Source organism: Tachyglossus aculeatus, chromosome 8 (genome assembly GCF_015852505.1).
Source record: "Tachyglossus aculeatus isolate mTacAcu1 chromosome 8, mTacAcu1.pri, whole genome shotgun sequence".
Classification (NCBI taxonomy): domain Eukaryota; kingdom Metazoa; phylum Chordata; class Mammalia; order Monotremata; family Tachyglossidae; genus Tachyglossus; species Tachyglossus aculeatus.
The window spans coordinates 33417821-33489909 of NC_052073.1; the positions used below are offsets into that span (position 1 = coordinate 33417821).

Consider the following 72089-nt stretch of genomic DNA (forward strand, 5'->3'; position numbering starts at 1 on the left):
AAGGGTCAGTTCTTGGTCTCCTTCTGTTCTCTATCTACACTCACTCCCTTAGTGAACTCATTTGCTCCCATGGCTTCAACTATCATCTCTATGCTGATGACACCCAAATCTACCTCTCTGCCCCTGCTCTCTCTCCTTTTCTTCAGGCTCAGGTCTCCTCCTGCCTTCAGGATATCTCCATCTAGATGTCTGTCCGCCATCTAAAACTCAATATGTCCAAGACTGAATTCCTTATCTTCCCTCCCAAACCCTGCCCACTCCCTGACTTTCCCATCACTGTAGATGGCACTACCATCCTTCCCGTCTCACAAGCCCACAACCTTGGTGTCATCCTCGATTCCTCTCTCTCGTTCACCCCTCACATCCAATACATCACTAAAACCTGCCAGTCTCACCTCCACAACATTGCCAAGATCCGCCATTTTCTCTCCATCCAAACCACTACGTTGCTGGTTCAATCTCTCATCCTATCCCTACTGGATTACTGCATCAACCACCTCTCTGATCTCCCATCCTCTTGTGTCTCCCCGCTTCAGTCTATACTTCACTCTGCTGCCTGGATTATCTTTGTACAGAAACACTCTGGGCATGTCACTCCCCTCCTCAAAAATTTCCAGTGGTTGCCTGTCAACCTACGAATCAAGACTCCTCACTCCCAGCTTCAAGGCTCGCCATCACCTCAGTACCTCCTACCTCACCTCCCTTCTCTCCTTCTACTGTCCAACCCATACCCTCCACTCCTCTGCCACTAACCTCCTCACTGTGCCTCATTCTCACCTGTCCTGCTGTCGACCTGGCCCATGTCCTTCCCCTGGCCTGGAATGCTCTCCCTCCACACATCTGCCAAACTACCTCTCTTCCTCCCTTCAAAGCCATACTGAGAGCTCACCTCCTCCAGGAAGCCTTCCCAGACTGAGCCCCCTTTTTCCTCTCCTCCTCCCCATCCCCCCTCTGCCCTACCTCCTTCCCCTCCCCACAGCACTTGTATATATTTGTACAGATTTATTACTCTATTCATTTTACCCATACATATTTACTATTCGATTTATTTTGTTAATGATGTGCATATAACTATGATTCTATTTATTTTGACGATTTTGACATCTGTCTTCATGCTTTGTTTTGTTTTATGTCTTCCCCTTCTAGACCGTGAGCCCGTTGTTGGGTAGGGACCATCTCTATATGTTGCCGACTTGTACTTCCCAAGTGCTTAGTACAGTGCTCTGCACAAAGTAAGCACTTAATAAATATGATTGAATGAATGAATGAATCTCTGTACCTACTCTCCTTCTTCCCTCCCTGACCTCCATGTTAAACCACTAGCTCTCCAATAACTTCTTCCCTTTGGCTTTAAAACACGCCCATGTGCCTCCTTCTATCCTAAAAAAAAATCCCTACCTCGACCCCAACAACATCAGCCAGCCATCACCCCCTTTCCCTCCTACCATTTCTTTGCAAACTCCTTGGGCGAGTGGTTTACACTCACTACCTCCACTTCCTCTCCAACTTCCTCAACGAAGCTCTGCAATCTGGTTTCAGCCCTCTCCACTCCACTGAAACACTTCTCTCCAAGATTGCCTTGTCCTTGTCAAATCCAGTGGACTCTATTCAATCCTAATCCCCCAATCCTCTCAGCAGTTTTCGACACAGTGGATGACCCTCTCTCTTCTCCTCAAAACACTATTAAACCTTGGTTTCTCTGCCACTGTTCTCTTTTGGTTCTCCTATCTCCCTGGCCACTCCACGGTCTCTTTCTCAGGCTCCCCCTCCCTCCCTCCCCTTAACTCTGGGGATTCCCCAAAATTCTGTTGTGGGCTCCCTTCTATTCTCCATCTACATCCCTCAGGGAGATCATATGCCCCATAAAGCTTCAACTAACATCTCAATGCAGATGACTCCCAAATCTACCTCTCCAGCCTTGAGATCTAACTCATTTGCAATCTCACATTTCCTCCTGATTCCAAGATATCCCTAAATAGCAGTCCCTCCAGCACCTTAAACTCAACATGTGCAAACCTGAACTCCCCATCTTGCTCCCAAACCCTCTCCTCCTCCTGAATTTCTTATCACTATTGACAACCTCTCCATCCTCCCTGTCTCTCAAGGCCACAACTTTGGCATTATTCTTGAAGAAGCGGTGTGACCTAGTGGAAAGAGCATCAGCTTGGGAGTCAGAGAACTGGGGTTCTCATCCCAGCTTAACTAAACTTAACTTCTTTATGCTTCAGTTCTCTCATCTGCAAAATGGAAATTCAATGCCTGTTCTCCCTCCTACTTATACTGTGAGTCCTATGTGGGACTTGATTATCCTTTATCTACTCCAGTGCTTAGTACAGTGCTTGGCAAAAATCTCCAGTGGTTGCCTATCAACGTTCACATGAAGCAAAAACTCCTCACTATTGGCTTCAAAGCTCTCCATTACCTTACCCCCTCCTACCTCACCTCCCTTCTCTACTTCTACAGCCCAGCCAGCACATTCTGCTCCTCCACTGCTAATCTCCTCACTGTGCCTTGTTCTTGCCTGTCCCACTGTCGACCCCTGGCCCACACCCTGCCTCTGGCCTGGAATGCCCTCTCTCCTCACATCTGCCAAACTAGCTTTCTTCCCCTCCTTCAAAGCCCAACTGAGAGCTCAGGAGGTCTTCCCAGGCTGAGCCCCCCTTTTCCTCCCCTCCCCATTGCCCCTACCCCCTCCCTCTGCTGTACCCCCTTCCCTGTCCCATAGCACTTGTGTATATTTGTACATATTTATTATTTTATTCATTTTATTAATTATATGTATATATATATAATTTTATTTATCTATTTTGATGCTAATGATGCCTGTCTACTTGTTTTGCTTTGTTGTCTGTCTCCCCTTTCTAGACTCTGAGCCCATTGTTGGGTAGGGATTGTCTCTGTTGCCAAATTGTACCTTCCAAGCACTTGGTACAGTGCTCTGCACACAGTAAGCACTCAATAAATATGATTGAATGAATGAATGAATGTCAAACAGTAAGCACTTAACAAATACCACAATTATTATTATCATTATGCTTGACTCCTCTCTCTGTTTCAATCCCCACATTTAAAGCAGCATGGCATAGTCGATAGAGCATGGGCCTGGGAGTCAGAAGGTCAGGAGTTCTAATCCTGGTTTTTCCACTTGTCTGCTGTGTGACCTTGGGCAAGTCACTTCACTTCTATGTGCCTCAGTAGCCTCATCTGTAAAATTGGGATTGAGTCTGTGAGCCCCATGTGGGACAGGGACTGTGTCCAACCTGATTTGCTTGTATCCACTCCAGTGCTTAGTATTGTGCCTGGAACACAGTAAATGGTTAACAAATACCACAATTACCATTAATAATAATCATTAGTAGTAATAGAATTATAAATAACGGATATGCACATACGTGCTGTGGGACTGTTTAATGGTAAAGATCCAAGTACTTAGGCAATGAAGTATGGGGCGGAAGTCGGGAAAATGAAGGTTTAGGCAGGGAAGTCCTGTGATGACCAGTTCCACTGGCCTCCACATTTAGGTGAAGGAGGAGGAAGTCAGGAGAGTCATTCCTATGGGACCCTCTCTGAAGCCTGCTCCTCAGGAATTTGGTATCCGGTAGTAACTCCAGTGGAGGTCTAGGCCAGAAATCTACTGGCCTCCAGCAAATAATCCTCTGCATCCTGATCTCAGGCATCACTGATTTGTTTGCTTTAGTCTGCTTCTTCAAGGATCAGCAAACTATGATCATCCTAATCTTCCCTGACTACTTCCATACTGACATCTTGGGTGAGGCCCACAGGATCACCCATTAATCAATAATTCCACTGCTGTTGATCAATTCCTTTAAATCATTCCTGAATCCTCTACCTCCAAGAGAGACAATCTCTGGGCCAGATCCCCAAAGAGACACAGGTTAAAAAGGCTGTGCATCAAGTACAGTGCTTGGCACATAGTAAGCTCTTAACAAATACCATCATCATCATTATTATTATTCCACATCCCATTCTAATAACAATTTCCCAAGTCATGCTGAGTTTTCTTCTCAGTCTGCCTTCCATTCCCTGGGGACTGGGGAATCTGAAAGTACACATCCTGAGTCTATTCACAAGCAGGGGTACTTTGTAAGACTGATGGTCTCATACTTCCAGCTTTTGGTGGTTCTTCTCCACCTCATCATCATTATTTTCCTCATTCTTATCATTATTGTCATCCTTATCATCACCTTCATGATAATTGTCATTCTCATTATTCTCCTCCTCATCCTCATCATTTACTGAACACCAAGTATGTGCAGATCACTGCACAAAGCACATGACCTTCATGATAATTACCATTTTCATTATTCTCCTCCTCCTCCTCATCAGTTACTGAACACCAAGTACCAAGTATGTGCAGATCACTGCACAAAGCACTTGGGAGAGTAGAACTGTTGCACAAACACAGGCATAGTTTCAGAGCCCCAGGACTCAGCAGGTGCTAAGGTAGGTTGGGGATTTCAAATAAAAAACCCAGAAATCAAGGCAGCCAGTGCAGTCCCCTGGTCCTCTGCATGCTTGTTGTGGACAGGAATGTGACCACCAACTCTGTTGTACTCTAGTCTCCCAAGTGCTTAGTGCTCTGCATATAGTAAGCGCTCAACAAATACTAACAACAATAATTCCCAGACTGAGCCCCCTCCTTCCTCTCCCCCGCCCCATCCCCTCCACCTTACCTCCTTCCCCTCCCCACAGCACCTGTTTATATGTTTGTCCGTATTTATTACTCTTTTTATTTATTTGTTTTATTTGTACATATTTATTCTATTTATTTTATTTTGTTAATATGTTTTGTTTTGTTCTCTGTCTCCCCCTTCTAGACTGTGAGCACACTGTTGGATAGGGACCGTCTCTATATGTTACCAACTTGTACTTCCCAAGCGCTTAGTACAGTGCTCTGCACACAGTAAGCACTCAATAAATACGATTGAATGAATGAATGAATAATAATAATAATTTTGGTATTTGATAATAATAATAATAATAATAATAATAATAATGGCATTTATTAAGCACTTACTACATGCAAAGCACTGTTCTAAGCGCTGGGGAGGTTACAAGGTGATCAGGTTGTCCCACGAGGGGCTCACAGTCTTAATCCCCATTTTACAGATGGTGTAACTGAGGCCCAGAGAAGTTAAGTGATTTGCCCAAAGTCACACAGCTGACAATTGGTGGAGCCGGGATTTGAACCCATGACCTCTGACTCCAAAGCCCGGGCTTTTTCAACTGAGCCACGCTGCTTGTCTAGGGTTTATCTGATTCAGTGGGGACCAAATCCAGCCTGCTCCAAATGCATGCTGTGTGTTGATAGTGGCAAACTGAAGAACAGTGCCAAGTACCTTACAAGAAACTGGGGTAGATACATTGCCATCAGATCAGACAAGAGTCCTTGTTCCACAGTAGATCTCACAGTCTAAATCAAAGGGAGAAGAGAAATTTAATCCTCATTTTACAGATGTGGAAACTGGGGCACAGAGAAGTTAAGTGTTTGCCCTAGGTCACATAGCAGACAAGTGGCAGAGCTGGGATTAGAACCAGGTCCCCTGACTCCCAGGCTCAGTAGGCCATGCTGGCAGAAGACAGGACCTCTGTCTGCCCCCCAGGGGCTTACACTCCAATGGGGATCACCAGCCAAATGAAATAATTTGCCAACAATTTGCTCCAGAGAAAAAGCAAGGATGTAGCAGCTAACAGGATGAATATTTTAAGACAGATAGCAGACATTAGTAACTGACCATTGTCTGAACTCAGAGGCCCGTCAGAGTAAGACACGCTCTCACCCAGGAACAATTTTTCCTATTCTGAATTTGCCATTCTCAGCACACAGCATGCACTTAAAACAGGCTGGCATTGGTCCCCACTAAACCAGACACTGCCAGAGCTCCTCTAAGGTCGGAATTAGAGCCAGCTTCAAACATTCAGCTTCCCTGAGAAGGGGCACATCACACATCTATCCCCACCCCCATCTCCGCAGAACATCAGAGCAGAACGTTGCTTGTTCTCCATGCTTTCTAGGATACCATTAGGATGCAACACACTCTGCCACTTCTTCTCACTCTTCTCCCCCCACCATGCTCTGCCCAGCAGACTTCCTTCTGTACACAACTCCCTCATCCCCAGAGCTGCCACTGAAAGGTTCCTGCACCAAAATTGGTGATGCCACTGAAGCTTGAGACACTCTGGGAAAGCTTCAGGAAATGCATTTCAGCCAAAGTGGTGGCCCCAGTGGAGGTGAATCAAGGTCATTCTGAGCAACCAGCAACCTTCTACCCCCCTGACAATGCTTGCATTCCTTCTGCCCCTCAGTGGGTGGTCTGTAGCATGACTAACATTATCCTTGACTCTCAGAATCGTATTATTCTTGACTCCTCTGTCTTGTTCCACCCACATCTTCAAGCCATCACTAAATCACTGTCAGCTGTACCTTCACAACTTCGCCAAAATCCACCCTTTCCTCTCTACCCAAACTGCTACGACATTAATGCAAGCACTTATCAATCAATCAATCAATCTTTCGTATTTATTGAGCACTTACTGTGTGCAGAGCACTGTACTAAGCGCTTGGGAAGTACAAGTTGGCAATATATAGAGACAGTCCCTACCCAACAGTGGGCTCACAGTCTAGAAGGGGGAGACAGAGAACAAAACAAACATATTAACAAAATAAAATAAATAGAATAGATATGAACAAGTAGAATAAATAAATAGAGTAATAAATATGTACAAACATATATACATATATACTTATCCTATCCCACCTTGATTATTGTATCAGGCTCCTTGCTGACTTCCTTGCCTCCCCTCTCTTCCCACTCCAGTCCATACTCCATTCTGCTGCCTGAATCATTTTCCTTCAAAAAAGTTCAGACATTTCCCCACTCCTCAAGAAACTCCAGTTGTTGCCCATTCACCTCCTTATCAAACAAAAACTCCTCACCATTGGCTTTAAAACCCTAAATCACCTTGCTCCCTCCTACCTCACCTCACTACTCTCCTTTTACCACCCAGCCTGCGCACTTCGTTTCTGTAATGCTAACCTTCTCATCGTACCTCGATCTCATCTATCTCACCCTAACCTCTTGCCCATATGCTTCCTCTGGCCTGGAATGCCCTCCTTTCTCATATCAGATGGATAATTGTTCTCCCCCACTTCAAAACCTTATTGAAGGCACATCGCCTCCAAGAAGTCTTTCCTGGCTAAGCCCTCCTCTCCTCTTCTTCCACACCCTTCTGTGCCACTCTTACTTGTTCCCTCATTCATCCTCCCTCCAATCTCCACGGCAAATGTGTTTTTGCCTGTAATTTATTTATCTATTTACTTATATTAATGTCTGTCTCCCCCTCTAGACTGTGAGCTCACTGTGGGCAGGGAATGTGTTTGTTGTTGTATCGTACTCTCCCAAGCTCTTAGTACAGTGCTTTGCACACAGTAAGTGCTCAATAAATATGATTGAATGAATGAATGAAAGAATAACAGCTTAAGCCAGGCAAAGTGCCAGCCAGGAGTGCAAAGGATTTGGCCCGGCCTTTTGAGGATGACCCTGCTGTTCTCTGTCTGGGGCAGGGGCTACTGCTGCCTTGCTAGAGAATTGGAGTTTAGAGTGAGGGAAAACCAGAGAGGGTGAGGGGGGCAGCCAGTGTCACCCTGCCAATGCCGCTGCCCAGGGGGCCTGCCCCTGGGGCTTGCAGTCCAGGGCTACAGATTGGAGTGAAATGGGATAGGCAGGGGTATAGCTACTGAAGGAAAAGACAGAAGGGCTGAGGATAGGGCTGAATATTTTGCTTCTCAGGATAGGGCTGAATGGTTTGCTTCTCCCAACCTACCACTGGTCCCCCAGTGAGCCCTGCCACTGCTGCCTTCTTTGCCATGCCCTCCTCCCCTCTCCACCAGACATACTCCACCGTGGTCCATTCCCTGACCCCAGCCCCCAGGTTTGCCACTCCAGAATGGGGAAGCAATCAGGACAGCTGAGGCGGTGTCAGTGGAAGCATTTTAAGAAAATAAGAGTTTCAAGAATTGATGTAAAACAGAGGGGTGAGATAGAGGGCTGTGGAGACTGGGGGTGAGTTTGAGGTGTGAGGGAAGACCAGTAAAGCCAAGGGAAGGGAAAGGCCTGGTCTAGGGAGAAGAGACTGGGGCTACTTCTCTGTTGAATTCGTAAGAGTGGAGATAATCTGCCATTACCCAAGTGGCTGTGGAGAGAGCCCCATTTACCTTGTTTCCTTGCCAGTTTTTGTTACCAGGGCCTGCTCTGTTCCCAACCGACCAGCAGGGGTCAGGCAGCATCTGGCATAGCTTGTAATCACACTGGTTCCCAGATGAAGGCAGAGTGGAGACATGTGGGTCCTGACTTACACAGTGGTTTATCTAGCCCGAAGACAGCTGACGGGAGATGAGCACCTGCAGCTCGGAGAGGATTACTGAAACACCGAAGAACCCTGATGAGAAACAGCATAGCCTAGTGTCCAAGCAACAACCTGGAAGTCCAAATGGCTTCTAATCCTGGCCTGGCCCCTTGCCTGTTGTGGTGTGACCTTGAGCCAGCCACATAATTTCACCAAAACTCAGTTTCCTCATCTGTAAAATGGGGATTCTACCCTCTTAGACGTCTTTAGTGATAACAATAGCTTGGTGCACAACATCCTTATCCATCGATTCTGAAGGCCTTGGCAGTTGAAACAAGTGTACAGTGCTCATGGTGTGTTCTAAGATGGAGTTGCTCCTTGTTCACTTAAACAAGCACACAAGTTAGAGAAGTTTGCATGCTCAGCAGTAATAATAATAATAATCTTGGTGTTTGTTAAGCATTTACTATGTGCCAAGCACTGTTCTAAGTGCTAGGGTAATAATAATAACAATAATAATAATAATAATAATGGTATTTGTTAAGCACTTACTATGTGCCAAGCACTGTTCTAGGTAATCAGGTTGTCCCATATGGGGTTCACAGTCTTAATCCCTGTTTTACAAATGAGGGAACTGAGGCACAGAGAAGTGAAGTGACTTGCCCAAGGTCACACAGCAGACACGTGACAGAATTAGAACCCACGTACTCTGACTCCCAAGCCCATGCTCTTGCCATTAGGCCATGCTGCTTCTCTATAGGCCATGCTGTGGTTTCCCTGTTATGAGTCAATTAAGTGGGCCTACATCAAAACAGCCTGAGAGGGGATGGTATAAGAGAAGAGGGAAAATGGCAAGGACCCAACCACTGTATTTCCACACCAGCCCACCCCTGGATGGAAGGTGGGGAAGCATATGGCATCTTATGGGCTTGCTGCTCCTGCCTCCCAATGAAATGGCCCCACTAGCCTCACTCAGGGAACTAGACACCAAGCCAACTGAGGAGGACTGGACCAGAGAGGATGTTAAACATAGCACCCTGCTTTGGGTGCCCACAAATTCCAGCTGTCATTTGGCAGGAAAGGTCATGGATACTGTACTCTATCTACTCAGGGCAGACATTCTCCTGGAAGGGACCACTTCCTGCTGCCACCCACAGGACACCAGTTCTGAACAAGACTGACTTCCCTTCCCTCCCCTGACACTATAAATTTGCTCCCTCCCCCTCGAACCCAGGAACACCATGAAGCCTAGCACCAGCTGCCTCTCCCTCCTGGGCCTTGTCACCTTCTGCCTAGCCAGGATAACTCTCGGGGAGTCAAGGAGAAGTAAGTGGGGACCCTTTCCCTGGGTTCCCAAGGTGATAAACACAAAGTGAGGATCAGGGTTCTGCCTGATCTGTCTTCCATGTGCTAGGGTTCTGGGATGGGCAGAATGGCTGCAGGGACTGCCCATTCCATTATGGGTGGGGGTGTGTAGGTAGAGCTGGCAAAACTAGGATTACCTGTTTCTTCCCAAGATGGGGAAGAAAGGCTCCCAAACGTCTCCCTATCTTGCTGCCAGCCCCTTCCCAGTGTACTATATCCTACAGTTGCCTTCCTGACCCTAGAAGGAATGCCCTGCTTGCTGCTCTCTGCCTCCTGACTCAGGTAGCTGCCCTCTCACAATGGTCAATTTCTTCCTCCTCTTATACCTTGAAGTTCTCCCAGCTCTGTGTCAGCTGATGCCAAACAAGGGCCATTGCTCCTCTGAGGAGGATGGAGTGCCGGTGCGCCGCTATTACTACGACTCTGCTGCTGCACGGTGTATGCCCTTCAACTACAGTGGGTGCGGCGGCAATGAGAACAGGTTCAATAACCGGAAGAAATGCTTTGCAGTCTGCGGGATCCCCGGTGAGCCACCCCAAGTATGAAAAAAGGTCACCCACTCCCATCCAGCACCCGGCTTGAGACAGGATAGTGATAGTGTGGCCATCTTCAGGCTCTCCTCTCCATCAGCTCATGGTTCTCCCTGCACACCCAGATTAAATGATCCCCATAAACTGTTGCTACTGCTGCTGCTGCTGCTATGCCCTAGATTCCTGAGTCATCAGAAAGCCCCTACACCAATATGAAGACCCCCTTAAATGATGATGATGATGGTATTTGTTAAGTGCTTACTATGTGGAACGCACTGTTCTAAGTGCTGGATGATGCCTTCCCCTGCTGAGGGCCATTCTGGACTCCTGTAACCTCCCCATCATGCTTTGCTCCCCACCATCAAAGCAGATGCCCAGAGAGAGAAGCCCTCATTTCCCCCTGGAGTCCCAAAGACAGAGGCTTTGCCTCTTCCTAGGCAGTCCCCATCCCTAGCTGCCAGCCCAAGGCAAAGTAGGGCTCCTGCCCAGGGCTGAGTATAAATTTTCCCCCTTGTACCCAGGTATCCCCCCAATCTGCCAGCTCCCACGGAAAAGGGGCCCCTGCAACCAGGACCTCCCTCATTTCTACTTCAACATGGCAACCCGCACCTGTGAGCTCTTCTCCTACAGTGGCTGCGAAGGTTTCCTCAACAGGTTCCAGACTAAGGAGGAGTGTCTGAAGACCTGCTTGTCTGATGGTGAGTCATGGGTCCCACCGAGGAAGTGCAGGCCCAGTGCTGGGATTGAAGTACCAGTCAAGACCCTACCCCAGGACAGGACCCTGCCACCTTGGTTTGGGTGATGATGTAAATGATAATGATGAAGATGTTGATGATGTGGTGAGGATGACGATGATGATGATAATGATGAAGATGATGATGACAATGATGTTGTTATTGATGATGTTGATGTCAAGGAAGGTGATTATGACAATAACAATGATGATGATGATGACAGCAGTGGGAATGATTGATGACAACGGTGACAACAGCAGTGATGATGATGACGATGATGGTATTTGTTAAGTGCTTACTATGTGCTAAGCACTGTTCTAAGTGCTGAGGTGGATACAAGGTAATCAGGTTGTCCCACGTGGGGCTCACAGTCTTAATCCCCATTTTCCAGATGAGGTAACTGAGGAACAGAGAAGTTAAGTGGCTTGCCCAAGGTCACACAGCAGAACAGTGTCAGAGCTGGGATTTGAACCCAGGTCCTTGGACTCCCAAGTCCATGCCCTTTCCACTAAGCCATGTTGCAATGGTGATAATAATGGTAATGATCAATTAAAGAATCAATCAATAGCATTTATTAAGAATGTACTATGTTCAGAACACTGTACTAAACTCTTGGGCAAGTACAATACAATGGGATTGGTAGATGCAATCCCTGCTCTCAAGGATTTTATAATCTAGTGATGACATTATAATCTCATAATGAGTGAGGAATGTGTCTGCAAATTCTGTTGTACTGTACTCTACCAAGCGCTTAGTACAGTGTTCTGCATATAGTAAGTGCTCAATAAATACCACTGATTGATTGAATTGGTTGAATAACAATGATGATGATAGTGACAACAATGGTAATAATGAGAACAGATGGGGATGATAACTAATAATAATAATGGCATTTATGAAGCACTTACTATGTGCAAAGCATTGTTCTAAGCGCTGAGGAGGTTACAAGGTGATCAGGTAGTCCCACGGGGGGCTCATAGACTTAATCCACATTTTCCATATGAGGTAACTGAGGCCCAGAGAAGTTAAGTGACTTGCCCAAAGTCACACAGCTGACAATTGGTGGAGCTGGTGTTTGAACCCGTGACCTCTGACTCCAAAGCCTGTGCTCTTTCCACTGAGCCATGCTGCTTCCCTGATGCTAATGATGCCAATAACAAAGGTGATGATGACAATGACAATGATGATGATGATGATAACAATGATTAAGATGGCTCTGTAGGAGTAGGAAAGCTGGGCCAAAGCTATTATCCACCCCTCCTGCCCAGGGTAGTTTCAGGGATGACTCGAGGAGCCAAGATATTTGACCATCTGCTCCACACCCATAAGGGTCCCAAACAAAGTAATTTGCAGCTCACACCAGAAGCCCAATCCCTTGGATTTCTCAATCAATGAGCTGGCAGGGCTTATGTCCTGAAGGGAAAGTGCTCCAGATGGCCCCAGTGTGTGGACAATCATGAGTTGAGGACATGGAAGTACTCAGAGTTTCTGATTCTGGTGAAGGGTATAAGAACCCATACGGACCTGAGGGTCCTTTGTAGCTGCTGCACAGAGGACACCAGCTGGTCTGGGCCTGGCACACCTACCTGGTGTGACAGGGAATGCCTGCACCATGACCAGACCGAGTTAGGATGGGGAACTCAAGAGGTCACAGTAAGCGCTCAATAAATATGATTGAATGAATAAAAACCATGAGTACTGAACTGCTGCAATCCGCTTGCCCTGAAGCACAGGAAGAAATGTATATAAATGCATATATAAATGTATATATGTTGCCGACTTGTACTTGCCAAGTTCTTAGCACAGTGCTCTGCACACAGTAAGTGCTCAATAAATATGATTGAATGAATGAAATGAATATAGGTGCTTCAGGCTATATCTGACTAAATGCTAGTTTCAAGGAACTCAATTAAGATGCTTATTTGATCATTTGCCTATATATATTGGTATTTGTAATTATTATTAATAATAACGATAATAATAATAATTGTGTCATTTGTTAACTGCTAGCTATGTGCCAGGCACTGTACTAAACTCAGAATCCAAAATGAACCCGTCCCTAACTATCCCCTTTAATAACAATAATAATAATAATAGCATTTGTTAAGTGCTTGCTATGTCCCAAGCACTGTTCTAAGCACTGGGAGAGATACAAGGTTATCAGGTTGTCCCACGTGGGGCTCACAGTCTTCATCCCCAATTTCCATGAGGTAACTGAGGCCCAGAGAAGTGAAGTGAGTTGCCCAAAGTCACACAGCTGACAAGTGGCAGAGGCAGGACCTCTGACTCCCAACCCTGTGCTCTTTCCACTGAGCCACACTGCTTCTCCCTTTGAGGTTAGTCAGTGAAATTTATCATTCAGAAGTGGAATTATGAGGTGATTGAGCAGATTATGGCTACAAAAGATAATCTGCGGGCAAACTGAGCCCAACATTTTGAGGAAGAAGGATGGCCCAACCCACAGTGGGATCTGAAATGGGTTGAGAACTTTACAACTGATCCTGAACACTTAGGGGTCCAATTTACTGGCTAGAAAAAGGCAAACTGGATGAAAAAGGGAAAGCCAAGGCAGCGATTTGCAGGTTTCAAGATAGCTCTTTGTACTCTGTTGCTGAGAGAATAGAGGACTTGAATGAAAAAGTCAAAAACCAGACAAAGGGGTGGAGGGAGTCAAGTTAGAGGAGTGAAGTGTGTTGGCTGGGCTGCAGTAGGAAGTCAACGAGGATGTAGTAGTCAAGGGATGAATATAATTAAGTGCTGGAATCAGCATTGGGAACTACTTTAAAGGAGTTCGGAGGGAGTTGGAGGATTTATTGCTTTGGTGGCCTTGATAGGAAAGTTTAAAGGATTTTCTGGGCAGATAATAAAAGAAAAAAAGAAGAAAGATTTCTTTATTAAAGTCACTACTCCTGCACTTCCCCAAACCTCGCAGAGCAGAGGAATTGCTTATAATGCGTTCTACATTGAAAGCTAATACAAAAAATAACAACCTTCTACTGTATGTTGTTTGCTAAAACAGCTAAGGAGTGAAGCTTGTGTATTGTGAACCTTGGCACATAGTAAGCGCTTAATAAATATCATAATTATTAATAATTGGATCCTGAAACCTTACCCTTGTGGATACCAATGAGGCAAACCACCTAGATACTAACACAGGTATCAGTTTTCCCAGAAACAAATTTGAAACTCTTGATTGAATGAAAACTGAACCAAGTATCTCTGCCAAGTGATTGTTAGTGTCATTCCATCCCAAAAGAATCACTGGAGAGCAGTAGAGATGATAATAATCATGACAATAATAACTGTGGTATTTAAATGCTTACTATGTGCCAGGCACTGTACTAAGCGCTGGGGTGGATGCAAGCAAATCGGGTGGAACACAATTCCTGTCCCAGGGTTCAGAGTCTCAAGCCCCATATTACAATGAGTTAAGTGAGGCACATAGAAGTGAAGTGATTTGCCCAAGGTCACACACCAGACAAGGATTAGAACCCAGGTTCTTCTGACTCCCAGGCCTGTGCTCTATCCACTTCGCCATGCTGCTTCTCTATGTCACTAAAGTGCCAAAATGTAATCTGAGGCAGGGGAAGGGATGCTGGGACCCCTGGCAGGGAGATTAGATCGAACCCCTCATGCAGTAGCCAGAGGAGTGGTGGTATGTGCTCTAACCCCAGTGGAGGTCGTCAGTGGCCTTGGGTGGGTGCAGGTCACCAGCGTGGTGAATAGGGAGGCCACCCTTAGAGATCTGTTCCAGCTCTTCATCTGCACTCCCCCACCTCGAGAGATTCAGAGCAATAACGGCTCTCACTTTAGTCAGTCATATTCACTGAGCGCTTACTGTGTGCAGAGCATTGTACTAAGGGTTTAAGAACCAAGATGTGCAGGGGTGGTTACAGGAACATGTGTCCAAATGGACATTCCACACCCCATAATATCTACAGGCCAATGGCACAGTGGGAAGGTGGAATGACCTGCTCAAAACCCAGCTGATCTGATGGAGCAGCAATGGACCCTGGAGCCCCCACTTCTACCTGACCCTCTGAGCCCTTAACAATCGCCAGACCCCTATGGTGCGCCACTCTAACCATTCCTTCTGACCATTCCTTTCTGACCATGAAAAACCTACCCTGCATGTAAGAACTGAGAGTGAAAAGGGAGATCCAGGTTCCTACCTGTCTGGTATGTGGTTTCAAATGCAGCACCCTGTGTGGGGAACTTTGGGTTCATTGTGGGCAGGGAATGTATCTGTTATATTATTATATTGTACTCTCCAAAGAGTTTAGTACAATGTGTTTCACACAATAAGTCCTTAATAAATATGGTCAACTACCAAACCTACAGTCTCCTAAACAGGGTGATGATGGGAGCGATACTGTAATCCCTGAAGCTTGGATCACCTCCAAGACCTGGATTTTCTCCCAGGAAGGGCTTAACAAATGCTATTATTATCATCATTATTATTATTATTACTACAGGAACATGGCCTGTCCTCTTCAGCAGAACCTCATCTCCTGGTCTGTGGGCATCTCCACGTCCCTGGTGCTTGTTCTAGTAGCAGTGTGTCTGCTGGAAAGGTGCTAGGGATGAAGGAACTGGCTACTAGGGAGATTGGTGTTTGCCTTTGCTATGTTTTTGGAACTTTTCTAATCCAACTACTGTTAGGGGCCCTTGCAATGATGCTTCATCAGTTTACCTTGAGGAGCAGCATGGCCTAATGGAAAGAGCATGGGCCTAGATTCTAATTCCAGCTCTGCCACTTATCTGCTGTGTGACCTTGGGCACATTATTTAACTTCTCTTTGCCTTGGTTTCCTCATCTGTAAACTGGGGATTAAATCCTACTCTGTCCTATCTGACTGCGAGTCCCATGTGGGAAAGGCCTGTGTCCAACCTGATAACCTTGGCACATAGCAAACACTTAAAAAAATACTGTAGTTATTTCTTGTACAAACAACAAGTATGAGGAGCAAGCAAGTTAGCAGGGGGGTGTTATACTGAGATTTATGACTGTTATCACTTGCTTTGTATTAATCGTCTTAATCCTTTGCTTATATACATATATAACTGGCAGGTGGTGAAAAGAAACCGGGGCCACCAGTCTCATGCTGCTTTAAAATCTGTAATCCCTCATGGGAACCTATGGATATTGACCTTTCGAAACCAGACAAGGCTCAGCCACCAGAGGCAAGAGGCAAGACGGTAACCCCACTCCGGTAGGAGGAATGTAGGTGGCTGATCTCTGCCAGAGGACAGAGTGTGACCATCTGCCCTGTAAGGATCTCAGTTACAATAATTCAAGCACTTGTGCCAGAAGCGTGGGCCCTTGAATTGCTTAACTGGTGAGGTGGCATGGCTTAAGTGCCAAAGGGCAAGTGCTCCAGGAGGTCCTAGTGTGTAGACAATCACGAGTTAAGAAAGTGACAATGCTCAGTGTTTCTGTGTCTGGTAAAGGGGCATAAGAACCCAGACTGACCTGGGGGTTCTTGGTAATTGCTATGCAGAAGATAACAGCTGGTCTAGGCCGGGCATACCTCTCGGTGTGACACGTGATTCCCTCCTCGTGGATCAGCCTGGCCCAGCCCAGGAGGCTGGTAACTGCCGGAACCGTGAGTATTTCACTACTGTAATCAGCTTGCCCCGAGGTGTGTGAAGGAACAATGTTAGTGCTTGAGGCTTGAAGCTACAAGGAACTCAGTTGAGGAGCTTATCTGATCATTTACCTACTTATATTAGTATTTGTAACCAATAAACTTTTTAACCCTTATACCAACCAGGGTCTCTCATTCATTCTTGACCCTAAATCCAAAATGGACCTGGTCCCGACCCTCCCGCTCTGAGGTTGGTTGCTGACAAGACAACAGCTTCAGTTCTGCATGAAGGGCCAAGACTGACTGCCACCTCCATTTCAGGGAGCTGAAGGAGCGATTGAGCTGGGCCAAGCCTGCCCACCTGAAGCCAGGAATCCCAGCCTCCCTCTTGCCACTTGGAGGCCAAGTGCTGTCCCTGACCTGCCAATCCTTCCCAGGATCTGGATCTCCATCCTGTCCCCACCCATCGCTGGGCTTGATGTTCGGCCAGTCAGCTGTATTAATAAAATATTTAAAGCAGCTTTCCTCCCTGCCTCATTTGATCCTTGGAGATACAGAACCAGGAGGCAGACATGCAGTCACCATCTTCTCCTCTCCAAAAGTCCAGGCTGGGCAGCCACTTGCTGGACTCTAGAGAGAGTCAGTCCCTGTCATCTGACCTGGCCTACCCTGTGGAGGAAGAAGAGGGAGCAGAGATTGGGGGAGCTTTGCCCTTCCCCATGTTCATCATACTCTTTATTACTAATCTCAGCCAAACCAGAAATGAATTCCCAATTTCCCAGTGGATTTCTTCAATCAATCAATCATACTTACTGAGTACTTACTGTATGCTGAACTCTGTGCTAAGCACTTAAAAGAGCACAACATAACAGAGTTATTGGACATGTTCCCTGCCCACAGTCTCCTGGGGAATGTGGGAGTTGAGGCAAAGAACAAATACCTGAGCAGGGTGTGTGAGCCTCCTGTCCCCCTCATCCAGTGGCTTGTCTGTGGCCCCACCCCACCGTTTCTTTGCCTTGCTACCCTGTCCATTATTGGGATTGGTGTCGTGGTGACTTCACAGTTGTAGAAGAAAGGATGGTTCCCAGGGTCCAGCTACTCCCTTCTGTTGGGGAAGAGTATTGAGGGTCTGGAGGCAGATGGCACAGTCATCAACAAAAACAGCACAGGAGAGAAGAGCACGTCTTCCCAATAATCCTCTTCTAGGGCTGCCCTGATGACCCACTCCTCTCAACGTCCCTGTAACTGTTCCTTGCAGTTGTAGACACCCTCAAGGAACAAAAACTAATACTACTCACCCCAAAACGTTGGTCAGGTTTGTTCATCTCCCTTGTACTCTGATGCCCAGACACAGGATTCTTGTGGCTAGCAATCCCCTTCCAACCACCATACACACACCCAGCTTAATCCCTTGGCAAACTTCTCCTGCAGTTTAGAATAATCAAGTGTTCTCCCTCCTGTATATCTATCTTTCACTATCCTAGGCCTTCTTCACTGTCCAAAGTTTCCTATGCCAAGTACTAAATTCCTTTTCTTGGAATTGACTCTTCATGTACACATAATTAACATCTATTTGAGGTGAAATATTATACCATTTTTCCAAACCATGAAGTCCGCACATTCTCCCGGTCTCACAAAGCCATAACCATGGCATTATCTTCGACTCATCTCTCTCATTCAATCGATCCATCCATCAATCGTGGTATTTATTGAGTATTTACTATGTATAGGGCACTGTACAAAATACTTGGGAGAGTACAACACAACAAAATCTGTAGAAATGTTCCCAGCCCAAAAGGAACTTACAAACTAGAAGTGTAGAGAGACATTAATTTAAATAAATAAATTATGGATATGCACACAAATGCTATGGGGCTGAAGGCAGTGAATATCAAGTTCTAAAAGGGTTCAGGTCAAAGCACTTGATATTCACCCCACCCCAGCCCAACAGAACTTATGTACATATTTTTTATGGTATTTGTTAAGCACTTAACTTTGTGCCAGACACCATTCTGAGGAGTGGGGTCTTGTCTTGTCTGATGCTGTCAAGTCATCTCTGACCCATAGCGATACCATGGACACATCTCTCCCAGAATGCCTCACCTCCATCTGCAATTGTTCTGGTTGTGTATCCACAGAGTTTTCTCAGTAAAAATACAGAAGTAGTTTACTCCTTCCACATGGTAAACTTGAGTCTCCACCCTTGACTGTCTCCCATGCCACTGCTGCCCAAAACAGGGGAGTCTTGACTTGTAGCAGATTGCCTTCCACTCACTAGCCACTGGCCAAGTTAGGGATGGAATGGGTATGCCTCTGCTTGACTTTGCCTCCCATAGTCGAGACTGGTAGAGTACTAGAAACCCCCCAGGTGCCATCCTGACAGGGTGAGCACTGGGGTAGATACAAGGTAATCAGGTTGAGCGCAGTCCCTGTCCCACATGGGGCTCACATTCTTAATCCCCATTTTACAGATAAGGTAACTGAGGCACAGAGAAGTAAAGTGACTTGCCCAGGGTCACATGGCAGACAAGTGGTGGAGACAGGATTAGAACCCAGGTCCTTCTGACTCCCAGACCTGTGTTCTATCCACTAGGTCATGCTACTTCTCAATTCACTATCCATAATTTATTTTAATACCTGCCTCCCACTCTAAACTGTAAGCTCCTTGTGGGCAGGGAACAAATCTACCAAATCTTTTGTATTGTTCTCTCCCAAGCACAGTACAGTCCCCTGCACACAGTAAGTGCTCAATAAATACCATTGATCCATTCATTCATTCAATCAAGGAAATAAATGGCCATTTGATTGTGGGGGATACCTTACCTTAAATAAATAACCTGTATTAAAAACCAAATGTTCATTTTACTATTCTGGTTTTTTTTCTAGCCCCTGGAACACTTTTCCACAGCTAACTCATTTATTTTGAGATTCTGAAGTACAAGCAAATTGGTAGTCTAATTCCTGATCTCCATTTTTCCAGCACTTCAGTAAATGTCTTACCTTCAAAACTAAAATCTGCGTGCTCTCATAAATACCTTTGTGCTTTCTGTTTATGTTTATGTGTGTGTGTGTGTCCATAATTTCCAGGCAAAAATGATTCAAATAGTTCTGAAATCACATTACTTGAAACCACTGTCCTGCTGATAAAGGATATAGATTTGAAACGTTGAAGTCAATTAAATCATTGATTAAATCCTCATAGCCAATTGATAAGTAAACCTCTATTTTTGATCTCCTCTCTCTGTCTTACTAAAAGAACACAGAGGCTTAAGTAGATTGGTAGAGCTATAAAACCATCCCAACAGTTAACAACTTCTTCCCACAGAAGAATATTCATCATCCCGTTTCATCAGCCAAACCAATTCACTTTCATCATATACCTTTCAGTAGTTACATTGTGTTCAAAGATACAGTTTCAACATATTCATAACTCTTTTGGCATGTTTAAACAGTGCCTGCAGGTTCATTCAGTACTTGAGCAATTCTGCTAACTACTCAGTCACAGTTATCATTTCCCCTAACCCTGTTCAGCAATCGAGGTCCTTTTTTTCTCTTATAAAGTTGGTGATCCAGCACAGTTTCAGGTTACAGCAGGAATGGTCTGTGCTTGGTGGATTCTGTTTCTTGTAGGGAGAAGCCACAGGACGGTGGCTTTCCATTGTCAATCAATCAATGGTGGGTATTGAGCACTTACTACGTGCAGAGCACTGTATTTAGTGCTTAGGGAAGTACAATATAACAGAGTTGGCAGACAGGTTCCCTGCCCATAACAAGCTTACAGTCTAGAGGGGGAGACAGATACCGACCACGGGCTGACTTCTATGCCAGTGGGCTGAGAATGGCTGCCTGCCCCCTCCACCCCTTCTCCACCCCCTACCCCTCTGTGATCTGACACTTGCCTAGTGGCCTGGGGTGTCCAATTTTACCATCACCATAATGATCGTATAATGACTTCCTCTGTGCTTTAAACGCTGAGCATGTAGCCACCCACTTCTGGGTTATCAGACCAGCTTTCTATTTTTACCCACTGTACACAGAGTGTGTGTGGGCTCTTAAAATAGCCTAAAATAAAATATTGCACAACAATCACTCTTACTAGTAGAATATTAAACATCTCAAAGAGGGAGATTAAACACAGAGAAGCAGAGTTGCCTATTGGACATATCACATACCGGGGAGTCAGAAGGACCTAGGTTCTAACCCTGGCTCTGCCACTTGTCTGCTGTGTGACCTGGGGCAAGTCACATCACTTCTCTGTGCCTCAGTTGCCTCATCTGTAAAGTGTGGATTAAGATTGTGAGCGCTATGTGTGACAGGGACTGTGCTCAGCCCCATCTGTTTATATCCACCCCAGAACTTAGTACAGTACCTGGCACATAGTAAGCACTTGGTCCCCTTCTGTTCTCCATCTACACTCACTCCCTTGGTAAACTCATTTGCTCCCATGGCTTCAACTATCATCTCTAATCAGATGACACCCAAATCTACATCTCCACCCCTGTTCTCTCTCCCTCTCTCCAGGCTCATATCTCCTCCTGCCTTCAGGACATCTCCACCTGGATGTCCACCCACCACCTAAAACTCAACATGTCCAAGACTGATCTCCTTATCTTCCCTCCCAAACCCTGTCCTCTTCTTGACTTTCCCATCACTGTGGATGGCACTGCCATCTTTCCCATCTCAGAAGCCTGCAACCTTGGTGCCATCCTCGACTCTGCTCTCTCTCATTCACCCAACACATCCAATCTGTCACCAAAACTGGCCAGTCTCACCTCATATCCTGACTAGATTACTGCATCATCCTCCTTTCTGATCTCCTATTCTTCTGTCTCTCCCCACTTCAGTCTATACTTTGCTGCCCAGATTATCTTTCTACAGAAGCACTCTGGGCATGACACCCCCTTCCTCAAAAATCTCCAGTGGTTGCCTATCAACCTTTGTATCAAGCAAAAACTCCTCACTATTGGCCTCAAAGCTCTCCATCAACTTGCCCCCTCCTACCTCACCTCCCTTCTCTCCTTCTACAGCCCAACCCCCACACTCCACTCCTCTGCCACTAACCTCCTCAGTGTGCCTCGTTCTCACCTGTCCCACTGTTGACACCTAGCCCATATCCTACCTCTGGCCTGAAATGCCCTCCCTCCTCACATCTGCCAAACTAGCTCTCTTCCCCTCTTCAAAGCCCTACTGAGAGCTCACCTCCTCCAGGAGGCCTTCCCAGACTGAACCCCCCCTTTTTGTCAGCTCTTCTTTCCCTCCCCATCACCCCTACTCCCTCCCTCTGCTCTACCCCCTTCCCCTTCCCATAGCACTTGTGTATATGTGTACATATTTATTATTTTAATTATTTTATTAATGATGTGTATATCTATAATTCTATTTATCTTTTTTGATGCTATTGATGCCTGTCTACTTCTTTTGTTTTGTTGTCTATCTTCCCCTTCTAGACTGTGAGCCCATTGTTGGGTAGGGATTGTCTCTGTTGCTGAATTGCACATTCCAAGAACTTAGTACAGTGCTCTGCACACAGTAAATGCTCAGTAAATGCAGCAAAGTATTGACTGAGAGAGAACAGGGGTGGAGATGTAGATTTGGGTGTCATCTGAGTAGAATGATAGTTGAAGCCTTGGGAGTGAATGAGTTCACCAACGGAGTGAGTGTAGATGGAGAACAGAAGGGGACCAAGTGCTTACCATGTGCCAGGCACTGTACTAAGCACTGGGGTGGATATAAACAAATATGGCTGGGCACAGTCCCTGTCACACATAGAGCTTACAGTCTTAATCCGCACTTTACAGATGAGGCAACTGAGGCACAGAGAAGTGATGTGACTTGCCCCAGGTCACACAGAAGACTAGTGGCAGAGCCAGGGTTAGAAACTGATTAATTGAATGGTTAGAATTAATGAAATTGAATGAAAAAAATACTATAATCTTTATCTCACTGTTTTGATAGAATAATATTTCTCAATACCTGAATAACATGCTGTTAACTCTGGTTCCTGTTCCCCAAAATAAGTACAAAAGAAAGGTGTCCCTTTCATTCACTCCTGACTCTATCCAAAATCTGATTTTTATCCATCACTCTCCCAGTGCTATCCATTTCCTTTCATTTAGTGAAGTACCTGGTCCTATATGGTTCAATCCTCACCCTCCTCCGACACCTAAAAGTAACCATTCCGACAAGTATATCATCTCGCCCTCAACCTCCTTCTCTGTTCCCCAGTTCTGGGCCTCATTTGGGGTAGATTTCAAAACTACCTAACCTGATGTGTAGCAACAGAAGCTAAACTGCATCTATTCTCAAATGTCTTGTAAATTTGACAGACAGGGCCCTTACTGAGCTCCATTTTGGGCTTCCTAAATTTCATCACCCTGTGCCTCCTCCACTCCACTGGGTCTCACCCATCAGAAATGGAATTTCATCTGCAAAGTAGACTTTTCCTTTTTCCCAGACTGAATTCTCACTCCCTCCCCAACCTGCTCTAAAACTTGACCTGCATCCTGTCAATCAAGGGATGAATCGATGGTATTTATTGAGCACTTACTGTGCGTGCAGACCACTGTACTAAGTGCTTGGGAGAGTATAGTAGGAAAGAGTAGGTATAGACAGTTTCTTCATTCATTCATTCACTCATTCATTCAATCGTATTTACTGAGCACTTACTATGTGCAGAGCACTGTACTAAGCACTTGGAAAGTACCCCACCTTGCCTCCCTCTCCTCTCTACCCAATCTTGATAATCAGATTACTGCTCTCAACTCTACCCTTTCTACTCAGCTAGACTCACTCGCTCCCCTTTCCCTTTGCCACTTTTGCACCACTAACCCACAGCCCTGGATCACTGCCACTGTCCGCCTCCTTCGCTCTTATGCCCGAGCTGCCGAATGCTGCTGGCAAAAGTCCAAACATCATGCCAACCTCGTTCACTTCAAGTTTATCCTTTCCTGCCTTAACTCAGCCCTCTCCTCTGCCAGACAAAACTATTTCTCCTCCCTTATTGACACCCATGCCCATCATCCCCGTCAGCTCTTCTGTACATTCAACTCCCTTCTCAGGCTCCCGGTTCCTCCCCCTCCTCCTTCCCTCATCCCCAACGATCTGGCCTCCTACTTCATATCACATACCGGGGAGTCAGAAGGACCTGGGTTCTAACCCTGGCTCTGCCACTTGTCTGCTGTGTGACCTGGGGCAAGTCACATCACTTCTCTGTGCCTCAGTTGCCTCATCTGTAAAGTGTGGATTAAGATTGTGAGCGCTATGTGTGACAGGGACTGTGCTCAGCCCCATCTGTTTATATCCACCCCAGAACTTAGTACAGCACCTGGCACATAGTAAGCACTTGGTCCCCTTCTGTTCTCCATCTACACTCACTCCCTTGGTAAACTCATTTGCTCCCATGGCTTCAACTATCATCTCTAATCAGATGACACCCAAATCTACATCTCCACCCCTGTTCTCTCTCCCTCTCTCTAAATTAAATTTTTTAATTTAAAATTAAATCCATCAGGTCTGACCTCCCCAAAGTCACTCCCCCCACCTTCTCCAACCCCCCGGCTCTCAACACTCTCTGCTACTCTCCCATCCTTCCCAGCAGTATCCTCAGAGGAGCTCTCCTCCCTCCTCTCAAGTGCTACTCCAGCCACCTGTGCTTCTGACCCCATTCCCTCTCATCTCATGAAATCTCTCACTCCATCCCTTCTCCCCTCCTTAACTTCCATCTTCAACAGTTGGTTCTTTCCCCTCTGCCTTCAAACATGCCCATGTCTCTCCCATCCTAAAAAACCCTCTCTTGACCCCACCTCACCTTCTAGTTATCGCCCCATCTCCTTCCTATCATTCCTTTCCAAACTCCTTGAACGAGTCATCTACACCCACTGCCTCGAATTCCTCAACACCAACTCTCTCCTCGACCCCCTCCAGTCTGGCTTCCGTCCCCTACATTCCACAGAAACTTCCATCTCAAAGGTCACCAATGACCTCCTGCTTGCCAAATCCAATGGCTCATACTCCATCCTAATCCTCCTCGACCTCTCAGCTGCCTTTGACACTGTGGACCACCCCCTTCTCCTCAATACGCTATCAAACCTTGGCTTCACAGAATCTGTCCTCTCCTGGTTCTCCTCTTATCTCTCCGGTCATTCATTCTCAGTCTCTTTTGCAGGCTCCTCCTCCCCCTCCCATCTCCTTACTGTGGGGGTTCCTCAAGGTTCAGTTCTTGGTCCCCTTCTGTTCTCGATCTACACTCACTCCCTTGGTGACCCCATTCACTCCCACGGTTTCAACTATCATCTATATGCTGATGACACTCAAATCTACATCTCTGCCCCTGCTCTCTCCCCCTCCCTCCAGGCTCGCATCTCCTCCTGCCTTCAGGACATCTCCATCTGGATGTCTGCCCACCACCTAAAACTCAACATGTCCAAGACTGAACTCCTTGTCTTCCCTTCCAAACCCTGCCCTCTCCTTGACTTTCCCATCACTGTTGATGGCACTACCATCCTTCCCGTCTCACAGGCCCGCAACCTTGGTGTCATCCTCGACTCTGCTCTCTCGTTCACCCCTCACATCCAAGCCATCACCAAACCCTGCTAATCTCAACTCCGCAACATTGCCAAGATCCACCCTTTCCTCTCCATCCAAACTGCTTCCCTGCTCATTCAAGCTCTCATTCTATCCCGTCTGGACTACTGTATCAGCCTCCTTTCCAATCTCCCATCCTCGTGTCTCTCTCATCTTCAATCCATACTTCATGCTGCTGCCCGGATTATCTTTGTCCAGAAATGCTCTGGGCATGTCACTCCCCTCCTCAAAAATCTCCAGTGGCTACCAATCAATCTGCGCATCAGGCAGAAACTCCTCACCCTCGGCTTCAAGGCTCTCCATCACCTCGCCCCCTCCTACCTCACCACCCTTCTCTCCTTCTACAGCCCACCCTGCCCGCTCTGCTCCTCTGCTGCTAATCTCCTCACTGTGCCTCATTCTCGCCTGTCCCGCCATCGACCCCCAGCCCACATCATCCCCCGGGCCTGGAATGCCCTTCCTCTGCCCATCCACCAAGCTACCTCTCTTCCTCCCTTCAAGGCCCTACTGAGAGCTCACGTCCTCCAGGAGGCCTTCCCAGACTGAGCCCCCTCCTTTCTTTCCCCCTCGTCCCCCTCTCCATCCCCCCATCTTACCTTCTTCCCTTCCCCACAGCACCTGTATATATGTATATATGTGTGTACATATTTATTACTCTATTTATTTATTTATTTTACTTGTACGTATCTATTCTATTTATTTTATTTTGTTAATATGTTTGGTTTTGTTCTCTGTCTCCCCCTTCTAGACTGTGAGCCCACTGTTGGGTAGGGACCGTCTCTATATGTTGCCAACTTGTACTTCCCAAGCGCTTAGTACAGTGCTCTGCACACAGTAAGCACTCAATAAATATGATTGATTGATTGATTGATTGAAAGTACAATTCAGCAATAGAGACAATCCTTGCCCACACCGGGCTTATTGTCTAGAAGGGGGAAGACAGACATCAAAACAAGTAAACAGTCATCAATATAAATGAATATAAATATAGATAGATACTCATCAAAACAAGTAAGCAGACATTAATATAAAAATAGAATGAGAGATATGTACATATATACACAATTGCTGTGGGGAGGGGAAGGGGGTAGAGCAAAGGGAGAGAGTTGGGGTGACAGGGATCTGAGAGGGAGCTGAGGAAAAGGGGGACTTAGTCTGGGAATTTTTTTGAATTCCTGTCCATAAGGAACTTATGGACCACCCAGGAGTGATAGGCTCATTTTAACAAACACCCAGGCTTGGTGAATCCTCAGGGTAGTTTCCTTTCATCTAATAATAATGGCATTTCTTGGATGACTACTATATACCAAGAACTCTACTAAACACTGGGGTAGATTCAAGATAATCCGGTTGAATGCAGTCCCTATCCCACATGGGGGTCACAGGGTTATGGGGAGGAAGAATAGGTATTCAATTTCCATTTCACAGATGAGGAAACTGAGGCACAGAGAAGTCAATGTGATTGCCCTCAATCACACAACAGGCAAATGGTGGAGCCCACAGGTCCTCTGTCTCCTGGGCCTGTTTCTTTCTACTTAGGACACCCTACTTCCCTAGTTAATTGGGGTGTCCCCTATTCTAATCCACTGAACAGATTTCAAAAAGAATGTACAGCTGCTAGGGCCATTACATTGCAGTTTTCTTTCTACTGCTTGATGTTAATGGACACAGACTTTCTCTTGTCAGATTATTCAGTGAATTTCTGAAATTTAAGAGGTTGTAAGAGCAGAATTTACATGGAGTATATCTTTATTTGATCGGGTTAAGGAAATAATGGTACTTTCCTCTGTCAGGATGGGAGTCCATGAAACTGACTCCACTTCTTGCTCCTGTCAGCTTCCCTGACATTTTGCAAATTAATTTGGGTCTGAAAAACCTGATCTTAGGGTATTCATTCCAGCTTCCAGTTATTTCAGCAGGGGTCTGGATTGTTGTTCTTTATAGGTTACCCTGATTGGAGGCTGGGACTCACATACTAAGAAGGAGGAAGGTTAGGTATTGAATTCTATTTTTCACCTGAGAAACTGAGGTACACAGAACAATGATAATAATAATGATAATGATAATAACAATAATAATAATAACAATAATAATGACATTTGTTAAAACTTACTGTATGCCAGGCACTGTACTAAGCACTGGGGTGTGTATAAGCAAATCTAGTTGATCACAGTCCCTGTACCATGTGGGGCTCACAGTCTCAACCCCTATTTTACAGATGAGGTAACTGAAGCACAGAAAAGTGAAGTGACTTACCCAAAGTCATACAGCAGGATAATGGCTGATCCGGGATTAGAACCCAGGTCCTTCTGACTCCCAGACTAGTGCTCTATCCATTACACCATGCTGCTTCTCCAGTAACCTTTCTAGGGTCCCACAGAAGGCAAGTGACTTAGCCAGGATTAGAAAAAAACCCATGTCATCTGAGTCTGTGGCCTGAACTCTTTCCACTAGGTCTTGCTGCTTCACAATTTGGAGGGCAGTCCTCCCTCTTGATTTTCAGAGTATATTGGCGCCCTGAAAAATCTAAAGGGAAAAAAAAGGTCATTTGAGATACCTTTGCCTTGGGCAAATCACTTAAGTTGGCTTGGCCTTGGTTTCTTTATCTGTAAAATGAAGATTCAGTACCTGTTCTCCCTCCAACTTAGATTGTGAGTCCCTTGAGGGACAGACACTGAGTCTGATCTGATTATCCTTTATCTACCCCAGCACTTAATACAGTGCTTATCACATAATGACTAAACAAACATCACACATTGTTATTATTATGATGATTATGTATTGTCATCCTAACTCATGTCCCACAGAGAGAGGGTTGAGAGGAAGTCAGAAGATGGCCATGACCACCCGGCACAAACTCAGGGATCCAGAATTTGCTAGGTAGCTAGTGTTAGATGAGGTTTGGACACCATATGGTCCTAAGTGCCATTCGAACCCAAGGGATCAGATTTCTAGCCACCTTAGACAGGAGAGGCTATGAAACTAGCACCCAACAGAGTGAAGTTGGGAGGTTGAAGTAAAGAAGAAGATATAATTACTAATCAAATACAAGCTTGCAGACCCCTCATTTCTAAAATTGCTATCATAGTCTGGGAGAGAGCTGAGGGAGCAGTAGCAAGATTCCTGTGTTGTATACACTGTGTCATGTATACACTTCTCACTGTGCCTCTATCTCAACTGTCCTGCCATCGACCCCTAGCCCACAACCTTCTCTGGCCTGGAACGCCCTACCTCCTCAAATCTGCCAATCATTCTTCCCTCCTTCAAAGCCCTACTGAAAGCACACCTCCACCAAGAGGCCTTCCCAGACTAAGCCCCCCTTTTCCTCAGCTCCCCCTCCCTTCCATGTCACCTTGACTCACTCTCTTTGCTCTACCCACTGCCCCACAGCACTTATATATGTATGTGTATACCTATAATTTTATTTATTTATATTGATGCCTGATTACTTGTTTTCATGTTCATATATCTATAATTATATTTATATTGATTCCTGTTTACTTGCTTTGATGCCTGTCTCCCCCACTATAGACTGTAAGCCAGGGGTGGACAGGGTTTTATTGCTGAATTGCAGTTTCCAAGTGCTTAGTACAGTGCTCTGCACACAGTCTCATCTTGTCTTATGCTGTTGAGTCATTTCCAACACATAGCAACACCACGGACACATCTCACCCAGAATGCCCCACTCTCTATCTGCAATCATTCTGGTGGTGTATCCATAGAGCTCTCTTGGTAAAAATATGGAAGTGGATTACCATTACCTTCTTCTGCACAGTAAACTTGAGTCTCTTCCCTCGACTCTCTCCCATGCTGCTGTTGCCTACCATGGGTAAATTTTGACTTGTAGTAGATTGCCTTCCACTCACTAGCCACTGGCCAGACTAATAATGGAATGGGTATGCCTCTGTTTTCATTCATTCACTCATTCAATTGTATTTATTGAGCACTTACTCTGTGCAAAGCACTGTACTAAGCTCTTGGAAAGTACAATTAAAAAATAAGTAGAGACAATCCCTACCCAACAATGGTCTCAAAGTCTAGAAGGGGGGAGACAGACAACAAAACAAAACAAGTAGACAGGTATCAAGAGCATCAATACATAAAAATAGAATTATAGATATATACACATCATTAATAAAATAAATAGAATAATAAATATGTACATATATACACAAGTACTGTGGGGTGGGGAGAGGGGCAGATCAGAGTGAGGGAGTAGGGCCGATGGGGAGGGGAGGAAAGGGGAGGAGGCACAGGGGAAAAGGGGGCTGGGAAGGTCTCCTGGAGGAGGTGAGCTTTCAGTAGAGCTTTGAAGGGAGGAAGTGTGCTAGTATGGCAAATGTGAGGGAGGGCATTCCAGGCCAGAGGTAGGACGTGGTCCAGGGATCAACAGCGGGACAGGTGAGAATGAGGCACAGTGAGGAGGTTAGTGGCAGAGGAGTGGAGTGTGTAGGCTGGGATGTGGAAGGAGAGAAGGTAGGTGAGGTAGGAGGGGGCAAGGTGATGGAGAGCTTTGAAGCCAATAGTGAGGAGTTTTTGCCAGTCTACTTCCTCTCACACCTCTACTCCATGACTTTCTGCTCCAACCCACCTCACCCATTCTGCAATTTGGACACACTCTCAATCAATTCATCTCTAGATAATATACAATCTCTACCCTCACCAACTCTGAAAATCCTGTATTTGACTACAATAAGCCAATCATGAGGAGTTTTTGCTTGATACTGAGGTTGAAAGGTAACCACTGGAGATTTCTGAGGTGGAGGGTGACTTGCCTAGAGTGTTTCTGCAGAAAGATAATCTGGGAAGCAGAGTGAAGTACAGACTGAAGTGGGGAGAGACAGGAGGTTGGGAGATCAGAAAGGAGGCTGATTCAGTAATCCAGTCGGGATATGATGAGTGATTGTGCTAGCAAGGTAGTGGTTTGGATGGAGAGGAAAAGGTGGATTTTGGCGATGTTGTGAAGGTGAGACCAGCAGGATTTGGTGATGGATTGGAAATGTGGGGTGAATGAGAGAGTGAAGTCAAGGATGACACCAAGGTTGAGGGCTTGTGAGATGAGAAGAATAATAGTGCCATCCACAGTGACAGGAAAGTCAGGGAGAGGGCAAGGTTTGGGAGGGAAGATAAGGAGCTCAGACTTACACATGTTGAGTTTTAGATGGTGGGAAGACATCCAGGTGGAGATGTCCTGAAGGCAGGAGGAGATGCGAGCCTGGAGGGAGGGAGAGAGAACAGGGGAGGAGATGTAGATTTGGGTACAAATCTGCTTGACTCTCCCTCCCATAGCCGAGACTGGTAGAGTAATGGAAACTCTCCAGGTGCGGCACTGAGAGATGCCGCACACAGTAAGTGCTCAATGAATATGATTGAATGAATGAATGAATACAGTGAGGCAGTGTGAGTTAGTGGAAAAAGCATGGGGACTGGGAATGTGAGGACCTACATTCTAATCCCAGCTCTACCGTTTGCTTGTTATGAGAAGGTCACTTACCTTCTCTTCAGGGATTCAATAAGTGAAATTCCTCCTACTTAGACTGTGAGTCTGATGTGGGACAAAGACTGGGAGTGACCTGATTATCTTGACTCTATCCTTGGTGTCAAGGATGACACCAAGATTGCGGGCTTGTGAGACGGGAATAATAACCACCCCTATTATTATTAATAGACCTAGGATCTAGTCCCAGCTCTGTCACTTGCCAGCGGCATGAACTTAGGCAAGTCATTTAACTTTTCTGTGCTTCAGTTTCCTCATCTGTAATATGGAGATAAAACACTTCTTCTGTTTGCAGTGAGCCCCTACAAACCAGCTCATGTGTTTCACTCCTCTAACACCAACCTGCTTCTCGTTTCTTGATCTCATCTCTCTTGCCATTGACCCCTCCTGCCTGAAAGTCCCTCCCCTTTCATAACCAGCAGACTGCTACTCTCCCCATCTTTAAAGCCCTACTAAAATTGTATCATCTCCAGGAAGCCTTCCCTGACTAAACTCTCTTCTCCCGACATGATTCACACTATTTTCTGGGTCACCTAGACACTTGGGTCTGTCACCCCTAGCACGCTGATGCTCAACCCAACCCCAGCTCCACAGCAATTATGTATCTAGTCTTACACTCTGCTGTTTCCCCTGTCTGTAATGTCTTCTAACACTTGTCTCCCCAACTAGATCATAAGCTCTTTGTGCACAGGGATTGTGTCTACTAACCTCATTGTTCTCTGCCAAGGTTTAGTACAGTGCTTTGCACACAGTAAATGCTCATTAAGTGCTATTGTTTGATTCACTGGGAGCAGGTTGACAGGTATCCAGGGAGAGAGAGTGACTCTGAGCAGCACTGAACCAAAAAAGCTGAGCTGGATGGGTTTTTTATGGTATTTGTTAAGCACTTATTTTGTGCTAGGCACTATACTAAGCACTAGTGTAGAAACAAGATTATCAGGTTGGACATGGTCCCTGTCCCACATAGGACTCACAGACCAAACCCCATTTTACAGATGAGGTAACTGAGATACAGAGAAGTTAAGTGACTTGTCCAAGGTCACACAGCAATCACATAGCAGAGTTGAGGGTAGAACAAATGTCCACTGACTCTCAGGCCCATGCTCTTTCCATTAGGTTATGTTGGTTCTCTAATCCTGTCTCTTTCATTTGCCTTCTGTGCAGCCTTAGACAAGTCATTTCTCTGTGCCTCAGTTTTTCAGAAGAGAGTTGACTTGCCTTTTCTGGTGTGGGAGAGTGCTCTAATAATAATAATAATTGTATTTGTTAAGCATTTACTATATCCCAGGCACTGTATGAAGCCCTGGGTTGGATACAAGCAAATTAGGTTGGAGTCCTTGTCTCACGTGGGGCTCACAGTCTCAATCCCCATTATACAGATGAGGGAATAGAGGCCCAGAGAGGTGAAGTGACTTGTCTAAGGTCACACAGCAGATGAATTTCAGAGCCAGGATTAGAATCCATGTCCCATTGAAGCAGTGTGGCTCAGTGAATAGAGCGCAGGCCATGGAATCAGAAGGTTATGGCTTCTAATCCTGGCTCTGCCACATGTCTGATTTGTGACTTTGGTCAAGTTACTTCATTTCTTTGGGTCTCAGTTACCTCATCTGTAAAATGGGGATTAAGAGTGTGAGCCCTGTGTGGGACAGGGACTGTGTCCAACCTAACTTGTATCTACCCCAGTGCTTAGAAAAGTGCTTGGCACATAGTAAGCACTTAACAAGTACCATAATTATTATTATTATTATTATTATGACCTTCTGTCTCCCAGGCCTGTGCTCTATTCACTGTGCCATTCCGCTTCCCTTGTACTGTGGTTGGTGATGAGTTCTTCTCCTAGCAGCTTCAGGCTCTGCTCTGAAGGCTTCAGGCCTACTCTCCTCCCCCCAGGACCCTTCTCTTCAATAATAATAATGATGGCATTTATTAAGTGCTTACTATGTGCAAAGCACTGTTCTAAACCCTGGGGAGCTTACAAGGTGATCAGGTGGTCCCACTTGGGGCTCACAGTCTTCATCCCCATTTTCCAGATGAGGGAACTGAGGCCCAGAGAAGTGAAGTGACTTGCCCAAAGTCACCCAGCTGACAAGTGGCAGTGCCAGAATTTGAACCCATGACCTCTGACTCCAAAGCCCAGACTCTTTCCAGTGAGCCATGCTGCTTCCCTAATCTAACAGCCACTGCCCTGGTTCAGGGGCAGCTGGCATTTAGCAGCAAAAGCAGGGGAAGAAGATGAGAGATTCAGATTTCTGGTGGACAGTGGTTCTGCCCCATAATCAAAGGCTGAGATTTGAGCTGGTGACATGGGGGACAGAGGTGGAGAATAGAGGTCTTTCGGGGGTGAGATGGAAAGGGCTTTGACCAGTACCTGGCACATAGTGAATACCATAATCATTATTATTATTGTTATTATTATTATTATTATTATTATTATTATTAAATGGTGAGGGTAGAGAGTGGAAGACGTTGTACACAAGGGTCAATCAGTCAGTCAATTGTATTTATTGAGCACCTACTGTTTGCAGAGCACCATACTAAGTGCTTGGGAGACTACAATATAACAGACACATTCCCTCCCCACAGCGAGCTTACAGTCTAGAGGGGTAGACAGACATTAATATAAATAAACAAAATTATGAATAAGTATATGTGTTGTGGGGCTGGGAGTGAGGACGAATAAAGGGAGCTAGTCAGGGTGACACAGAAGGGAGTGGAAGAAAAGGAAAAGAGGGCTTAATCAGGGAAGTCCTCTTGGAGAAGACGTGCCTTCAATAATGCTTCAATATGGCTTCAATAACTGCCTGTGGGATATGAAGAGGAAGGGCAGTCCAGACCAGAAGTGGGATGTGGGTGAGAGGTCAGAGGTGAGATAGACAAGGCGAGTTGTTCTGACGACTTGACACCTGTTCACATGTTTTGTTTTGTTGTCTGTCTCCCCCTTATAGACTGTGAGCCCATTGTTGGGTAGGGACCATCTCTGTATGTTGCCAACTTGCACTTCCCAAGCACTTAGTACAGTGCTCTGCACACAGTAAGCACTCCATAAATACGATTGAATGAATGAACAAGATCAAGGTGTCATAAGCCCGTCTCACACTGTCAGGACTTACTCTTTAAGTCCATCCCTGTTCCTGACTCCCATAACCTCCTGACTCCCATAACCTCCTGACTCCCATAACCTTCCGACTCCCAGGCCTCTGTTCTACCCACTATACCATACTGCTTCCCGTCTCTCTTCCCATCTGTCAGTCTCCCCCTCAATTCTCTAAGTTCACTGTGGGAAGGGAACATGTTTACCAACTCTATTGTATTTCACTCTCCCAAGGACTTAGTACAGTGTTCTGCACACAGTATCCATTCAGTAAATACTATTGATTGATTGGTTGGACTCCCCAGGCCGTTCTATTTTCTGGCCAGCCTGCAGGTCTGGATGCAGCTCTCCCGAGTCACAAAGTTTTTTGCATTGGGATTGCAACTGACAAAGGTGAAGTACTCTGTTACTGGACCGAGTGTTGTAGTAGAAGCAGATGAGCCCCTATACTGCACTGTCCCTTCTCAGTAGGCAACGTGCAGAATTGGGAGTAATCTAGAAAGTGAAGGAGAGACTCCAGCTCAGAGTCAGAGCTAGACTCAGGAAAACAGTCTGTTAGACTTTGAGCTGGTGATTGGGAATGGAAAAGCAAGTGGAAGTTGTTGGGTTCTCTGTTCCCTATAAGAAAAATTAGTTCTCTCTCTTGTCCCTGGGACCCAGAGTCTAGTGTGACCAGGGAAGGGTTACTTTGAGAATGCTGGGAAAATTGCCATTAGGTCTAAGGGTGTGAGAGGCAGGCCAGAAAGTGTTCTTAATTCCTTCGTACTATAATTCTATCTTTTTTAGGAAAAGTTGTTCCAGAGCAGTTGGGCAAACTGCTGTAGAGTTTGGGAGCCACTGCCTCTCTCCTGGCCCACAAGCTACCTAGATTCCTCCCATCTCCATCTCCCAGGAACTTTTCACCCCCATTACTGGAGTCTCAACTCTCAGTTCGAGGAAGGAGATTACACATCTTCAGGCATCAGGCAGGGCAGAGTCTCCTCAAGGGGAAACCCCCTTGTAGACCTTTTTGTGGGAAAATTTCTTTGTCATATAGATTCACCTGGGGAACAAATTGGAAAGAGCAAAGAAGGCACTTGGACAGTCGGTTGGAGAGGGAGAGAGATCCAGTCCCAGAGCCCCAAGAAACATGCTTACTTTTCACCAGGATGTCTCTCCCAGGGCCCAGGTAAGGAGGATTACTTTCCTGATCCAGACTCTGGAACTTCAGCCCCACTGCCAGGAACCTCAGCCCTGCAGGTTTTCCCCTACTGTTTGTCCCATTAACATCAGTTTCCTCCCAGAGTCTCAGTGCTGAGGAATATGCTCTTGGGTGGGTGAGGGGAAGAAGATGGAGAGACATCCCCTATCTGAGATTTCTCCTTGGGATGAGCATTACCCTTCTGACTACTCGCCGAAGACATCCTCTAGACCCAGCGATGCTACCTCACCCCTCTTACACATTGTACCTTCTTCAAATATTATTCTGCCTTTATTTCTGTTTGATGCTAACCTGTAACAACCAAAACATATTTCTGCTCTGAGACCTTTTCCCATCACAGTCCTATAGAATGGAATACAACGGGAAACAGGGTGGCCTGGGAGTTACAGGAGTTACAGTGACAGTTACAATCCCAGGTCCACCACTTGTCTTCTGGGTGACCTTGGGCAAGACCTTGGGCTAATTTATCTGTAGCCTCATCTGTAAAATGGGGATTAAGCTTGTGAGCCCCATGTGATTCATAGATTGTGTCAAATCTGATTATCTTGTATCTATCCCAGTGCTTATTTAGTACAGCTCCTGGCACATAGTTAGCACTTATCAAATATCATTTAAAAAAAGACATAGCTTTAACTTCTGCAGAAATGCACCTTGTCTTTTGGTACCACGTGACAGTTACAAAAGCACAGGACTAGGAGTCAGGATACCTGGGTCCTAATCCCAGCAGTGCCATTTGCCTGATGTGTGACTCTGTGCCTCAATTTCCTCATATGTAAAATGGGAATTACATGCCTGTTCTCCCTCTTACTTATACTCTGAACCCTATGTGAAAAGCAGAGAAGACGTGTGGCTTAGTAGAAAGAGCACAGCCTTGGGAATCAGAGGGCATGGGTTCTAATCCTGGCTCTGCTACCTGTGCTGTGACCTAGGGCAAGCCACTTAATTTCTCTAAGTCTCAGTTACCGCATCTGTAAAATAGGGATGAAGAGTGTGAGCCCCACGTGGGATAACCTGATTACCTTGTATCTACCCCAGGGCTTAGAACAGGGCTTGGCACATAGTAAGCGCTTAATAAATACCATTATTAATATTATTATTATTAAAAAGGGGCTGTATTCAACCTGCTTACATAATATCAGCCTTAGTGCATAGAACAGTATTTGGCACATAGTAAACAGTTAACAAATGCCACAATTATCAATATTACTGGAAGCAGAAAGGATTAGAATGGCATGTGGGTGTGGCTTCCCTGTCAGGACTTCCTTGTAAAACGAGTGTAAGACTGGTCTGGGTGGCCCTAGTTAAAGAGCAGCATTTACTCTTCACTGGTAGACACAGGACTAGGCTGGACACTTAAGTTCGTTCTGGGCAGGAAATGCTTCTACCAATTTTGTTATACTGTACTCTCCCAAGAGCTTAGTACAGTGTTCTGCATGCAGTAATCACTCAATAAATACTAATGGTTGAACTAAGATTAGATAGTGCTACTGGGAGGAAGAAGTGTGGGTAAAAGGCAGATGAGAAGTCTCCACAAAGGGAAATCCATTCCCTCTCATTTTATGAAAACTCTCACCCCTTCCCTCCTCCCCTCCTTAAGTTCCATTCAACCACTCACTCTCCACTGGACCCTTCCCCTCTGCCTTCAAACATACACATGTCTCCCCCATCTTATAAAAACCCTCTCTTGACCACACTGCCCCTTCTAGTTATCACCCTATTTCCCTCCTACCCTTCCTTTCCAAACTCCTAGAATGAGTCATCTACTCTCGCTGCCTCAAATTCCTCAACTCCATCCCCTACACTCCACCAAAACTGCCCTCTCAAAGGTCACCAATGACCTCCTTCTTGCCAAATCCAATGGCTCCTACTCCATTCTAATCCTCCTCGACCTCTCAGCTGCCTTCAACACTGTGGGCCACCCCCTTCTCCTCAACACGCTATCCATCATCAATCGTGTTTATTGAGTGCTTACTGTGTGCAGAGCACTGTACTAAGCACTTGGGAAGTACAAGTTGGCAACATATAGAGACAGTCCCTACCCAATAGTGGGCTCACAGTCTAAAAGGGGGAGACAGAGAACAAAACCAAACATACTAACAAAATAAAATAAATAGAATAGATATGTACAAGTAAAATAAAAAAATAAATAGAGTAATAAATATGTACAAACATATATACATGTATACAGGTGCTGGGGGGAAGGGAAGGAGGTAAGTTGGGGGGATGGAGGGGAGACGAGGGGAAGAGGAAGGAAGGGGCTCAGTCTGGGAAGGCCTCCTGGAGGAGGTGAGCTCTCAGGAGGACCTTGAAGGGAGGAAGAGAGCTAGCTTGGCGGATGGGCAGAGGGAGGGCATTCCAGGCCCGGGGGATTACGTGGGCTGGGGGTCGATGGCGGGACAGGCAAGAACGAGGTACGGTGAGGAGATTAGCAGCAGAGGAGTGGAGGGTGCGGGGTGGGCTGTAGAAGGAGAGAAGGGAGGTGAGGTAGGAGGGGGCGAGGTGATGGAGAGCCTTGAAGCCCAGGGTGAGGAGTTTGTGCCTGATGCGCAGATTGATTGGTAGCCACTGGAGATTTTTGAGGAGGGGAGTAACATGCCCAGAGCGTTTCTGGACAAAAACAATCCAGACAGCAGCATGAAGTATGGATTGAAGTGGGGAGAGACACGAGGATGGGAGATCAGAGAGAAGGCTGATGCAGTAGTCCAGAGGGGATAGGATGAGAGCTTGAATGAGCAGGGTAGTGGTATGGATGGAGAGGAAAGGGCGGATCTTGGCAATGTTGCGGAACTGAGACCGGCAGGTTTTGGTGACGGCTTGGATGTGAGGGGTGAATGAGAGAGCGGAGTCGAGGATGACACCAAGGTTGCAGGCTTGTGAGACAGGAAGGACGGTAGTGCCATCAACAGAGATGGGAAAGTCAGGGAGAGGGCAGGGTTTGGGAGGGAAGACAAGGATTTCAGTCTTGGACATGTTGAGTTTTAGGTGTCTGGCAGACATTCAGATGGAGATGTCCTGAAGGCAGGAGGAGATGCGAGCCTGGTGAGAGGGGGAGAGATCAGGGGCAGAGATGTAGATCTGGGTGTCATCAGCGTAGAGATGATAGTTGAAGCTGTGGGAGCGAATGAGGTCACCAAGGGAGTGCGTGTAGATCGAGAACAGAAGGGGACCAAGCAATGAACCTTGGGGAACCCCCACAGTAAGGTGATGGGAGGGGGAGGAGGAGCCTGCAAAAGAGACTGAGAATGAACGACCGGAGAGATAAGAGGAGAACCAGGAGAGGACGGAGTCTGTGAAGCCAAGGTCTGATAGCGTGTTGAGGAGAAGGGGGTGGTCCTCAGTGTCGAAGGCAGCTGAGAGGTCGAGGAGGATTAGGACAGAGTATGAGCCGTTGGATTTGACAAGCAGGCGGTCATTGGTGACCTTTGAGAGGGCAGTTTCCGTGGAATGTAGGGGACAGAAGTCAGACTGGAGGGAGTCGAGGAGAGAGTTGTTGTTGAGAAATTCTAGGCAGTGCGTGTAGACAACCCGTTCAAGGAGTTTGGAAAGGAATGGTAGGAGGGATATGGAGCGATAACTAGAAGGTGAGGTGGGGTCAAGAGAGGGTTTTTTAGGGTGGGAGAGACATGGGCCTGTTTGAAGGCAGAGGGGAAGGAACCAGTGGAGAGTGAGCAGTTGAAGATGGAAGTTAAGGAGGGGAGAAGGGATGGAGAGAGAGATTTCATGAGATGAGAGGGAATGGGGTCAGAAGCACAGGTGGCCGGAGTAGCACTTCAGAGGAGGGAGGAGCCACCCTTGGCTTCAAAGACTCCATCCTCTCCTGGTTCTCCTCTTAATAATAACAATAATAATGATAATAATAATAATGACAGTATTTGTTAAGTGCTTACTATGTGCCAAGCACTGTTTAAGCACTGGAGAAGATACAAGGTAATCAGGTTGTCCCATGTGAGCTCACAGTCTTCATCCCCATATTACAAATGAGTTAACTGAGGCACAGAGAAGTTAAGTGACTTGCCCAAAGTCACACAGCTGATATGTGGCAGAGCAGGGATTAGAACCCATGACCTCTGACTCCCAAGCCTGTGTTCTTTCCACCAAGCCACGCTGCTTTTCCTCTCTGGCCGTTCATTCTCAGTCTCCTTCATGGGCTCCTCCTCCCCCTCCCATCCCCTTACTGTAGGGGTTCCTCAAGGGTCAATTCCTCCATTTATACTCACTCCCTTGGTGAACTCATTCGGTCCCACAACTTCAACTATCATCTCCAACGCTGATGACATCCAAATCTACATCTCCACCCCTGTTCTCTCTCCCTCCCTCCAGGCTCATATCAATCGTATCTCCTCCTGCCTTTAGGACATCTCCATCTGGATGTCTGCCTGCCATCTAAAACTCAACATGTCCAAGACTGAGCTCTTTATCTTCCCTCCCAAACCCTTTCCCATCACTGTAGATGGCACTGCCATCCTTTCCACCTCACAAGCCCACAACCTTGGTGTCTTCCTTGACTCTGCTCTCTCATTCACCCCACACATCCAATCTGTCACCAAAACATGTCAATCGTACCTCCTCAATATCACCAAGATCCGTCCTTTCCTCTCCATCAGAACCGCTACCTTGCTGGTTCAATCTCTCATCCTATCCCGACTGGATTACTGCATCAGCCTCCTTTCTGATCTCCCATCTTCCCGTCTCTCCCCACTTCAATCTATACTTCACTCTGCTGCCCGGATTATCTTTGTACAGATGCTCTGGTCATGTCACTCCCCCACTCAAATATCTTCAGTGGTTGACTATCAACCTTCGAATCAAGCAAAAACTCCTCACTCTCAGCTTCAAGGCTCTCCATCACCTTGCCCCTTCCTACCTCACCTCCTTTCTTTCCTTCTACAGCCCAGCCCACACCTTCTGCTCCTCTGCTGCTAACCTCCTCAATGTGCCTCGTTCTCGCCTGTCCCTCCATCAACCTCTGGCCCATGTCCTACCTCTGGCCTGGAATGCCCTACCTCCTCACATCTGCCAAACTAGCTCTCTTCCTCCCTTCAAAGCCATACTGAGAGCTCACCTCCTCCAGGAGGACTTCCCAGACTGAGCCACCCCTTTTTCCTCTCCTCCTCCTCCCCTCCCCAACGCCCCCCTCCCTCCCTCCCTCTGCCCTACCCCCTACCACTCCCCACAACACTTGTATGTATCTGTACATATTTATTACTCTATTTATTTTATTTGTACATATTAATATTCTATTTTATTAATGATGCATATATATATAGCTATAATTCTATTTATCCTGATGATATTGGCAACTGTCTACTTGTTTTGTTTTGTTGTCTGTCTCCCCCTTCTAGACTGTGAGCCTGTTGTTGGGTAGGGACTGTTTCTATATGTAGCCGATTTGTACTTCCCAAGCGCTTAGTACTGTGCTCTGCACACAGTAAACACTCAGTAAATGCGATTGAATGAATGAATGATGGTGGGAAAATTTATCTGTCAGATAGAGAGATTCACCAGAGGAAGAAATTGGAAAGAGCAGAGGGCACTCGGATAGTCGGTTAGAAAGAGACCCTATGAGCTAGTGCCACCATGTGGAAATTCCCTATAACTGCACCCCCAATCCTACATTACCTGAAAGAATTCGTGCGGCAATGAATGATCAATCAATCAATCAATCGTATTTATTGAGCGCTTTCTGTGTGCAGAGCACTGTACTAAGCGCTTGGGAAGTACAAGTTGGCAACATATAGAGACAGTCCCTACCCAACAGTGGGCTCACAGTCTAAAAGGGGGAGACAGAGAACAAAACCAAACATACTAACAAAATAAAATGAATAGAATAGCTACGTACAAGTAAAAAAAATAAATAAATAGAGTAATAAATATGTACAAACATATATACATATATACAGGTGCTGTGGTGAAGGGAAGGAGGTAAGATGGGGGGATGGAGAGGGGGACGAGGGGGAGAGGAAGGAAGGGGCTCAGTCTGGGAAGGCCTCCTGGAGGAGGTGAGCTCTCAGTAGGGCCTTGAAGGGAGGAAGAGAGCTAGCTTGGCGGATGGGCAGAGGGAGGGCATTCCAGGCCCGGGGGATGACGTGGGCCGGGGGTCAATGGCGGGACAGGCGAGAACGAGGCACGGTGAGGAGATTAGCGGCAGAGGAGCGGAGGGTGTGGACTGGGCTGTAGAAGGAGAGAAGGGAGGTGAGGTAGGAGGGGGCGAGGTGATGGAGAGCCTTGAAGCCGAGGGTGAGGAGTTTGTGCCTGATGTTATTTTATTTTATTTTATTCTATTTTATTATTTTATTTTATTTTATTTTATTTTGTTAGTATGTTTGGTTTTGTTCTGTCTCCCCCTTTTAGACTGTGAGCCCACTGTTGGGTAGGGACTGTCTCTATATGTTGCCAATTTGTACTTCCCAAGCGCTTAGTACAGTGCTCTGCACACAGTAAGCGCTCAATAAATGCGATTGATGATGATGATGATGATTGGTAGCCACTGGAGATTTTTGAAGAGGGGAGTAACATGCCCAGAGCGTTTCTGGACAAAGACAATCTGGGCAGCAGCATGAAGTATGGATTGAAGTGGGGAGAGACACGAGGATGAGAGATCAGAGAGAAGGCTGATGCAGTAGTCCAGACGGGATAGGATGAGAGCTTGAACGAGCAGGGTAGCGGTATGGATGGAGAGGAAAGGGCGGATCTTGGCAATGTTGTGGAGCTGAGACCAGCAGGTTTTGGTGACGGCTTGGTTGTGAGTGGTGAACAAGAGAGCAGAGTCGAGGATGACACCAAGATTGTGGGCTTATGAGATGGGAAGGATGGTAGTGTCGTCAACAGTGATGGGAAAGTCAGGGAGAGGACAGGGTTTGGGAGGGAAGAAAAGGAGTTCAGTCTTGGACATGTTGAGTTTTAGGTGGTGGGCAGACATCCAGATGGAGATGTCCTGAAGGCAGGAGGAGATGCGAGCCTGGAGGAAGGGAGAGAGAGCAGGGGCAGAGATGTAGATTTGGGTGTCATCAGCATAGAAATGATAGTTGAAGCCGTGGGAGCGAATGAGTTCACCAAGGGAGTGAGTGTAGATTGAGAACAGAAGGGGTCCAAGAACTGAACCTTGATGAACCCCTACAATAAGGGGATGGGAGGGGGAGGAAGAGCCTGCAAAAGAGACTGAGAATGAACGACTGGATAGATAAGAGGAGAACCAGGAGAGGACAGAGTCTGTGAAGCCAAGGATCTGTTGAAACTCAATATCAAGGATCTGTGAAACTCCAAGATCTGTTCTTATTGTGAAGCAGGAAGTAGTTAATCAGTCAATCAATCAATCACTTTATTGACACTTGAGAGAATACAATATAATCAATCGTATTTATTGAGCACTTACTTTGTGCAGAGCACTGTACTAAGCACTTGGGAAAGTACAATACAACAGAGTTGATAGATATCTTCTCTCCCCACAACAAGCTTACAGTCTAGAGGGGGAGAGAAACATGAATATAAATTAGTTAAATTATGGATATGTTCATAATTACTATGGGGCTGAGGGAGGGGTGAATAAAGTGTGCAACTTCAAGTGCAAGGGTGATGGGAGAAGAGGAAATGAGAGCTTAGTCAGGAAAGGCCTATTAGAAGAGATGAGTTTTTAATAAGGTCCTGAAGGTGGGGTGAGTGAAAATCTGTCAGGAATGAAGAGGGAAGGAGTTCCAGGCCAGGAGCAGAATATGGGTGAGAGGACAGTGAGTTACAGTGAGTAAGTGGTGTTAGAGAAGCTAAGTGTGCAAGCTGGGTTGTAGTAAGAAATCAGGGAGTAAAGTAGGAAGAAGCAAGATGATTGAGTGCTTTAAAGCTATGATAAGGAGTTTCTGTTTGCTGTGGAGGTGGATGGGCAGCCACTGGAGGTTCTTGAGGCATGGAGGAAATGGATGGAATGGTTTTGTAGAAAAATGATTTGGGCTGCAGAATGAAGTATGGACTGGAGTTGGAAGAGACAGGAGGCAGGGAGGTCAGGAATGAGTCTGATGCAGTAATCAAGATGGGATTGGATAAGTACTTGGATTAATGTGGTAGCAGTTTGGATGGAGAGAAAAAGGTGAATTTTAACCATACAGTGAAAGGATTTGGTGTCAGATTTAATATATGGGTTGAACAATTGAGATGAGTCGATAATGTCTCATAAGCATTATGTTATGAGCTTGTGAGACAGGGAGGAGGTGGTACTGTCTACAGTGATGGGAAAGTCATGTGGATGACAGGGTTTAGATAGGAAGATGAAGAGTTCTGTTTTGGACATGGTAGGTTGGAGGAGTGGCAAGACATCCAAGTAGAGATGTCCTGAAGGCAGGAGGAGATACGAGACTGCCACCTTGACAGCTGTTGGTTAAAAAACACAGCTGTTCTGAGGAATAACTGCATCTGTATTAAATCTGGCCAGTTATTTCTGGATGAACATTTGTAGAACTCATCTAGGGCTCAGTTCACATTGACCTTCCCTGGCATACAGTGGCTGCTTCCCGAGCTCCACAGTGCCCTGCCCATAGGCCTCCACCATGGAGCTCAGAGGACAGCAATCATGTCATCTCTTCACAGGACCCTGTTTAGGGGAAAGTCAGGGAAGATTATGTGTGAGTAAGGACTCAATGTTTCAATTCACCATCCTCATGCCCAGTTTCATTGATCTCCAAGCCAGCTGGGGTCTACAGAGATCAAGCCCCCTAAAACCCTGTTGTGGAGGGGGATCAGGAGGCAGGGAACCACTAGAGGACTCTACCTTAAAACCATGCCATATGGGGTGTTAGCATGGGCAGATTTGGGATTGCAGAGGATCCCCAGCAGTGTCAGCTGTATGGGTTGAGGGAGCAGAAAGATGGTGGGGGGCAGCGGCATGTGGCTAGTGGGTAGGAGTCAGAGGCAGCCATCTAAGGGCATCCCTAAACCTAAGGTGTGGGAGAGTGGAGTTCAGACATTTAGTCAGAACCTTCCCCTGCTAACCTCCCCTGTACTCTCTAGAAGGAAGATGGGGTGGTGGTCCACGGAGTTATTCCAGCTCAGACTCTCATGATCCATCATTTTTTCACTCATTCATTCATAGAATTCTCACTGTGTAGGTTTGTGGGTGAGATGGGGTGCAGGGCTGTGGAGTCAGGGGATCTTGGCCTGAGGGGTGTCTGGAGTCCAGTTGGTCCTCTCAGTGGCCCCTCTGGGGAGTACGGTCTGTTGCCAAGCCACCTGGGAGCTGGAGCTCCTGTCTCAAAACCATATGACTCCAGAAGGACAGTCAGTCAGTGAATTGTATTTACTGAGTGCTTACTGAGTGCAGATCACTGTACTAAGAGCTTGGGAGAGTGCAGTATAACAATATAACAGACACATTCCCTAACCACAGTGTGTTTACAGTCTAGAAGACTGTAAGTTCAGCAAGAAAACAAGGTAAGCAGTAGGTTTAGGAAAGCAGCATGGCCTAGTGGAAAGAGGATGGGGTCTGGGAATCAGAAGGACCTGGGTTCTAATTCTGACTTCGCCACTTGTCAGCTGTGTCATCTTGGGCAAGTCACTTAACTTCTCTTTGCCTCAGTTACTTCATCTGTAAAATGGGGACTAAGTTAATGAACCTTATGTGGGACAGGGACTGTGTCCAGCCTGATTATCACGTATTTACCCCAATGCTTAGAACAGTGGTTGACACAGAGTAAGCGCTTAACAAATACCATCATAATTATTATTAACCAATGGGGAGGTGGCCTGAGGGGGATCAGGGTGACTGGGAAGAATTCCTTCCCTTTCCTCTATCTCTCCTCACTGCCCCAAACGAGTTGCCAAAACGAACTTGCCTCTTAATCCCTAGAAATTGTAAATCTTAAAAACATCCCTTCCCTCACCTGAGTGGAGGCTAGTGGGTATCACTGGAGACCCCCAGCTTAATCCCTGCCACACCACGGTGGCTTCCCAAAGGAGGGAGGGGCATGGCTGTAGTCCCTTCTGCATGGCCCAGCTGAAGCCCCCAAGGGCCATTCCAAGTGGGGGATTAAGAAGAAAGAAGAGATCAGCTAATTGCAGGAAGGCACTCAAATTAGAGAGTCAGTTGGAGTGAAGTGATTATGGAGATTGGCAGAATAGCTGACATCATCCTGGAATCCAAAAGCATGCATTGTAGAAGCATTTAGTGAGTGCAGTGCAATGTGTTAGGCTCTTTGGAAGGACAGAATAAAGAAGAAAATCATTCCCTGCTCTTTAGAGCTCACGCTCCAAATGGGGAGACAAATACAAAAGCATTTACAGCTCTAGTGGTCAAAATAAATCATTGTGTACACATTGAGTATTCGAGTTCTAATGAATGTGTAAATAAGTTCATCATGCTAGACCTTGCTGAAGGGATGATGTGCCTTAAGGTGATGGGAAATTAACTGGGGAAGGCTTGCTGGAGGCGGTGGGATTTTAGGAGGGCTTTGAATGTTTAGTCTCTTTCATTATTTTTACCCTCATCCAAGAAAGAAAGAGCACCCAAAACTGTGGGCTAAGCTTGGGCCATTTGGGCAAAGTGACTCAATTGGGAAGAATGTTATCCAGCCCTGACCTCCCTTCAGCTTCTCCAAAAAAACGGAGTGAGGAGCAGCATTCTGATATGCATTCCTTTCCCTTCCAAATTCCTCCTCCAATCAGAGTCTTTAATTTACAGGATGGATTCAGAATATTGCTTTCTCCACTTCAGTAAGTATTAACATTCAAGCCATATTTAATATACAAATATGGCATTTGGAATTATATCACTTCCTGTGTGCAAACCTGCAATCACTGACTCTGTGGGTGATAGGACAGGGGAAGAGTGAAGCTGGAGAGCAAGGCATCAAACGCCCCATTCCCCAGAGCGAGGTGGAGCAAAACTCAGTGAAATGGCCATTTCTTGAAGAAACAAAGTTAGAGGCCAGAAAAATCCATCGCCTAAATATTTCCTCTGTATCCTGAGGGCCCAGGCAAGGTAGTTCTAGATTTTAAGGTGGGGTTGGCTGTCCAAAGCAGAGCAGAAGCTGAGGTCTGAACAGTTGCCAACAATCACCTCCAGGCAGCAATATTCAGGGGTTCTATAAGAGCACCTTCTGAAAATAGGGAAAGAACCCGCCCATTGACCCAGTATAATTACCAATCCAAGAATGAGACGATGTGTCAAGATGTCCACAGCAATGCATCTTACTGGCTCACCTGTACACTGGTTTAGGAACCAGTGGACTCTGACCTGCAAAGACCATTGTCCCCTGCACTCCTATTATACCTTTCCAGCACTCCTTACTCCTACCTGAGACCACCCTGAAGATGGATATCCTCACCTCTGATATCAATCTGGATGGTCTGGGGGGTGTTCCCGAGATGGGTCTGCGTATTTCAGTGGGTCTCCTGGTTGTAAGCCTGCCCAGCCCTTGCAAAAAGGTCATGTCTGGGTCAGCTTCTTTGGCTGATTGCCTGAAAAGTGTTTCCCAGTCCTTTCAATATTGCCAGTCTCAAAAGGTTTCATGTTGATGATTGGATGATCTAATCTTTGTTGTAGTCCTGTTGTCCCTTCTCCAATGGGCTGGTAACTGTTGAGGTTCTACTGAATTGTACTTTCCTGCTTAATTGTACTTTCCAAGTGCTTAGTACAGTGCTCTGCACTCAGTAAGTGCTCAATAAATTTGATTGAATGAATTTGATTGACTATTGTGTGGCTTTTATGTTACTACGAAGAATTGCCCATTTTCCTGCTCTTTCCAGTATTCCCCACACATATAGTTTGAGAACCCCAACATCAGCCATAGAACCCCTCAAACTCAATGCCTAGCCTCTGTAACATGAATCCATGGCCCATTTGCTCCATTTGGGGAAACGGGCTACAGTGAGTGCAAACGCTGACTGTGAATGCTGGCTGGAGTATATCTGATCTAGTAGCAACAGCATTCATTCACTCTTTCAATCACATTAATTGAGCACTTACTGTGTGCAGAGCACTGTACCAAGCACTTCGGAAGTTCAAGTTGGCAACGTATAGGGCGAAGGTGTCAGAAACCTGCAGCAATAGCCATTAGCATTATTCAGAATGATAGATCCCATCCCCTCTTGCCTCATCGCCAGGTTGGTCTGTTCCTGAGTGTCCCCCAAATCTCAAGAGGGGCCTGGGTAGGCAGCTGTAAATGATTGGAGAACCTGCTGTGTGGTGAGGATGACTTGGAGATCAGGCCTGGGTAGAAACCAAAAGCTGGGCCAAGCAGGACTTTTCTCCCAAATTCTTTCCACGGGGATCCCCATCCCTGCATGTCCCCCAAATCTGGAAGGATATTGGTTGGTGAAGGGGGCAGGACTCCCTTTCCTCCCCATCCAAACTGCTATTCTGCTAGTTCAATCTCTCATCCTATCCCGACTGGATTACTGCATCAGCCTCCTCTCTGATCTCCCATTCTCCTGTCTCACCCCACTTCAATCTATACTTCACACTGCTGCCTGGATCATCTTTGTGCAGAAACGCTCTGGGCATGTTATTCCCCTCCTTAAAAATCTCCAGTGGCTACCAATCAACCTACACTTCAGGAAAAACTCCTCACCCTCGGCTTCAAGGCTCTCCATCACTTCACCCCCTCATTCATTCATTCAGTCATATTTATTGAGCACTTACTGTGTGCAGAGCGCCCTCCTACCTCACCTCCCTTCTTTCCTTCTACAGACCAGCCCGCACCCTCTGCTCCTCTGCCACTAACCTCCTCACTGTGCCTCGTTCTCGCCTGTCCCACCGTCAACCCCCGGCCCACGTCCTCCCCCTGGCCTGGAATGCCCTCCCTCCGGACATCTGCCAAGCTAGTTCTCTTCCTCCCTTAAAGGCCCTGCTGAGAGTTCACGTCCTCCAGGAAGCCTTCCCAGACTGAGCCCCCTCCTTCCTCTCCCCCTCCTCCCCCTCCCCACCCCCACGCCTTACCTCCTTCCCCTCCCCAGGGCACCTGTATATATGTTTGTACATATTTATTGCTCTATTTTACTTGTACATATTCACTATTCTATTTATTCTATTTTATTAATATGTTTTGCTTTGTTGTCTTTCTCCCCCTTCTAGACTGTGAGCCCACTGTTGAGTGGGGACCTTCTCTATATGTTGCCAACTTGTACTTCCCAAGCACTTAGTACAGTGCTCTGCACACAGTAAGAACTCAATAAATACGATTGATTGAATGAATGAATGACTCCCTTCTACAATTCTTTGAGTGAATCAACTCCCCTCATCCCCTTCACCTAGTGAAATGTGAATCTGCTGAGCTCTGGATCACCCTATGCATATTGACCCCCTGCTCCTATGGAGTAGAGCAGGTCGTTCCCAGCATGAAGCACAATGACCAGCTCCAGGGACTGGAGAGATGGATATTCAAAGGGATCTAGCCTGTTTTCAGGGAGTTCTGACCAGACCCATAGCTGTGGCAATAATAAGAAGAGTTCCCTCTGGCTGGAGGAGCTCAGAGATGCTGAGGTACAGGCTGAGGATGTTCTCTTACCACTATTAGTGTTGGGACAGTGATAAAACTGGGGTCTGGAGAAGGTAACACCTCGGTAGGACTCCTGAGCACCTGGGTCCCTGATTTCTGGACCCCTCCCCAACCACAATCTCTGCTCACACACGTTGACCTGCTCCCTTTGAGGCCTCTGCATCTTGAATGGTCAGCTACAAGTGCCCAGCTACATGTTGGGCATCAGAGTTCATGAATCTACTGCTGGTCCATACCTCGACTCCCAAGTATTGTGGGAGAGTCGTCAGTCTAATGTCAGTTCATAGGTGACACCCATGCCCACTGCCCCTGCCAGTTGCTCCAGATGATTAAACTGCTCCTCAAATCCCCTGTCCCCTTGCCTTCCCCTTCCCTTGCCCCTTATGACCTGGTCACCTACTTTATTGAGAAAATTGACACTATCAGACTTGATCTCTCTAAAATCTCCCCTGCCCCTCCCTAGTCCTTCCTACCTCCTGCCCCCTTCTTCAACTCTGCCATTTTCCCAGCATTACCTCTCGAAGAGATCTCCTGCCTTCTCTCAAAATCCACCCCCTACAACTGTGCATCTGATCTATTCTTTCACACCTTATCAAAACGCTTGTCCCCTCCCATCTTCCCTTCCTAACTACCATTTTTAACTGTTTGCTCCCCAGTGGCTTCTTCCACACTGCTTTCAAACATACCCTTGTCTCCCCTATTCTAAAAGAACCCTCGCTTATTCCCACCGCTCCTTCCAGTTATCATCTCATCTCCCTTCTACCATTCCTCTCCAAACCCCTTGAGTGAGTTGTCTAAGCCTGCTGTCTCAAGGTTCCTCTCTTCCAAATCTCTGCATGACCCCCTCCAGCCTGGCTTCCATCCCCTTCGCTCCACAGGAACCACCCTCTCAAAGGTCACAAATGATCTCCTCCTTGCCAAATCCAATGACCTCTGCTCCATCCTAATCTTCCTTGACCTCTCAGCTACTTTCAACACTGTTGAACACCCCCTTCTCCTGGAACCGTTATCCAACCTCATCTTCATTGATGCTGTCTTCTCCTGGTTCTCCTATCTCTCTGGCTGCTCACTTTCAGTTTCTTTCTCAGGCCTCTCCTTGACTTCCCACCCCCTAACTGCGGCTGTTCCTTAAGGTTCAGTTCTGTGTCCCCCTCTATTCTCCATCTACATCTAATCCCTTGGATTGCTAACATCTGCCCTATCCTCTCCATCCAAACTGCTTCCACATTAATCCGGTCACTTATCCTATCCCACCTTGATTATTGCATCAGCCTCCTTACTTCACTCTGCTGCCCAGATCATTTTTCTACAAAAACGTTCAGGTCATGTTTTCCGACTCCTCAAGAAACTCCAGTGATTTTCCATCCATTTCTGCATCAAACAGAAACACCTCACCACTGGCTTCAAAGCACTCAATCACCTTGTCCCCTTCCTACCTCACCTCACTTCTCTCCTACTACAACCCAGCCTGCACACTTAGCTCCACTAATGCAAACCCTCTCACTGTACCTCAGTCTTATCTATCTCACCACTGACCTCTCACCTGAGTCCTTCCTCTGGCCAGGAACACCCTCCCTCCTCATATCTGACAATTACTCTCCCTACCTTCAGAGCCCTATTGAAGGCACATCTCCTCCAAGAGGCCTTCCCTGACTAAGCCCTCATTTCCTCTTCTCCTACTCCTTTCTGCATTGCCCTGACCTTCTCCTTTGGTTCATCCTCCTTTCCAGCCCCACAGATCATATGTTCATTTCTTTAATTTTTTTATTCATATTAATGTCTGTCTCTCCCCTCCAGACTGTAAGCTTGTTGTGGGCAAGGAATCTGTCTGTTTATTGTTGTATTGTAGTCTTCCAAGCGCTTAGTACAATGCTCTGTGCACTAAGTGCTCAAAAAATACAATTGAGAGAAAGCCTGACTGATGTTTGCATTGGTTTCTCAGCATTGCTATCCTACTGGGTCTTGTTAAGGAGATAATGACACAGCCCTTAAGCTAGGCTTCCAGACTCCCAGACACTTTCCACCTAAAATTCTGGAGACACAGCTCTCAGCCAAAGGAAAAGGTTCAAACAATGCAGGGCCCTATCTAGGGTAGGGTCTCCTTAAGGACTCCCTGCACCCTCTCCACCTCCCCCACATCCCATGTACTCTAGGGGGAAAGCCCTTCACAGACTGACAGAAAGACCCACCCAAGGGTACCTAGGTAAAAGGACCCCTGGACAGTTGGCAGGGCACAAAGAGAGAGAGAGGCCTAATTCCCAAAGCTCCGAGAAAGTGGGTTTGTTTTATCGCAGAATTTCCCCTCCCTGTGTCTCATACCCAGTTTACACTTGGTGAGCCATTTCATAGGAATGCTGGTGAGACTTCTCCTCAGTCTGGGGTGGGGCCAGATGGGGAGGAATAGGTAGGATGGGGGTGGGCTGGTGATAGTGAATTCACCTGGGTTTCCACAGGTATTTATGCAGTTCTCCAAAGTGAGAAAAACATTCAAGGACTTTTTACAAATGAAGCCTTACAGATACCGGTCTGTGCTACGGTGAAATCTGCAGTTCATTCATTACAAAAATTTTTAGGCTCTTCAGAACAGATGGGATGGAGGCCTGGAGTGGTGGGAGAGATTCTGAGTTAGCGTTGGGCAAGAACTCTGCAGCATTCAAAGCTGTAAGGGGCCGGGGTAGGAACAAGGACTCTCTACCTTTAGAACCCCATCTCTGAGCCAGAGAATCTGAAGCTGTTGTCCCAGTTGGCAGGTTGTATGGCCTGCAAAGAACTGTCACCTGCAATGCTCCGAGTTCCCAGTGGTGTTGGGGATGTAAAGCATCATGACCTAGTGGAAAGTCAGAGGACCTGAGTTTTAATCCACGCTCTTCCACATAGCTGCTTTGTACCCCTGGGGAAGACACTTAATTTTCCTAGGCCTCAGTTCCCTCATCTGGAAAATGGGAATTCAATACCTGTTCTTCATCCTTACTTAGACTGTTCTTAGATTATCTTGTATCTACCCTAGAGCTTAGAACAGTGCTTGGCACGTAGTAAACACTTAACAAATATAATTATTACTACCACTAATAATAACGATAATTGCATTTTTAAGCCCTTTCTATGTGCAAAGCACTGTTATAAGCGCTAGAGGGGATACATGTGGGGCTCACAGTCTTAATCCCCATTTTACAGACGGGGTAACTGAGGCTTAGAGAGGTAAAGTGACTTGCCTAAGGTCACACAGCTGACATGTGGTGGAATCGGGATTAGAACCCATGACCTCTGACTCCCAAGCCCATGCTCTTTCCACTAAGCCACACTGCTTCTTTATTATTATTATTATTATCATCAATTAGCTGATGTGAAACACAGCCTGCCTGATCTTCCAACACTGGGTCAGCCTTGAGCTGGCATCCTGAGGTGCCTGAAGGAGCAGGCTGCCCCAGGAGCCCAGTCCTAGTGTATGGGGGCCAAGCCCATCCTGGAAACCAGGGCAGACCCATTCTGGCTTCATTGTGGTTGAGGTTTTCAACACTCTCGGGAGCTGCGTGGTTGTGAAGGAGAAGATTGGAATCTGCTAGGACAGTTGGAACCTGCTAAAACCCCCACTGGACCACCCTTCCTGTTGTAATCTTGAAATTTCCTTCCTTTCAAGAAGGAGTGGGAGTGAGCTGTGCAGGAGGATGGGTATGTGATATCTGACATCTGACATATGTGATATCTGACATTTCAAACACTCCTGATTTCCAAGGACTCACACCCCAAAGAATACACAAGCACACACAAACACACACACACTTTTACACGAAGAAGCACATACAAATACTAATTCAGTTAGGGACTGACACAGGAACACTCCCAGAAGTGCATGCCCACTCTCACTCCCACACACATGCAAAAACACTCAAGGATTCCTCCGGGGCATGAGGGAATGCAGGTACACAGGCACCACACTCGCAGGATTCAAGTCCCATCCTCATGAATACAGATGTTAGTTCAGTCCCCCTTGAAGCCCCCACCAATGCTAGAATCCACAGAGAGGTAGTTTGAGAGCCTGGAAGCCTGAACAGATATATTCACACAGAGCTCACCCTTGAAGAACAGCCAAAAAATCACATACATTTGGTAGTGTGAACACACACACGCACACACACACACACACAGAGAGAGAGAGAGAGAGAGAGAGAGAGAGAGAGAGAGAGACATAAACACATTACTGGAACACACAAACATGCTGAAACACAGAGTGACAATGACTGAAACTCATCAACTGATTGATGGTAAACATAGAGTGAGGGGATTCAAACCCAGACAAACACACAGAGAAAATGCTGTGTTTGTTCATTTGAAATGTGAGTGAGGTGTTCTGTTATTTCAATCGTTTTTCCATTGAACGATTTAAACTAGTAGAGCATTGTGGAGTGTGGGGGCGGGGGGGAAGGGGGGAAAAACACTTCCAGAGATTTCCTCAGCCTTATTTTCTCTTAAGTTACAACTAATAGAATTTGGTAAGATGGAGCCAGCAAAAAACAAATTGCAAATGTGTGCTCTCTGGAGTATCAGGGTTGAGGATAGAGTGTGAAAGAAAGGGGTGTGTGAGGTGGGCCTCTGAGGCTTTTTAGTTTTGGGGAAGATAATTCCAGTTTCTGGTAATTCCAGGCATCTCTGTGGGAGGGGTCAGCCACTACCATCATCATCATCACTATCCATCATCATTATGATCATCAATAGCAGCAGCAGAAGCAGCCCATCCGCTTAGTATGGGACCCCTATCCCACCTGGCTGTGCCCTTTGCTCAGTGCTGACCATATAGTCTTAGGGCCCGGATGGGTGGATTGGGCAGGGATTCCTGGGGAGCCAGGAAGAGGCTTTGGCATCCTGGGGAGAAGCCGGGCCAGGGCCAGCCCACTCCTTAGGTCAGCCTTGAAAATACCACTGGTTCCAAGCCACAGGGCCAAGCTGCAATTGAGTGGAGCAATAGCGAGGTGAGCGGGTTTCCCTGCCTCCCTTGCTAGTCAGCCAGCAGCCGTGTGCTGGGGTCTGGATTACTAGCCTGCTGGTATCTCTGCCCTGTACTAACCCCAGAACAGCTTGCATTTTGTCTGGTTTTTGGATAGGAGATTGCTCTCAAGCTTAACCAGAATGTGATACTCTTCCCTCCTGCATCCTACACATAATGATGCCCAGGGCGTCACGTTTGATATCAGAGCCCTGCTCCATCATCTGCAGTGTCTCCTATGATCTTCTCACCCACTGACTTACTCTCACCTGAGCCTGCTCCCATCTCCCTCCAAACCACCTTGTTCCCACCTGTTGCACCCTCCCTTCTCTGGTTATACTGATGACTCCATTCTCTCAGTTGTCTACTACATCCCAACCAGGTCTCATTTTCCTTAACCCTCACCTCTATGCTCTGCTATGATCTCCCCCAAAAGGCAAACAAGGCAATGGGGCCCACCAAAAAACAAGAAAAATAAAGAAGGGGAGGACTGGGGGAGGACCAGGGGAGAGACTTCTCCATCATCCCTGGGACTGAATGGTGAGGGAGGAGAAGGAGCCCTCTGCCCCTGGAATTCTGAGACTTTGTATGGGATGGGTCCCCTCTAGCCAAGTTTCTCTCCACTCATCTCTTCCCCTAGAGCCAGTCCCATCCATATTGGAGATGGGAATCTCCCCTGTTATCACCGACCAAGTCAACGTTCCACTCAGGGAACTCCACAGGGGTACCCGGGAGCCAAGGGGGCAGCTCTGGGCAACTCGTGCTCTAACCTCTACCATACAGAGCCTAAAGCTCAGATCCCCATTCACCAGTGAGTTATCCTCACACAGGTGTTACTGTTAGTGAAGCAGTCAGGAGAAGCAGGAGAAACAGGAGAAAAAGCAGCTTCTAGGCTGGGTGGATCTGCTGGGACAGAACAGGTGTGAGAGTTCAGTGTGTGACCACATTGACTACCCTCAGCCAAGGAAGAATAGCCAAGGTAAATGGGGGGCAGGAATAGGGGTGGCCCCTCTGCACGGCCTGCCACTCCTTAGGAGACAGAACAGGGATCAGAATCACTCACTGCCCTTATGGGTACATTTGGCTCCTCTTCAGAATGGTTAACTCACTCTCCTCCCTGGACCAAGCCATGCAAACAATCCTTGAGCAGCTTCAGTCATTCACTTAGTCAACTGTATCGATTGAGTGCTTAATGTCTGCAGAGCGCTGTATTAAGCACCTGAGAGAGTACAATGCAACAATGAACAGACACATTCCCTGCCCACAACAAACTTACAGTCTAGAGAGGAGACAGACATTAATATGAATAAATCAATTACATATATGTACATAAGTGCTGTGGAGCTGGGGTTGGGGGATGAATAAAGGGAGCAAGTCTGGGTGAAGCAGAAGGGAGTGGGAGAAGAGGAAAGGAGGGCTTAGTGAGGGAAGGCCTCTTGGAGGAGATGTGCCTTCAACAAGGCTTTGAAGAGGGGGAGAGTCATTGTCTGTAGTGGGGTGATCCTTGGACAGCTCCAAAGCTTCCTCCTTTTCCAGGTACATTCATCTAGAGACAGCAGGGGTGGATAAGACTGTCAGAGATCTCCAGGCTCACAGTATCATTTTTCACAAATCAACCACCTTCTGGGTAACAGACCTTCAAACTAAATGGCCCAATCCAAGATATCCAAGCACAGCTACCCTAAAATCCACCCCCAGTCAGCAGTACTCAATAAATCAATAGTATTAATTGAGAGCTTACTACACAAAGAGTGCTGTACTGAGCCCCTGGGTGAGTACAATACAATAAAATTGGGTCATATGATCCCTGCCTGTAGGAGCTTAGTAAGATCCCTGAATGGTGGGAAGATTTCATGTGACAGAGACCTGCCTCCTGCTCTAAGGTTGTGTCTTCAGGGCCTTTCTTGGGCCCCATGACCAATGAAGGAAATTAGTGACTATTTTCTGGAACCCATGGAGGCTGCCCAGAAGAGTCCCCCAAACCACCATTTCAAAATTAAGGAGTCTCTCAGTGCACCCTCCCAGAAAAGTATAATTTTATCACGTTTTTCTTTAAGTTTTTATTTCCATAATAGACTTACATTGATTTACAAATCTTTCCTAATTTTGCATCAGACTAGACATTTGTGGAATGAATCATCCATATCCCCTTGACAGTAGAACTAGCAGGTGTTTTGGAAGTTCTGGAAGGATTAGTCATTTTTAAACGTGAAGTAAACACATTTTTGTTTCCATAGGGATTTCCCTTCTCCCACTCCATTCATTCATTCATCCATTCATTCAGTAGTATTTATTGAGCGCTTACTGTGTGCAGAGCATTGTACTAAGCACTTGGGAAGTACAAGTTGGCAACATATAGAGATGGGCTACAGTCTAGAAGCGGGAGACAAACAACAAAACAAAACAAATAGACAGGTGTCAAGATATCAGAACAAATAGAATTAAAGCTGAATGCACATCATTAACAAAATAAATAGAATAGTAAATATGTACAAGTAAAATAGAGTAATAAATCTGGCGTTCACTAGAGATTTTTGAGGAGGGGAGTAATATGCCCAGAGCGTTTCTGCACAGAGATGATCCGGGCAGCAGCATGAAGTATAGACTGAAGTGGAGAGAGACAGGAGGATGGGACATCAGAGACAAGGCTGATGCAGTAATCCAGTTGGGATAAAATGAGAGATTGAACCAACAAGGTAGCAGTTTGGATGGAGAGGAAAGGGCGGATCTTGGCGATGTTGTGGAGGTGAGACCAGCAGGTTTTGGTGACAGACTGGTTGTGAGGGGTGAACAAGAGAGCGGAGTCGAGGATGACACTGAGGTTGCGGGCTTGTCAAGTTTTGAATTGACATAATAATAATAATACTCAGTAAGCACTTGCTATGTGCCAGGCACTGTACTAAGCACTGAGGTGGGTATGGGCAAATCAGGTTGGACAAAGTCCCTGTCTTACACAGGACTTATAGTCTTAATCATCACTTTACAGAGGAGGTAACTGAGGCCCAGAGAAGTAATTTGACTTGACCAAGGTCACCCAGAAGACAAGTAGAGAACCAAGAATTAAACCCCAGATCCTTCTGACTCCCAGGCCCGTGTCCTATCCACAAGGCCATGAGGCTTCTTGTAAAAACCCTAAATTGAATAGCGCAGCCTAGGTATGGATCTTTTTGCCCACAAGGTGATGTGATGCTGATATTTAGCCATTTCTAACATTTTTCTATGCTGGAATGAGGTAAAAGCTCAAATCAAATCCGACAGTTTTGAAATTTGGGCAGATGGAATGAATTTCCCATATTTAAGTCAGTGAATAGTGAAGAGATTCTTGACAAACAATTGACCTGTCGAATTCCTCCCTTCTGACCCTGAGGGAGTTGATGGGACTCAGTTGGTGAGTGGAGACCGGCTGCCATGCCCATAACCAGCTCCCCATAAAATAGGGACCATGGACTGCAGCCCAGAGATCAAACTGCACTGACGTCACTATATGTCAGCAGAGGTATTACTGCTAACCAATGCTAATCTATGTTAAAGCTAATCTACTCACTGTACCTCTATCTTGTCTACCTCACCTCATACATCTTACCCACATTCTGCCACTGGCCTGGAATGCTCTCCCTCTTCACAGCTGACAATTACTCTCTCCACCATGAAAGCCTTATTGAAGGCACATCTTTTCCAAGACAGCTTCCCTGAATAAGCCCTCATTTCCTCTTCTTCTGCTCCTGTCTGCATGACCTCTGAACTTGGATTTGCTCCCTTTATTCACCCTACCTCGGCCCCACAAAATTTATGTACTTATCCATAATTTATTTATTTATATTATATTAATGTATGTCTCACCCTCTAGACTTTAAGTTAACTGTGGGCAGGGAGCTTGCCTATTATATTCTTTCATTCATTCAGTTGCATTTATAGAGTGCTCACTGTGTGCAGCGCACTGCACTAAGAACTTGGGAGAGTACAATACCACAATAAACAGATACATTCCCTGCCCACAACTTATATGTTATATTGCATTCTCCCAAGAATTTAGCACAGTGCTCTGCACACAGTAAGCACTCAATAAATATTATTGATTGATTGATTAATTGATTTGTTGGGGCAGGAGGAGGGCAGCATACAAGATGGAGACTCAGATCCCTCAGATTGGGGGAATGGAGAAGACCCAGTTATGTGATCCCCTTCCCAGGAGAGGGTAAGAACTCTGCCTCTTTTGAGAGCCAGAGCACTTCAACCTCATCTCATTCCCTCCCCTCTCACTGCTCCCTTCAATGGAAGTGAAGGTCAAGCCCTCAGCAGCCCAACCTGTGGCCCAGAGGTTCTAACAAACGTGGGAGTTGGCCCATGGATGTCACCCTCACCCCAAAAGATGCTTGGGATAGTGGAACCATGGCTGGACTTGGGGAAGGGTTGTGCCTTATGTTGAGAGAAGTGATTCATGATCCAGGTGGGGCTGGAGTTTAAAGCGGTAGCCAGGGGAGGGAGTTCCCAGACCAGTGGGTAGAGTCCGATATTTGGGCAAGAAGCCAAGTGGCCCAGTTTGGTAGACTAAGTGCCATTAGCAGTCTGTGCCAGTACATCACAGCCTGATCTCTGACTCCCCGGAGGCAGCTAGTAAGGGTCCAGCTTCTCTAGGGAGAGGCTTGGTCACTGGGTCCTGCTAGGTGGGGCCCTCAGCCTGCAGCCTTCCTTGTCCCGCCGTTCCTCAGAGACAACAGGGTCACCAGGCTCATGGCTCAGCAATGGGGCCCATCGCTTCACAGCTGCACTCCAGTCCTTCACCACTGGAGGCATAATGGGTGTGGACCTCCCTCATTCTATTGTCAGCAGAACACAGGGCAGGTATGTTGAGGGACTGCAGAGATCAGCTAGAGGTGTTCCCAATTTTAGTTGTTCCAGAGGCTTGGCCCCAAGGCTGAAAATTTACCTGACTCTACTTTGCCCACTAACCTCTGGGCAAGACGTTTGGGGCCACAAATGCAATGTCTGGAGGTGGCCTATTCTCTAGAGTACAACAATGATATGACGAGCACTTAATACCTTCAAGGACCTTACAATCTAGTGGGGAGTGATGCAGGATCCTTAATGATATTTCTTCATGATTGGACACTGAAGGACTGTGACCTGGACAGTACTGAAGCCACTGTAAATATTACACTAAAGGCAATTGTCAGGGGTAGGGTGGACAGGGAAGTCTAAGGCCTCTCTGTCTTTGGTGACCAGACAGCTTCTGCAGAATTCCCCACCCTGCCTGGGGAGATAGTTGTCAGGAGTGGCTCGTGGAGATGTGATGATAGGTGAATAGCCAAGGCCTCAACCTGGAATGGCCAAGGGAAATACCAGACCCTGTTAGATAAGGAAGGGAGCAGCCTGCAGGATTCTGTAGCCAGTTAAGCTGCCTCATCTTCAGAGTCGAAGAACGATGGATTCCCAGTTGTACTGGACTGTTTACTGACTGCCTGAATCCTTTGTCCCAGACCTCAACTATTTGTGAGGTAGATAACCCTCACAAATAAATTTGTTATTGTGACTGTGTCATCCGGAGTGAGCCATGTTTTGGTTAGGGCGAGGAGGAGGAGAGAGCTGGAAAGGAACAGGTCAGAGATGAAAGGGAGCTTACCTATAATGGAGCGGGGGTTCCAAAGGCCACACTTGGCAGTAGCTGTGGAGGGAGGGGAGCGAGGGGGATGGGTGAGAGGGGTGGGGAGGGTTTGGATTGGAATGAGTTGATGGGGGCCTGGGCGGGGAGGAGGTGAAGAGGAGTGCTGATGAGAAAGGAGAATTGGGATGGGGCAGGGACGGGGAGGAGGGGAGGGAGGGTATCCAGAAGCAGCGTGGCTCAGTGGAAAAAGCACGGGCTTTGGAATCAGAGGTCATGAGTTCAAATCCCGGCTCTGCCAACTGTCAACTGTGCGACTTCAGGCAAGTCACTTAATTTCTCTGTGCCTCAGTTACCTCATCTGTAAAATGGGGATTAAAACTGTGAGCCCCCTGTGGGACAACCTGATCACCTTGTAACCTCCCCAGCGCTTAGAACAGTGCTTTGCACATAGTAAGCACTTAACAAATATCATTATTATTATCATTATTATATTATTGGAAGGGAGGGGTTGAGGGTTGGCACTGGTACAGGGGGATTCTGGGGAGGGGGAGAGTGGGAGGTGTTGGGGAGGGGGAATTAGTTCATGGTGAGGTCAGCAAGGTAAATGACAGCACAGCGAATAGCTAACAATTAATATGCAGTAGAAATAATACAATTAGTAGCTGATGATATCACAGAGAGCAGTTAACAATTAACATGTGATGGCGATAAAATAAGCAGATGATATTACAGATAGCAGTTAACAATTAACATGCAATGGCAATAAAATAAACAGATGATGACATCACAGATAGCAGTTAACAATTAACATTGGATGGCAATAATAAAATAAGCAGATAATAATAATAACAAAAATGGCATTTATTGAGCACTTACTATGTGCAAAGCACTGTTCTAAGTGCTGGGGAGGTTACAAGGTGATCAGGTTGTCCCACAGGGGGCTTACAGTCTTCATCCCCATTTTACAGATGAGTTAACTGAGGCACAGAGAAGTTAAGTGACTTGCCCAAAGCCACACAGCTAACAATTGGTGGAGGTGGGATTTGAACCCATGACCTCTGATTCCAAAGCACTCACTCTTTTCCACTGAGCCAAGATCACAGAGAGCAGTTAACAATTAACATGTGATAGCAATAATAAAATAAGCAGATGATGACATCATAGAGGTCAGTTAACAATTAACATGCAGAAGCAACCATAAAATAGTCAGATAATGCCCACAGCAGAAGGATGAATTATAGCTATATACACATCATTAATAAAATCAATCGAGGAACAAATATGTACAAATATACACAAGTGCTGTGGGGAGGGGAAGGGGGTAGGGCAGAAGGAGGGAGGGGGGCGATGAGGAGGAGAGGAAAAGGGGGGCTCAGTCTGGGAAGGCCTCCTCGAGGAGGTGAGTTCTCAGTAGGGCTTTGAAGGGGGGAAGTGAGCTAGCTTGGCAGATGTGAGGAGGGAGAGCATTCCAGGCCAGAGGTAGGATGTGGGCTGGGATCGACAGCTGGACAGGCAAGAATGGGGCACAGTAAGGAAGTTAGCAGCAGAGGAGTGGAATGTGGGGCTGGGCTGTAGGAAAGAAGGGAGGTGAGGCAGGAGGAGGTGAGGTGATGAAGAGCTTTGAAGCCAAGTGTGAGGAGATTTTTTTTAAAGCCAGGGTGTTCAAGAAGAAATACTTGACGCCTTTAAATAGGTTATTCACCAGCTGCACCTGCAGCCCACCATAGATGAACAGCATGGTGGGGTACCTCTTCCCAGGCTGCAGGTCGTGAGGCCTGTACATCATCCCATATGGGGTGAAACCCGTGGTGCTTTAGAAGGAGATTTCTGGCGGGGTGTAATCCAGAACAGGACCTGCCAAATCTACAATCGTGGCCTAGAGCTCCTTTGTTTGGGGAACTGGGTCATCAAGGAGGTCCAAACCCAGTCTTGGGGTGGCAAGAGCAATATTGGTGGAGTAAAAGGGATAAAAGCTGGATTCTAGAAGGTCGTGGGGTAGGGGGCGCAATTGGAGGGGACATAGAGTAGGGAGGTAACTCCACCAACACACATCAGCCAAAGAGCCCAGAACATAGACACAGCTGCAAAAAAAGGAATTAGTCTTTCCAATGGGGAACAGAGAACTACGTATGGGTAAAAGCATTCACAGTCCCCGAGATGAGCTATTTTCATACTATTATGCAGACTATCCGCATTTTAACTAGGATTGGCACATTGGACAATTCTTATCTGTTTCACCTTTGTCACACCTACCTAGAAGGTCCCCCTCCACCCTCTTCAGAAAGCAGGCAAACTGGGGTCTTTCTTGGCTTTGGAACTGATTCACTAGATGAACCTTTTTATGTGCTAGATTAAGTTGTTCCTGAGTTATGTTGGTTTCCTGACCGGCAAAGAACTTTCCCCAAACCCTCCACCTTGCTTTGTGCCTTCACTGATAACAGTAGAACACAACAGAAATACCAAAATTGCAATGCTGAAGTAAAGCATGAACAGTCCAGGTAGTGATATCCTGTGGAAATAGAGTGCAAGGGTGGTCGTACTTATTAGTGTGTATTTTTCTGGAGAGACAAATGTGAGACACACAGGATCCAACTAAACAGAAGCAGAGCAGTCTAACAGAAAAGTCATTGGACTGAGAGCCAGAAAGCCTGGGGTCCATTGCCACTTTACAGCACTCGCTTGTTGTGTGGTTCACTTTGCAACACAACGGTATCTCAATTTCTTAACCAGTACAGTAGGAACAAAGCTTGTAATGCAAAGCCTGGGGTCCTGTGCCAGCTTTACAAAACTAGCGGGCAATGCTGTGTACCACTCACCACAGTGATATTTCATCAGTACATCAAGAAGCATAGTCCAGTCAATCATATTTATTGAGCACTTACTGTGTGCATAGTACTGTATTAAATGATAGGGAAACTACAATATAACAAACACATTCCCTGTCCACAACAAGCCTAGAGTTTAGAGGGAGAGACATATTCATATAAATAAATTTAAAAATTGCATATATGTACATGAGTGCTGTGGGTCTAGAAGGGGGTTGAATAAAGACAGCAAGTCAGAGCAACACAGAAGGGAGGGGTAGAAGAGGAAAGCAGGGCTTGGTCACGGAAGGCCTCTTGGAGGAGAAGTACCTTCAAGGAGGCTTTGAAGCAGAGGAAGGGTAATTGTCTGACATGAGGAGGGAGGGTGTTCCAGGCCAGAGGCAGGACGTGGGTGAGGGGTTAGAGGTGAGATAGATGAGATCGAGGCACTGTGAGGAGGTTGGCATTAGAGCAGCAGCGTACATGGGCTGGGTTGTAGTAGGAGAGTAGCAAAGGGAAGTAGGAGGTGGCAAAGTGATTGAGTGCTTTGAAGCCAATGGAGAGGAGTTACTGTGTCATGAAGTGATAGATGAACAAGTATGGAAGGGTCTCGAGGAATAAGGAAACATGAATTTAGCATTTCTGTGAAAAATGATCTAGGCAGCAGAATGAAGAAAGTGCTGGAGGGGGGAGACAAGAAGGTTACCAAGAAGGCCGATACAGTAATCAAGGTGGGTTAGGATAAGTGCTTGGACTATTGTGGTAGCAGTTTAGATGGAGATGAAAGTGATGTTGTGAAGGTTGAACTAACAGGATTTAGTATTCTTGTGTTGTCTTATGCTGTGAGTCATCTCTGACCCATAGCGACTCCACGGACACATCTCTTTCAGAATGCTGCAGCTCCACCTGCAATTGTTCTGGTAGTGTACCCATAGAGTTTTCTTGGTAAGAATATGGAAGTGGTTTGCCACTGTCTTCTTCCATGCAAGGTGATGCACTGCTTTAAAGCCAATAGAGAGGAGTTTTTGTTTGATATGGAGGTGGATGGGCAGCCATTAGAGTGTTTTGAGTAGTAGGGTGATGTGTTTAGAACATTTTTGTAGAAAAATGATCCAGGCAGCAGAGTGAAGTATGGACTGGAGTGGGGAGAGACAAGAGACTGGGAGGCCGGCACGGAGACTGATGCTGTAATCCAAACAGGATACAATGAGTGATTGTATTAACATGGAGGCAATATGAATGGAGATGAAAGGGCAGATTTTAGAGATGTTATTTATTGGGTTTCCAGTGTGTTAGGTACTGGGGAGAGTATGATAAGAATGAAAGACATAGTCCTTGCCTTGGATGAACTACCAGGCCGACACAAATTTTATTCACACAGTGGGAGTAGGAGAAAAAAATATAGTTTCAGGAAGTAAGAGGAAGAAGGTGGAAAAAGGAATAAATTAATAAATGAGCTATGCACTGACACACACATACATGTTGAGAATGGCTGTATGGATGACATGGGCAAGCAGAGAATGCCTCCTGGGGTTGAGCCATTGGTGAAGACCAGGAGGGCTCTGTAATGGCCTAACTAGTACCAGAAACAGGAGAGGGAGAAACAGCTATGCATCTCCCAGAAATAACCATTAATCCATGGGTTGGCTAGGGGTTTTGGTGCTACTACGTGTCTGGAAGGAACCACTCTACAACACCCAATTCAAGTCTGACCCTCAACTTTCAGGGTCCAGGAAACCTGGCAGGGTTGAGGCCTTGTCCCCATCCTCCCCACCCTACTTCCTTCCCCTCCCCACAGCTCCTGTATATATGTTTGCACAGATTTATTACTCTACTTATTTTACTTGTACATATTTACTATTCTATTTATTTTGTTAATAATAATAATAATAATGGCATTTATTAAGCGCTTACTATGTGCAAAGCACTGTTATAAGCGCAGGGGAGGTTACAAGGTGATCAGGTTGTCCCTCGGGGGACTCACAGTCTTCATCCCCATTTTACAGATGAGGTAACTGAGGCCCAGAGAAGTCAAGTGACTTGCCCAAAGTCACACAGCTGACAAATGGCAGAGCTGGTATATGAACCCATGACCTCTGACTCCAAAGCCTGGGCTCTTTTCCACTGAGCCACGCTGCTTCTCTAATGATGTGCATTAATGATGTGTTAATGATGTGCATTTAGCTTTAATTCTATTTGTTCTGACGACTTGACACCTGTCCACATGGTTTTTTTTGTTGTCTGTCTCCCCTTTCTAGACTGTGTGTTCGGTAGGGACCATCTCTATATGTTGCCAACTTGTACTTCCCAAGCGCTTAGTAGAGTGCTCTGTACACAGTAAGCACTCAATAAATATGAATGAATGAATGAATGAATGAAGCAATACTTTTTGCCATTTTGTACAATTTATTTCATGGGTTTCTGTTGCCTGTAGCTCTCTGACATTTCCCTTGATAGACACCAGAGTGAGAAAAGAGGTTTGGGGGTCCTCACTCAGTCACCAGCCATAATGCTGACATCACAATGTTCTGTAGTCTCAGGTCTAACCCAGGGCTTGAGCTGATCACCTGCCGGGCTTGGTTACCTGGGCCCTAGACAAGGAAGCAAACTCTTCCGACATATATCAGCTTGGCATTTCTAGTCAATCAGTTCTTCTTACTGCTCCCATTATTTGAAAGATTTCAATTCTGACTGTCTACTGCATGGCAGGGTGGATACCATCTCATCTACTTCTGGTGGAAAACACTGATGTCCTTCTCGAACATCACTGCAGCAGTGGGCTGGCCTCGCCAGTCTGGGTTAGAGAAGGGCCCCAATCCCACTCCACTTTCCCCCAGCTCTGGGAGCAGCTCCCTCCCCATAACCCTGTTGGAGTCCTCTCCACTCAGGCCTCAGACTGTGGAAGGAGAAGGTCATGCTACGGCTGGAAGTTGGTCCCTTCAGACCAGACTAAGGTCTATGTTGGTCATGCTGGGGCTGAGAGCCAGTTACCTTAGCCCAGACTAAGGTATACATCTGTTCTGATGTTGCTGGGAACTGGTCCTTACAGCCCAGATAAGGATCTTTGTCGATCATGCTGGGACAGAGAGACAATCCCTCCAGCTCAGACTGGGGTCTTTGTCAGTTTACGCTGATGCTGGATGCTGGCCCTTCCAGCCAAAATTATGGCCTGTCATGTTGGTCATTATGGTCATGTTGGGGCTGTGAACTGGTCTCTCCCACCAACACTAGAGATTATGTCCATCAAGCTAGGGCTGGAAGCAGGTCCCTCCAACCCAGAGTAGGATCTATATCTGTCATATTGTGGCTGGAAGCCGGTCCCTCCAGCCCAAACTAGAGACTATGTCGGTCATACTGGGGCTGGTTGCTGGTCCCTCCAGCCCAGACTATGATATATTTAGGTCAGGTTGGACCTGGGAGCCAGTCCCTCCAGCCCAGACTAGAGACTATATTGGTCACATTAGGACTGGGATCTAGCCCACACTAGGGTCTATGTTGGTCATGCTAGGGCAGGCAGCCAGTCCCTAGAGCTCAGTTTGGCCAGAATTGATCCCTCCTACCTAGTTTGTCCTCGTGAGAAGAAGCATGGCTTATTGGAAAGAGCACGGGTTTGGGAGTCAGAAGATGTTGGTTCTAATCCCAGCTCCACTCATTGTCTGCTGTGTGAACCCGAGAAAGCCACTTAATTTCTCTATGCCTCAGTTACCTCATTTGTAAAATGGGGATTAAGACTGTGAACCCCATGTGGGACAACCTGATTACCTTTAATCTACTCCAGTAGGTAGAACAGTGCTTGGCACATAGTAAGTACTTAATAAATACCTTAATTATAATTATAATAATAATTATTATTAGACTACAGTCTATGTCAGTCAGGCTGGGGCTGGGAGCTGGTCCCTCAAGAACAGACTGTGCTTAATCTGTGTTGCTCATGCTGTGCTGTAGAGCTTGTTTCTCAAGCTCAGACTAGGGTCTATGTAAGTCATTCTAAGGCTGGGAGCTCTTCCCTCAAACCGAGGGAGGTGTCTGTGTCGATCATGCTGTGGTGGGGGACCAGTCTCTCCAGTCCAAACTAGGGTCTATATTTGTCTTGATGGAACTGGGAACTGGTCCCTCAAGCCCAGACAAGGGACTATGCTGGTCATGTTGGAGCAGAGAGCTGGTCCCTTCAACCAGGCTAGAATCTATGATGGCCATGCTGGAGCTGGGAAGTTGACTCTCCAGCCAGACTAGAGTCTACGTCAGTCATGCTGGGCCTGGGAGCTGGTCTATCCAGCCTAGACTAGGATCTATGTCAGTTATACTGGGGCTGGGAGCCAGTCCCTCCAGCCCAGACTAGGGTCTGTACAGGTGGGAGCCACTTGCTCCAGCCCAGACTTGGGTCTATAGTTATTCTTCTTGGGCGAGGAGCCAGTCCCTCCAGCCCAGATTGGAGTCTATGTTGAGCCTGTTGGGGTTTTGAACCGACCCTTTCAGCTAGATTAGGGTCTTTGTCAGTGATACTGGGACTTGGAGCTAGTCCCTCCAGCCCAGACTCTGGACTAGGTTAGGGACTGGAGCCAGTTTTCCTGCCCAGCCTATGGTCTATGTCTATGTTGATTATGCTGAAGAATGGAGCCAGAATCACCAGCCCAGGCTGGGGTATATGTTGGTCATGCTGAGGCAGGGAGCTGGTCCCTCAAGCCCAGACTAAGCACTATCTTAGTCATGCTGGGGCAGAGAACCAATCCCTCCAGCCCAGACTAGAGATTATTTTGGTCATGTTCAGTCTAGGAGCCACTTCCTCCAGCCCAGAATAAGGACAGTGGCGGTCACGTTGGGGCTCAGAGTTGGTGCCTCCAGCCCAGACTGTGATAAATCTCAGACATGCTGGGGCTAGGAGCCATTCCCACCAACCCAGGATAGGATCCATGATAGACATTATGGTCCTGGAAGCCATTCCCTCCAGCCAAGATAAGAGTTTATGTTGGTCATGGTGTGGCTGGGAGCCAGTTATTATATTGGTTATAGTAATAATAATAATAATAATAATAACGGTATTTGTTAAGCACTTACTATGTGCCAAGCACTGTTCTAAGCCCTGGGGTAGATATAAGGTAATCAGGTTGTCCCACGTGGTGCTCACAATCTTAACCCCCATTTTACAGATGAGGTAACTGAGGCACAGAGAAGTTAAGTGACTTGCCCAGAGTCACACATCTGATAGGCGGCAGAGCTGGAATTAGAACCCATGACCTCTGACTCCCAAGCCCATGCTCTTTCCCCTAAGCCACGCTGCTTACCTACTGGGGCCATTTCCTGCAGCCCAGACTAGGATCTTTGTTGATCATGCTGGGGCTGTGGGGAGCCTAGACAAGGGACTATTTTGGTGTTGCTGCTACTGGGAACTGGTCTCTCCAACCCTGATTAGGATCCACTGTCAGTCATGCTGGGCCAGGTCCTTGATCCCAAACAAGGGATTATGTCCTTCATGTTGGGGCTTAGAGCCAGTCCCTCCAGCCCAGGCTAGGGTCTATGTTGGTCATTTTGGAGCTGCAAGCCCATTCCTCCAGCCCAGACTAGGATCTATGTTGGTCACGCTGGGGCTGGTTGCAGGTCCCTCCAGCTCAGACCTGTGTCTTTGGCAGTCAAGCTGGGGTGGTTAGCCAGTCCCTCCAGGCCAGACTAGGGTCATGACGATCATGGTGGGGCTTGGAACTGGTCCTGCTAGCCCAGGCTAGGGTTTATATGTTGGTCATGCTGTGACTGGGAGCCAGTCCCTGTCATTGGTTGACAAAACCTGCGTTTTGAAATCCACCTTCACCTGCTGGCATGAGCCAGGAGCTAGACAGAATGAGCCAAGGTGTTGTCGGCATGAAGCATGAGGATCTTTCTGCTCACCCAACTGATGCATGCAGCTGACTCGCGACACAAAGAACTGCGATTCACGAGGCGAGTCAGGTAGATTTTATTCCCAGCTTAAGTCTCTAAGGCAAGTATTGGCCAAATGGGATCATGCTCCTGATGGGCTCCTCTCCCTATGAGAGAAGGAAGCCCGAGAGTCCATGTACAGGGGATTTTATAGTTCTTCTTTTCATTGGTCATTCCCGATTGGTTATCGGTTTCTGCAGAAAGGTGGGGCAGAAACCTGATCGGTTATCTTTGTGGTGACTCAGTAGTCGCTTGGTCATCCAAGATGTGCCGACTCCATCTTGTTTATCAGCTTCTGCTGTACCCATGACTCCCTCTCGTGTTATCCGCTTCTGCTGTACCTACGACTCCCTTTTGTGTTATCAGTTTCCAAGGCACCTGCAATTCCCTCTCGTGTTATCAGCTTTCGTTGCACCCGGTCCATTGTGACTCCTTCAAATCCCCCCCTGTAGACATTGGACCCTTATTCCTAAAGGGAAAAAGGACGATGATATATCTTCTGCAACTACTTCCTGCTGCAAGGGGGCGACGAGTCACCTAAGCGCAGCGAGCTACAAAGGCCTGACGGAAGCTCATAAGGCTGTCCTGTCTGCTTATGAGGCAGACTCACAAGAAGTAGGGTATACGTGGGAGGTGGAAGGTGCAATAAGGGATTTGGGGGAGTTGGGACCGGAACCAGGCTCAGCGCACAGTGATAAGGATCGAGGGGGGGTAAAGGGAAGAGGACTGGGGAGCAGGAGTGGGAGGGGTGGAAGGGGAAGAAGCAGGGTTGGACTGGGGAGCAGCAGGAGTGAGAGGGGAAGAAGGGGAAGAAGCAAGGTTAGGGTCATTCAATCTCACCGGTGTTCGTGGCCTCGGGTGTGGACCTCGGGACCCGAGGAAGGGGTCATCAAGGAGGTCTGGGTCACCCGAACCTGACAAAACACAAGTTCGGCATCCCCTCCCCTCTGGACTCTGTGAGAGGACCATAAATGCTTGGACGTATGGCACCTCGGACCACTTCTCCAGCCTGCGGCAGAAGAGATCTAGTTGGAGGATGGTATTGTAATTGAGGGAGCCATATTCAGGCCAAGCCCCTTGATCCTCAAGCTTATATTGAGGCCATTCAGTAGTACTGAGGAAATTTAAATGTTTCACACTAAGGGCTGGAAGGTCAAATTTGTCAGCGTTGTTTTGGATTTAAAAGACATCCCAAAGGGAGTCGCTGGGGATAGAAGATCCCTGACCCATGCCATGCCCTCTCCCGGGCTATGCACAGATACGGTCCCGCCCAGTGAGGACTCTGTGAGGAGAACACAAGTATGCAACACACAGGTGTCTCCGGTATGTCGTCTCAGGTGCTTGGGCCCTACCTAGGTGCTTGGGCCTTACCTGAGGTGCGGGACCTCGAAGATGTCCGTATCCTAGATCCGAATCTCACCCGGGCAGAGCAGGCCTTCCAAACTGATGTGAGGAGGAACAGATATGCTCGATCCTCCCCGTATGGGCCACCAAATCGTTGTAGCCGAGAGTCATGAGTATCTTCCCACTCACCCAACCGACACGCAGGGCCGACTCGCGACGCAAAGAATTGCGATTCACGAGGGGTGTCAGGGAGATTTTATTCCCAGCTTAAGTCTCTTAATGCAAGTATTAGCCAAATGGGAATCATGCTCCTGGCGGACTCCTCTCCCTATGGGAGATGGAAGCCCCGAGAGTCCACGCACAGGGGATTTTATAGTTCTTCTTTTCGTTGGTCATTCCCGATTGGTTATAGGTTTCTGCAGAAAGGTGGGGCAGAAACCTGATCGGTTATCTTGGTGGTGACTCAGTAGTCGCTTGGTCTTCCGAGATGTGCCAACTCCATCTTGTTTATCAGCTTCTGCTGTACCCATGACTCCCTCTAGTGTTATCCACTTCTGCTGTACCTATGACTCCCTCTCATGGTATTGGCTTTCGATGTACCAGCTGTACCCTCGACTCCCTTTCATGTTATAGTTTTCTAAGGCACCCACGATTCCCTTTCATGTTATCAGCTTTCGCTGCACCCGCTCCATTGTGACTCCTTCAAAGTTGGGTTGAAACAAATGGAATCATTCTCTTTATTGAGTACCACTCACACAGTCACAAGAAGAATATCAAGGGAGAAGAATCAGAAAGTCAAGGTCCAACTAGCGAGCTACCCCCAAATAATCTAATATAGTAGTGTCTAGAACATTATGTATGAATATCTTGAGTGAGACGCAGACTCAACTAGGGCTGTTACCCTTCCCTTCCTCAGGCTCGGGTTCTGGGTTAGAGAGGTGAGCACCACCTGGTCTCTAACACAAAGCCCCTTTTCGGCCATGAGACATCCCTTAGCGGTGTCTAACACGGAGCCCTGCCCAAAGGTGAAAGTTTCTTCCTCATAGTTCCTTCCCATCTCTGGCTCCAGACCGCAGCCTGGGTTGAGTTCTGCTGCGGTGAGGGAAGGGAGATTCAAGCTGCCTTGTTCCTCCCCGGTCGAAGGTGGACCCGCAAAACTTAGGGAAGGCTCTGCCCTCCCCCCCAGGCCACATGGCACTAAGATGGCAGATCGGGTCATGAGGCAGAGATCAATGGACTATTGGAGGAGGGACTAAGAGGGATGAACGGAGATCACTGGAGAACAAGGGATGCCGACTTCGTGCTTTCCCACCAATGAGAGGCCCCGGAACCTGACGGACAGCACGGGGATGAATGAGGGTTCGCTCCTGTGGGAGCAACTTCTGGATGGCCAAGGGGAGTTGCCTGGGTCAGCCAGGGGCGGGATGATGCAAAGGAAAGGATTTGTTAAAACCCCTTCCGTGTAAGCAGCCCCTTCCGTGTAAGCAGCCCGTGCTAAGTATTTACCAGCTCGCCCCACGGCAGTGTGGCTAACTGGAAGGAGCATGGGCTTCAGAGTCAGAGTTCATGGGTTGTAATCCCGACTCCGCCACTTGTCAGCTGTGTGACTTTGGGCAAGTCACTTAATTTATCTGGGCTTCAGTTCTGTAAAATGGGGATTAAAACTGTGAGCCCCACGTGGGACCTGGTTATCTTGCATCTACCCCCAGCGCTTAGAACAGTGCTTGGCACATAGTAAGCGCTTAACAAATACCAACATTATTGTTATTATTATTCCATGGATCGCCTTGTCTCGCTCTGGGCTAGGTCATGTGCTGAGCCCTTCAGGGAGGGAGTGGGATTAAAGGTGCTTGACTTTGGTGTTTGCCTTTAGGCTACACCTCATCGGAAGTGGTAGCAATAGCTACTTAAAGCAATATCTCAGATGAGAAGCAGACTCGGCCAGGGCTACTCAAAGCCTCCTCTGGCAGCAGCAGCAGGGAACTCTATTCTAGGTCAATAGCAGGAGGATAATGATAATAATAATAATAATAATAATGGTATTTGTTAAGCACTTACTATGTGCAAAGCACTATTCTAAGCACTGGGGGGATACAAGGTGATCAAGTTGTCCCACGTGGGGCTCACAGTCTTAATCCCCATTTTACAGATGAGGTAACTGAGGCACAGAAAAGTTCAGTGACTTGCCCAAAGCCACACAGCTGACAATTGGCAGAGCCAGGATTTGAAACCATGACCTCTGACTCCAAAGCCCGTGTTCTCTCTGCCTAGCCATGCTGCTTCTCTACCCACATGCCCAGCAGGTTCCTCTTGTCGTTATGGATACTGACCATCACACAGTGGCATACCACACTCTCAGTAGGGGCGAGTGTTAGACCAGCTAACAGCACTCCCACCCCACTACAAATAGCTCTCTCCTAAATGCTGATTTTATAGTGTATCTGGACCCTTGGGCTTTCCACTCAGTGTGAGGAGATGATGGCATATTCTCAGTTAATCAGGGCAGGTATGGGCTAATACCACCTTTCTGGGGACTTTCCCCTGCTGTCAGCAATACCGGCCAAGGGCTACTCCATCAGTATGCTGACAGCGCCTATGGATGTGATGTGCAAACTTCGACTTAATGGCAGCTTTGGCTGACAAGATCAGATCTGTCACATGCCTCCACCCAATCAGCCCGCCTTTGAGGAAGGTAGACTTGTCAGGGTGCTTGGCCCCCACAAGGAGAAGAAGCTGTGGGAGGGTAAGGTACTTGGTCCTGAAGCAGGCAACCTTCTACAGAGAGTAGAAAGGGGGCAATCCAGGTATCTTTTACGACCCCATACCCACCTCAAACTTCATGGACCTTAATACAATCTGCAGCCCTTCCTTCTATTGGGAATTGCCCAGTGATGGCAGACCCCCTATCTTGGACTATCGGGGTCAAGATGGGTTTTCTTCTTCTCTTTGGGGAGGAGGAATGGGGCACTGGGTAATAGGAGGTTCATTCTTTGGCCTGGCCCTCTTATTCCTTTT

General features: G+C 46.9%; 1 protein-coding gene and 1 non-coding gene across 2 annotated transcripts; one reads left to right on the forward strand and one right to left on the reverse strand.

The window, feature by feature from the left end:
- Positions 1-9608: 9608 nt before the first annotated feature.
- Positions 9609-56889, forward strand: LOC119931400 (tissue factor pathway inhibitor-like). Its single transcript, XM_038750045.1, has 8 exons — positions 9609-9693; positions 10066-10257; positions 10784-10960; positions 17842-17893; positions 50757-50790; positions 50887-50969; positions 54263-54393; positions 56852-56889. Exons 1-8 carry the CDS (start codon positions 9609-9611, stop codon positions 56887-56889), a joined length of 792 nt encoding a protein of 263 aa, XP_038605973.1.
- On the reverse strand, positions 18832-18969 carry LOC119931913. Its single transcript, XR_005452215.1, has one exon. It is a non-coding gene; the product is annotated as a small nucleolar RNA SNORA7 (small nucleolar RNA).
- Positions 56890-72089: the final 15200 nt, after the last annotated feature.

Excerpts from the sequence above, each read along its gene's own strand:
- LOC119931400 (XM_038750045.1), top strand. The coding sequence starts at position 9,609 with ATGAAGCCTAGCACCAGCTGCCTCTCCCTCCTGGGCCTTGTCACCTTC. Across the intron at positions 9,694-10,065 it reads TCTCGGGGAGTCAAGGAGAA|TTCTCCCAGCTCTGTGTCAG; the intron begins GTAAGTGGGGAC and ends TATACCTTGAAG. Across the intron at positions 10,258-10,783 it reads TGCAGTCTGCGGGATCCCCG|GTATCCCCCCAATCTGCCAG; the intron begins GTGAGCCACCCC and ends CCTTGTACCCAG.